The sequence below is a fragment of the Leucopleurus acutus genome (genome assembly GCF_964270905.1).
Source record: "Leucopleurus acutus genome assembly, chromosome: 7".
Classification (NCBI taxonomy): Eukaryota; Metazoa; Chordata; class Mammalia; order Artiodactyla; family Delphinidae; genus Leucopleurus; species Leucopleurus acutus.
The window spans coordinates 101961666-102033754 of record NC_139150.1 but is presented as its reverse complement, the minus strand read 5'-3'; positions in this window follow the sequence as shown (position 1 = coordinate 102033754).

Here is a 72089-nt window from a genome sequence, read left to right as displayed (position 1 = left end):
CCAACGCCAGCCAAACTAATAAAAAGGCAGTATGAGACCAACCAGAAGTCAGATAAGAACAGTGGCTTGATTCTGAGACAATCCAGTTCCAAAATAAAATGGAAAGTACTGGAACTTTGTAATTTTTTTTAAACAGGTAACTTTGAAACTTAAAGAGGAAATTTATACGGTTGGAAGTTCGTTTCCCTAAGGTTTATGTTTTCATGATTCTTGGCTCAGGCTGCTTTCATAAAATGTCTAGATTTTGCTCACTGGCTCTTTAAGAACTGCCTCCAATTGGACTTCAGATGGTTCCATAGAGCTCTGTTGGTCTTGAGAATTGTTGAATCCATGTTTCTCTTTATTAACTCATTATCATTATTACAGGCGATAATCATGTAGTACAATTGCTCAAGTTTCATAAGTGAGCTAATCTCATGATATTTCTAGGAGGACACCCAGGATGAACATTAAGCTAAATACGTAGGGCTTGCCAATGACAAAGAAAAAGATGGGATATAAAAAACACAGAGTGCAGACCTACTAGAGAGTGGCCTTGAGGACATGGGGAGGGGGAGGGGTAAGCTGGGACGAACTGAGAGAGTGGCATGTGCATATATACACTACCAAATGTAAAACCGATAGCTAGTGGGAAGCAGCCACATAGCACAGGGAGACCAGCTCCGTGCTTTGTGACCACCTAGAGGGGTGGGATAGGGAGGGTGGGAGGGAGGGAGACGCAAGAGGGAAGAGATATGGGGATATATGTATACGTATAACTGATTCACTTTGTTATAAAGCAGAAACTAACACACCATTGTAAAGCAATTATACCCCAATAAAGATGTTAAAATAAATAAATAATATAAAAATAAAAAACACAAAGTGTTACTATGGGTAGAAATGTATGCATTTCTTGTGTTAATGTCCTTGTTTCTTACTGAAGATGCCACAGTAATGTCTGGGCCTAGGAAAAAATACATAAATAAGTAAAGATTGCTCTTTGCAACCCTTCTACTCTGTTGTCAGCAATTGTTCCACTAGCCATTCCACATTTGGGGTGGCTTTTTGCATTATACCTCAAGAACTTTGTGAATGCCTTTGTAAAGTTAGTGAATGTTTACTGATTACCTATTTTACAAGAGCAAGTTCTAGGGGCCACAGATAAAACAGAGATGAATGGAATACAATTTCTGCTATCACTTAACATTTCAACCTAAGATATAAAATAAGACAAATTTTAAAATACACTAAAGGCAGAATGCATTTGTTACTGTAAAAGACATTCATGCTACAATATGTATTTGATTTGGCTAGTTCCTGGACAATAGTCGCATGTCCAATTACTATAAATCCATTCCTTTCTTCCAATAAATACAATGCCATCAGATCAGATTATCCTTAGTAACCAACTTCATACTCATAATATTTACATGTTATTCACAAAAATAAATGATAAAGAGGAAAAATGTGTATGTGTATTTAGGAGGTTTCTTTCACTGCATGGGCTAGACTGATTACATGATTTTAAATATGAATCTAATACGTTTAGACATTTAGACTAAATATGATTGAGTTGGTGGTTGAGTGAGATTGAAACACCAATATTATACAGTTGATAATGTCATTAATAGAAATAAGAAAACTGGAGAAAATGTGCTTGAGGGAAATACAACGAATTCAATTTTAAATATGAGTTTGGTGGGGGTAACCATCAAACAATCGGAAATACAAGGATAAAACTCAAAAGACTGGCACTGACCAAATTTGAGAGTTATGTACATGTTAGAATTTGTGAGAATGGTTAATAATCTTAAGGGAGAAATTCTAAAATGAAAAGATGGCTGTGGAATGGATTTCGTGTAAAACTACTTGGAAGACAAGAAAGAAAAGGGACTCAGTGAAAGAGTGTGAGATGTAAGACAAAAATGAGGAGAGCCGTTGTCACTGAGACCAAAGAAGATGCTAGTGCCACAAAGATGGGAAGGACACCTGAAAAGTCACAGGAAATAGGGTGTGAGAAATAACGAGACGTTAAATATTGAAAGGGGGATGAGAAAAGACTACTCACTTAAGAGACTTGGGATCCAGGAAAGAGGGAGATGTCATGGTAATGTAAGGTAGAACCAGGGTGAAGGAGAGTTTATATGGAGGTGGTGAGACCTGAACATGTCTGAAGGCAACAAGTCAATGAGTAGGGAGTGAGGGAAGAGGCTGAGCAGAGAGAAGATAATGACTTAGGCTTCATAGGAGCAGGAGAAGATGGGCTTCAGTCAAGCTAATCTTTAGGACCTAGAGATTTTGGGCAGGAGCAAACAGAGGTAGGAAAGATGACAATCCAGGAAAATACATCCAGATAAAATGCAAAAACATTAAAGGGACCTCCCATTGGATGGACCCAATCATTCCTGATAACAGAGCCAAGGCCATCTACTCACAGGAGCTGAAATGAGGCAGAAGTAGAGATTTGAGGCAAGTGAAAAAAGTATGAAACAACCATTTTAGATAATGCAACAGAGAGGCCACAAAAGTTAAAGAATTATAGGACGGCAGTGAGGTACAGAGTGACATTGAATATGTCAATAGGATCAGCATATTTGCAGTACTTCCCACATTGATCTTTGGCAGTAAAAAACAGAGAAAGCAAGCAACGTGAATTTTCCTAGGTTCAGCTTTGGTTAAGGTTGAGTAGCAAAAGTTTACAGTATACTTTCTCATATGTTAATCTAATTTTTGCTCTAATAAAAATCACAGGACGTCATATCATTTCCATTTTACACACTGAGGTTGACAAATGTCACATAAGTATTATGAGCCAGAATTTTAATGGGATCTCCAATAGGCACACTGCCAATGGCCGAGAGGGATTCAGATAGTACAGAAGGAAAGGATGTAAGCTTAGGTCGCAATAACAGAATCTGGGGAGTAGGGGACTGGGAAGTCCACTCACGTTAATCTTTGAGGAAGAGAAATCTATGTGAAAACACTTGGATATAGGTTTCCAATATATTGGTGGAAAACGTTTCGCCTCAACTCTGATACCTAGTCAATGTTTCATTCTTGTCCAGCACTGACTTCCAACTAATCTCTGAAAGTATGTTAAATTACTAATATAATCTAATAAAAATAAATAATAAATGGTTATTAAAAAAATATTTGCATGTTTCTAGCAGGGAGACCCTACTTCCTTCCTCATCACGCTGAATTCTGCCACTCTATTCCTACCTATCTCTTTGGTCTTCAATTGTGAAGCTTATGGGCATATTCCCAGGGGTCTTTGACTACATTCAGCCCAACTACTTTGAATTATAGCAGTTTCTCAATGTGGAAGAAAATTTTGATGAGGACTGCACCCCCATCCACATCGCTACTTTCACTCTCCACGTGTCATCACTTTCACCTCCAAGAGGGAATGAATAAAAGATCGCTGGACAGCCTCTTCCAAAGAATTTGTCAATTCATGTCTATACTACTAGAGTTGAGAGCTTTATTCAATGTTTGATCTTAGAGGCACAAACTGTGAAATTCTATTTTTATTTAAGACCAGGGATTATTACTGTGACAGGTATTGCCACTTGAAGATTTTGAGCTATAGCATTTAAAGACATGATAAAGTCTGTACCTCTTTGTTGCTCTAAAGATCTGAGCCAATCGGGTGTTCTGTTGTGCCTGTGTGTGTGTAATGTCTAACTACATTTCCTGAAACCTGAAGGAGTTAAAGATGATTAAGCTCCACAGGTAGAGTAGAAAAACTAACGAAACGCACTTCTGATTATATTACCTGTATATTTCATAGGGGCAGTAGAGACAGTTTCTAGACCAGTGGTTCTCAACCCTGGCTGTACATTAGAATCACCTGGAGAGCTATTAAGACGCACCAATGCCCAGACATCACCAAAGCCAATTAAATCAGATACTCCAGGGGTGAGGCCCAGACTTTGGTGTTTGTTAAAAGCTCCCCAGGTGATTGTAACGCTCAGCCAGGCTTAAGAACCATTAATCTCAGCCTTTTGGTTCATAAATCTGCTTGGTTAAAATATCTGGGTAAAGAGGTTGGATGGTTGTCTTAGCTCGTTACTTCCCTTTGTAAAAATTCCCTTCTCTATGAATAAATTGTTCTCGTTTCCCTATTTTATTATTGTGACTCCTTTCCTAAGTATTGCTGAAGAGTTTTATAAAAGGAAGTGACTAAGTTTTGATGTCTCTTGAAATAAAGTAAAAGTTTGTCTAAGAAACACATCCACTGGAAATTGAAAATCAAAATTTTAAAATGTCAGATTTAAAGTAGACAAAGAACAAGCTGTTGAAAACTTGTAAAGACCTGAGACCATAAAACTCCTAGAAGAAAACATAGGCAGTAAGCTCCCTGACATACGTCTTGGCAATGAATTTTTTTAGATTTCACACCAAAACAAAGACAACAAAAAAAGCAAAAATAAACAAGTGAGACCACATCAAACAAAAAAAGCATCAACACAACAAAGGAAACCATTAAAAAAGAAAAAGCAACCTACTGAGTGGAAGAAATCATTTGCAAATCATAAGTTTATAAGGCGTTAATATTCAAAACATGTAAAAATTTATACAACTCAATAGTAAAACAAACAATCTTATTAAAAAATGGGCAGAGGATCTGAATAGGCATCTTCCCAAGGAAGACAGACAGAGGGCCAACCAGTGCATGAAAATGTGCTCAACATCACTAATCACTAGGGAAGTGCAAATCAGAATCACAATGATATATCAGAACCACAGTGATATGTATCATATATCGATGATATGCATTTCACAGCAGTTAGAATGGCCATAGCAAAAAGACAAGAAAAATACAGGTGTTGGTGAGGATGTGGACGAAAGGAAACCTTTGTGCACTGTTGGAAGGAATGTAAATTGGTGCAGCCACTATGGAAAACAGTATGGAGGGGTCCTCAAAAAAAAAAAAAAGATCTACCATATGATCCAGCAATTCCTGGGTATTTATCCAAAGGAAAAGAAAACACTAACTTGAAAAGATATCTGTACCTCCATGTTCATTGCAGCATTATTTACAATAGTCAAGACATGGAAACAGCCTAAGTGTCCATCCAAGGGTGACCAGATAAAGAAAATGTGATACACACACACACACACACACACACACACACACAATGGAATATTATTCAGCCTTAAAAAAAGAAGGAAGCCTTGACATTTGCTACAACTTGTATGGTGGCTCTTGTGGCATTATGCTAAGTGAAATAAGTCAGACAGAGAAAGACAAAAACCATATGATCTCCCTTACATATAAACATGTATCAAGAAAAGCCAAACTCATAGGTAGAGAGAACAGATTGTTGGTTGCCAGAGGCTGGGATCAGGGGTGGGTGAAATGAGTGAAGGGGATCAAAAGGTATAAACTTTCAGTTAAAAAATAAATAATACCCAGGATGGCGACTATAATACTGTATTGTATATCTGAAAATTGCTAAGAGAGTAGATCTTAAAATTTCTCATCACAAGAAAAAAAATTGTAACAGTGTGTGGTGATAGATGGTAACTAAACGTATTGTGATGATCACTTCCCAATATACGCATATAATGAATCATTTTGTTGTGTGTCTGAAACTAATATTATGCTATATGTCAATTATATTACAATAAAAGAAAAAAATAATAAGCTGTCTTACAAGAAAAGTTTACTAGCACATTGGGGAGAAAGATTTAGGAAGATTCGAGTGTTGCTTTCTCTAACACTATCCAATCAACAACATACGTCTACAACATCAAGAGCTAATACCACAGTTTAGTCTACTAGACAACAAGTATTTATTTGGCACCTATGTGTATATTCCAAAGTCGACTTAGTCACTTTGAGAAAAAAATCTCAGGTAATCATAAAAGACATGGCTAAAGCTATTTCAGATTTATTTAGAGCCTTAAAGAGAATGAAGGGAAACAAAACTCTACGTAGAGTCTTAAAAACCATTTCCTCGTGTTCAAACCTAATCTATTTCACCTTGATTTCTGCTTTAAATGGTTTGTTTTCTTTGAAACCACTAAACCCACAAAACAGAGGATTGCCTATAAAAAAGAAGAAGAGTTAGGAAGTACAGGTAGTGACCAAGTGCTATCTCTGCCCCCATCTTTGAACTCTCACTGCAAATATATGGTTAGGTAAAAACCATGGAGCTTGACATGATTTTAATCCACTATGCTCCAGTAAGCTCACAGTATACTTGAAAGAGATTGTTGTATCTCTCAAGATCCTGTACTTACCAAGACACATTCCCTGACCGTACCCAGCCCACACTGATTTCCTGCTCTAATGAACACCTACTGTATAATACTTACGGCCTCTAACACTCATTTGGCTGTTAGTGTAATTCTTTTTTTTTTAACATCAATGATCTTTCCATTGGAAATAGGAAATTAAACCTATTAAACCTATGAATAGGAAATTAAGCCATTTTTCAGGCACTTTGGTGAACATTTTCTAAATTCCAGTTTGTCACATATTGTCAATACTTAATTTAACAAAGTGTCTTCTTTGATTATTCCAATCCTTAAAGTTTAATTTACCATAGGCCTCCCTCATGAGTTGATTAACCTATCCATCACCCCACATATATTATTATTATAATTATTATTTTTGGTGAGAACATTTAAATTCTACTGTTTTAGCAAATTTCAATTATACAATACAATTATACAATCAACTGTAGTCATCAGGTTATACATTAGACCCTCAGACCTTATTCATCTTATAACTGAAAGTTTGTAGCCTTCTACTAACCTCTCCCTATTTCCCCCACCTTCAAGCCCTGACAACCACTTTTCTACTCTCTATTGCAATGAGTTTCACTTTTGGGGGGTTTAGATTCCACATGTAAGGGATGCCGTGTAGTATTTGCCTTTCTCAGTCTGGCTTATTTCACTAAGCATAATGTCCTCCAGCTTCTTTCATGTTGTCACAAATGACAAGATTTCCTTCTTTTTTTTTTTTGCAGTACGCGGGCCTCTCACTGTTGTGGCCTTTCTGTTGCAGAGCACAGGCTCCGGACGCGCAGGCTCAGCGGCCATGGCTCACAGGCCCAGCCACTCCGCGGCATGTGGGATCTTCCCGGACCGGAGCACGAACCCGTGTCCCCTGCATCAGCAGGTGGACTCCCAACCACTGCGCCACCAGGGAAGCCCCCGAGATTTCCTTCTTTTTTAAGGCTGAATAATATTCCATTGGAGGTATATATAATACATATATATATTAAATTATATATATAATTTTCTTTTTCCATTTATCCATTGATAATCACTTAGCCTACATCCACAACTTGGCTATTATGGATAACACAGCAATGAACATGGGAGTACAGCTATCTCTTCAAGATAATTATCTCATTTACTTTGGATATATTCCCAGAAGTGAGACTGCTGGATAATATGGTAGTTTATTTTTAATTTTTTGAAGAACCTCCATACTGTCTTCCATAGTGGCTGCACCAGTTTACATTCCCACCAACACTGCACAAGGTTTCCATTTTTTTCATACCCTTGCTAGTACTTATCTCTTGGCTTTTTGATAATATCCATCTCAACAGGTGTGAAGTGATATCTCACTGTGGTTTTGATTTTCATTTCCTTGATGATTGGTGACATTGAACACTTTTTCATGCACTGGCCATTTATGTCTTCTCTTGAAAAATGTCTATTCAGGTCATCTGCCCATTTTTTTGGTCATTGGTGATTAACCCTCTTTAATCATATGATCGTTTCTCCTGGCAACCAGCACCCCCATCCTGAGAGGCTTTCCAAAAGTCACTTTATTAACATAATAAAGGTTGAAATGGGCCTGTTATGAATAAGAAAAGATGCAAATTTCACATTTATAGCTCCAAAGCCATTTTCAGGAACTAGGGACAAAAAAGGAATGTAACTGAAGATGCTCCTTTTGCTCTTATTATTTAGGAAATTACAAGGGTTTTAGGAGGTCTGGCCAGGAGTCAAGGACCAGGATCAAGATATATATTTCTTATCATTGTAATAGGGAAGAACAAATCTGACTCCATATTGGGTCTGTTACTTTAACTTTTGTATTCTATGCTTTTGTTAACCACAAGTTAATCACTGAAGGAATGTTGCCCATAGCATAAAGTATACATAATAATCCGTCACTGACAATTCTTCCTCCCAAGCCTAAATGTTAAGCTAAAACACCTTTCTTCAAGCCCACAGGAAACATCCTGACCAGGCCCACCTGTGAATGGCTGGAGGAAAGAAGAAATGAACACATTCCCACAAAAGTCTGTCAGGAACCAGGAAATATTTGCTACAACTTATCCTCTTTTTACTTTACCTTCTCATCACCCCCTCTTTGTTCTATAAAAGAAACTAGCACCCAAATCCAGGCAGGATGGTTTTGGGGGACACTCATCCACCATCTTCTCAGTTTACTAAGTCGCTATCTTATTCCTTGCCCCAGCAACTCACAACATTATAACACAGTCCCACTGTAAGATAGAGAGATACTGTTAGTTTTTCTCAACTCAGTTTTAACAGAAGTTGAGAAGAATTTTGTCATCGTTAAGCCATAAACTTATATCAGCCATCTAGCGTCTCGGCCTGACAGGCGTCTCCAGTTGCTGGCATCAAACCTGCCCTCCCACAAAGGTTATAATTTGATGAGTGTTTGTTGTCATTCATTCACTTTTTTTAGGTAGTACCATTCTTGATGATTTCAGTATAAAATGTCTCTTAGTGATCCTCTTTATTAGAGCTTCACTTCACAACCCCCCCATTTCTCTATTTCTCTCTCTCCCCCTTACTCCCTCCTAAGCTTGTGCGAGCGTGCACACACGCGCGTGCACACACGTTCCTGACCCCTTTCCTCCAAAACATAAAACAACTCAGAAATTTGTAGCTAATGAGAAATAGCCATTAACAGAGATTTTTTTACCCTACACCTAAAGTTAGACTGTTAAAAATAGCACTGTCTTGAGATGACAAGATAGACCTGAAACTAGAAAAAATTCTCCTAACGTGATAAAACGGATTTCTTGCTTTCTTTCTGTAAAGTTATGTTAGTAAAAGACTGCACAAAATTTGCTGACATAAATAGTAACATGCACTAACAATTAGTCTTCCTTTTGTTAATGTCAGTGATTTCATCTATAAATAAATTTCGATCCTGTCCATTTCTGAAGGAAACCATTAATATCAGAATACTATTTGACACACAGCCGCCATCGTAGAGAACATACCTTCCAGGTACTCCAGAAATTCTAACATTTAGGGTATACTTCTTAGCATGCTTTTTGTCACCCAGAAGTTGCATTAAAATGTTTTTTCAGACCATGTGTCTTTTTATGGCTTATTACATGGGATCATTGTGTAGGGGAGGATTAGCTGCACATGAAAGGACAGCTATTCAAAGAAAGGAGTTGAGCTGAGACATTAACAAATAGCCCTCAATGAAACACATACATTGTGAAACGGAAGAAATGTTTGTAAATATTTAATCTTTGTTCATCAAGTTATCTGATAAAATATTACATCTTGAAATTAGGCCAGGCCTTTATGAGGGGGGAAAAAGCTCAGATAAGGAAAATTGTAGGACGAAAAATATAATGTCTACTGAAGTGTAGAGGAGGCAGAATATATTAGATTGGATAAGAAAGGGAATTAGAAAACAAGCTTGAGAAATTGTCCTGAATTCAGAAGAAAAGTGCTTGCACAGAAAAAATATAAAGAGGAACAAAGAACTCATCTGATACAATACGAATATAATAGAAAATTGCAATGACTGAAACAAAAAATAGGCACAGATATTTACTGCAGAAGTATTTATAATAGTTACAAATGGAAGCATAAACACTCCTTACTAAAATATTAATTAAAATATAGAATAGGGAGATAATGGAATACTACAAAAATATTTAAATGACATTATAAAAGATAAGTAATGTATAACATGGTATAACATGCACATTGTATTGTTAAATTTAAAAGAAAATTATAAAACAGTATTGTGTAATTCAGATTTTATTAAAAATATGTTATATATTCTAAGAAAAAACAGTAATACTACAAAATACTAATAGTGGGTCATGGATGGAAATATGAGAACATTTTTTCTTTTTTATCTTTGTTTATTGCTTCCAAATTATCTAGTATAAGTCTGTACTCTGTTTTTAATTAAAACCACATGGGTTTTTCTTTTTTTAAAGAGTTGAATTCTGAGAGTGAAACAAATAAATGCCAAATTAGTCTCTGAAGTCTTGAACAGGAAAGTCAAGTCCCCTTACTTCTGTCTGGTCCTCTCAGGATATTTAGGTGAGTTATAATACAAGCAGTTGGAAAATACCACCTCAGTTATTGTCAGGGTATTAAGTTAGCAATGTATGTAATTGTCTTACGGACATGATTAACTCTGAAGGCAGAATGAGTTAGGATGGTTGGCCCTAACACAGTGTGTTACTGAACAATCCTGGAAATGTGTAGCTTTTTATTTTCCAACTGAGTAATGGAATACTACAAAGCAAACATCTGTGTGCTGTGGGAAAGGAGCACACAATCATGGTAAGTGTAAAGAAATATAGACTAAATGACCACAATTACAGGCTCTGCTCATTCCCTCAGTCCCTTGATCCCAATCACATTCATCTAAAACTTTCAAATCCTTGAAAAACTTAGCAACAGATTTATCCTGTGATTATTTAAACCCATCTTCTCACGTTCCATTAACTTGACAAACATATGTTCCTTTGAATTTTTGGCTCCAGGACAAACAAACTTAACTGTGCTATAACTTCTCCACAATTCTGGGAATGTTTATTGTGCTTTTAATAAGAAGCTCTAGGAAAAACATTGATTGTCTTCTTTTCAAATTTTAGTCCCAAATCAGAGCCATTCAATAAGAATTATTTTTAGCCAGAATTACCATTTAACATCTTTAAAAACTGTGCTTGAACATTTAAAATTAGGGACTGTTGAAAACAACTGGAAAAGAAACTCACATGTTATCCAAAGATAATATGAAAATAAAAAAATAAGTGACTGGAACGAATACTAACCTTTTTCATATATTAAAAAATACCTTACTGTTACAAACAGTTAGATATTCAACTGTGTAATACTTACTCTATATCTACTTCTGTTGGGTGTACTAAAAATTAAATACATATTTGAGTGTGGTATGAAAGGCACTATTTTATGCTATGAAAGATTACAAAGACGAAACCTCCAAATTTCTATCCTTAGGGACTTTCAACATAATTGAGATAACAAGATACAAACATAGCTTTAAAGTTCACTGACAGTGCAGACAGCTTATGTTAAGGGCCAGAAGAATGAAATGGGCCTTCAATGATACAGAAATTCTGGGAAAGAACACTTTGGTCTTAGGAGGTCAAGAAAGGCTTTTCGGTTTGGGGCCAATGTAAACTAGGTGTTAGATTATAAGTAGGACTCAGATATATGGAAAAAAGTTTGGTTGCCCTTTCTGAAGAGTGGGAAATCCTGCACAAAGGTATTTTACCTAGAAATGAGGAAACTGTGTAGTCTGGGTGAAACAGAGGGTTCTTAGAGAAAACTAGGTGAAAATGAGGCTTGAAGGATTGATTATAGCCAGATCATGAAAGTTATTGGAAATATAAAACTAGATAATTTTAATTTTGGGCCATGGACGATGAGTACCTAAGGATGGTATTGAAGCAAGGACATGATATCGTAAATTCAATAGGGACCAGGCACTGACCACTCTATTAAGTGTCTTACTCCATTTTGGCTACTATAACAAAATAGCAGATTGAGTTGCTTATAAATAACAGAAAATATTCCTTAAAGTTCTAGAGGCTGGAAGTCTGAGATCAGGGTACCAGCATGGTAGGGTGAGGGCCCTGTTCCAGGTCGTAGACTTCGTGTATCATCACATGGTGGAAGGGGCCTCACAAGCTCTCTGGGGCCTCTTTTATAAAGGCACTAATTCACCAAGGATAAAATACTATTGGAATCCCCTGAGTTTCAATTTAACCTCATGTAGCTTTAGTTTTTTATACCAAACCCCAAAGATATGACCCTGAAATGCTGAGGGTAAGCTAATCTTTTTGCTCATTGACTCATATAATTAGTATAGGGATGTCATCTCAGAATCCATTCAATGATACATGCTCCAAGCCTGCTTTTTACCAGGTTAGCTTTTATTTTTATGCTTTCAAATTATGAGCCTCTGTGTTTTTATATTTAAACATATATATGCATTACACTTAATATACAACAGTATCCCAGATTAAGAATATTAAATATACCAAATCAGAAGGTCCTGTGGGAAGACTGTACTTCTAAATCATACATTACTGTAATCACTGTTTTTTTTTTTAATAATGGGAAGGTGTTCTTAATAACAGGGTAGTTAAGAAAAAAACAAAACAAGAAAGTGTGGTAAACAGAAAAACAAATAAATATGTTCAAATTTTTTTCTTTTTTCTTTTTTGTGGTACGCAGGCCTCTCACTGTTGCGGCCTCTCCCGTTGCAGAGCACAGGCTCCGGACGCGCAGGCTCAGCGGCCATGGCTCACGGGCCCAGCCGCTCCACGGCATGTGGGATCCTCCCGGACCGGGGCACGAACCCGTGTCCCCTGCATCGGCAGGCGGACTCTCAACCACTCGCCACCAGGGAAGCCCATGTTCAAATTTTTAAAAGAAATCATGAGTGCAAGATTAGGAGACATTATATATGGATTGCGAGCAAGGTCTTTTTTAAACAGGAGATTCCATTGTATAGAATTATGCCATTTCCCTGAAAATCATACAATTAATATTTTGTAGCTTAAAAATCTCCAGCAGCAAGCAGTGAGATAAGCCAAACCACTCAGAAGAGACAGCTCAGTAACAAAATCACACACACCAGCTGTAAGAGGCTTCTGAGGCTGGGAAACCACTCCTTCCTTGTGGCACAGATTTTATGGAAAATAATATATATATATATATAAAATAATATATATATACGGGATTCAAAAAATTTTTTTGAATTTTGAATTCAAAAAATTATTCTCATCTCTTTTTGTGCCATGAGTATAAGGCAAGGGAAATAGAGTAAGGCCCAGTACAAATTGATGGGATCTATATATTAGGTCAGTGCTCTACCTAAAGCCAGGAACACAGGCAGTGAGGACCTGGCCCCCCCCAGACTGGAGTACAGGAGGGTATATGATGCAAATTAGGCTGGGCCCAAGCAGGACTCAGGGGCCAGCAATACGTGTTGCATCTCAGAAACTCTGTAAGCCTGTCCCCAGACATGGCAGGATGCATAAGTACAGTCACACCTGCAAGGCAGCTCTTCACCTTAAATCCCCAGAACCCAATTTCTTAAACTTGATCGCTCTTCAGAATCACCTGGGATGCTTTCCAAAAGTACAGATCCTTGGATCCCAGTCTGCATGATTTTCATTGAGCATATCTGTGGTGGGGCATGGCATCTACGTGTTATAAATTTTACAGGTAATGTGATGACCTGCCAGGCGTGAGAGCATACTGCCTTAAGCTTTTCCACCCCAGATTTGTTCTTTGGGCTTCCATATTTTTGGTTTCCTTTCTTTTTTTTTTTTTTTTTTTTTGCGGTACGCGGGCCTCTCACTGTTGTGGCCTCTCCCATTGCGGAGCACAGGCTCCGGACGTGCAGGCTCAGCGGCCATGGCTCATGGGCCCAGCCGCTCTGCGGCATGTGGGATCTTCCCGGACCAGGGCACGAACCCGTGTGCCCTGCATCGGCAGGCGGACTCTCAACCACTGCACCACCAGGGAAGCCCGGTTTCCTTTCTTGTAATGCCTGGAGGACCTCCATTTTCAGCTCCACTTTTCAGACCTTGGACCAATCCAGAAACGTAACTGTTACTTTCTGTCTTATACCAGCCACACAAGGCCAGGGCTCTGCTTTTATATCTTCTTATGTCTCAAGGAGAAACATGAGCAGTAATGTGAGTATGTTGAAACATGAGTAGATGAATAACCGTGAAAGTTATTAAATTTGTTCCATGACCTAAAAGTCATGTCATGGAACAAATTTAATTCCAAGAACTAGATAAAGAGTGGATGAAATGTCTGGTTGACAAGCAAGAACTAAGCAGTCAGATCCGCCTGAGGGGAGAGACGTAGCGTCCAATACTCAGGCAAGATAAAAAGGAGTTTTACAGGAAATGAGGAGTATATAATAAATGCATAAATGAGTGAGTGAGTGAATGAATAAATAAATAAAATGGAGCCAAGCAGTGTGCAGAGAATGAGATTAAGGTACAAAAAAACTTTTGATAACTAAATCAGCTTTTCAAGTCCCCAGTCAAAAAATTTTAATTCAAAAGAACTAAATCCTTCTGATTTGCCCAGGTTGCTTCTCCCCACTGGCCTCTTCTCCCAGATCTGCTTCTGACGACCTCTCTGGTCACTGAACTCTGTACTTGGCTGCTGGTTGCTAATGAGGGTGAGACAGACAGGCCTGTTTCTTTATTTTCCAGACACAACTTTATATCAGATTTTATTGAAGGGTTAGGAAAAACTAAAAAATGAATTACAACATAGGAGAAGGATAAACACTTAAAATTGTACTTTTATGTTAGTCTAATGGCAAAGCGCTCAAGAAATATAATCCTTCCCTGTGTGGGCTCTATGTGTTCACTCTGGGGGCTAAGCTTGCTCCATGATTAGGATGAAAGAGGGCTTTAGTAATAGCTCTCTGGACAATAGGGGTAAATTAGAACTCTGCTGAGAACCTGGGATGTATGCCCCCTCCCATCCATAGTCCCTCTGTTTGTGCTTCTCTGTGAAATTGTCTGTCTCTTCTAAATTCTGCTATGTGACTCTCCACCTTCACTTGGGGCTCACCATTTTACCCACAGTACCTGTCCCTCTCTCAAGAAGTACATTTTTCCTAGTCTCAATTATATTTGGAAATTCTTGAATGGCAAAGCACAGAAAAGTACTGGTTTAGATCTTGAACTTTTTCTATAAGGAAGGCAGTGACATCCAAATTGAGTCCAATCTAGCCCAGCTAGACATACCTCTTTATTCTCCTGGTTATTCAGTAAGTAACTGTTCAGTCAAACACACAAACTACACACACACACACACCTCCTGAAGGACACACATCGAATCTCACAGATTGTAGGATATAATCCACTAAGAAGGGAAAACAATATTTTTTTCTGTCCCATACTCTACAATGATACTTTTGAGCAGAGGTGAATAATTCTTTGTCGTCAGGAGCTGCCCTGTGCATTGTACTGATAGAAAGTTTAGCAGCTTCTCTGGTCTCTAAACACTGGATGCCAATACCACCAACTTTCTCCACTTGGGACCCCCCAAAATATCTTCAAACATTGCCGATTGTTCCCTGAAGGACAAAACTGTCCCCGATGAGAACTACTGCTCTAGGTTTATGACCTTACCTTACTATGAATAGCAATTTTAGTTATTTTTCTTCATACTCTAGTTTTCAAAATTTCCCTCCTCAGGCTTGAAGATAACAAGAGATAAACCTAGTACAGACCAAAAAGTCTCTTAATGGACATTCTCTTAGCACACTGAAACTACTAAAATTATCACTTGTTAGAAGTCAAGTGAACTCTTAACCAGAGACTGTCCTCCTTTCTGGTCTGTCTAGGGGAGAGATGGTTGACAAAATTATTGAGGACACCTGGATGAAGTGGATGGAGGGCTTTCTGGAACATGCATTTTAGTGCCAAGCCCTATTAGAACTCAGGTAGATGAGGGGTCAGTGTCTAGTTGAGCCATTCAAGTCATTCATGAGAAAAAAGGGAACCAATTTTCTGCTAGGTGTTTTAACCTCTGCTATCTCAATCCCTCAAGAATTAAGTATTTTTATTGTTGACTCAGAATTTGTGATGTGTTTACGTTAGATGGTTAGTAAATTTTGTATCCAGCAAACTTTAGCTAACCATCTAAATATGGCCAAATATTTTGGTGTTTAGCCAACAGCAAGATATGACTCCTGATAAAAGGTCTCGATGCTACAGAAAAATCTCAGTTATCATAAATCTCACCCCAAGTATTCCAATTCAAAGAGAGGAAGTAACTGTGAGGAAATATGAGGAAGTAATAATTGATGAAATAATATATTGAAGAAGCCTAAAAACAGGGGCACAGTGAAGGGAGTATAATTTGCTGATTGCTACCCAATATCCATCTCCCTCTGCTTCTGCCCAAAGACTTTGGAGAATCGAGGCTGCCTCCGTTCTCTGGCCCGGGACTTGGGAAGATTAGCTCCTTTCCAGCTATGGGAAGGGACCCTGGTTAGTCGAAGCCAATCAGCGAATCCTATCTCCTGCTCTGTATGGTTTGAGGAATATTCATAATATTCTACTCAAGCCAAAGCGAAAAGATAAATCCCAGGATTTGCTTGGGATCTTCTGGAAGAGGATCTCTCTCCATCTTTAGATGGTAGAGTCTGGGGTCTGGAACCACAGCAGTCATTTTGCTCATGGAGTTGTTTGGGGACAAGGAGATTGGTACGGGAACAAGGACACACAGAGCCTGAGGAGGACGTCGACACTGCAGAAGGCACGATAAAGTGAGAGAGAAAATAGAATCTTAAAAACATGATTGGAGTGTCCAGATTCTCTTCTGAAGTCAGACTCACATTTGTACTTTTAGTCAGAAATCAATATAATCCCTTTGGTGTGTAAAGCAGGGCAGGCTGGATTTTCTGTCACTTGTGATCAAAGGGCTCTGACTGTTACAAAGGGTATGTGAGAACGTCGGATGAAGAGAAATTTTTTATATCTCTAAGCCCTCAAAGGTTATTTATAAGGGATAGTTCTTGCCAGGACAATTTGAGCCATTTTACTGAAAACTACAGAGTAAGAGAGATTGTCTTCAAATGTCTAGCCTGCAGATTAAATGCTGTTCAAAGCCTTAGAGCCTAATTCATTCTTACCTCTTATTAAGATGTATTTGCAGGACAGCATCATGATATTTCTACTGAGGAAAAAGCAGCAAGGTAGAGGAAAAAGAACGGTAAAGTGGCAGTCAAACTCTTCAGTATAAATTCCTACACTGATTTAGTTCCCATGTAGTTAATCTCTCTAATTGTCACTTAAATGATCTGTAAAATCTCTAAGTTGACACAGTAATGCCTGCTTCATCTACCCACAAAGATTGCAGTAAGGAGTAAATACATGAAAATCCTTTGAGAATTGTGAATAAAATGCAAGCAGGCAGGTACGAATAGAGTTTTGAAATGGTATTAAGAAACAACTTGGTTCAAAACCTTGGGCTGGGCTTCCCTGGTGGCGCAGTGGTTAGGAATCCGCCTGCCGGTGCAGGGGATGCGGGTTCGAGCCCTGGTCCGGGAAGATCCCACATGCCGCGGAGCAGCTGGGCCCGTGCGCCACAACTGCTGAGCCTGTGCTCTGGAGCATGTGAGCCGCAACTGCTGAGCCCATGTGCCACAACTACTGAAACCCGCACGCCTAGAGCTTGTGCTCCGCAACAAAGAGTAGCCCCTGCTCTCAGCAACTAGAGAGAGCCCACACACAGCAACGAAGACCCAATGCAGCCAAAAACTAAATTAATTAAAACAAAACAAAACAAACAAACAAAAAAAACCTTGGGCAAACAAAGGTAACTATCAGATGTTGGCTTTCTCTGGACGGTGACTAGATACAGAAAGTTTCATCTGGACGCTGGTATTTGCTTAAAATCATCCAACACAATACATTTTAGAAGATTATTTCTGGAGTAATTATTATTGAATCATTTTCTTTCTCAACTGTGGGGAATGGTACTAGCCATCAAGGTTACAGAGAGAGTTAAAATATCCTCATGGGGAGAATAGCTGGGGATTCTTTGTACTATTTTTATAACTTTCTTATAAACCTGAAATTATTCGAAAATAAAAAAGTATAAAATTTAGAAAAATCACAGCTAGTTCTACAATCTGTGTTCTAATTGGTTAAAACAAATGCCCCTAGAGAATATTATAACTAAATTTGAAGAATGATAATAATATATAAATTTAAATATGCTAAAGGTAAAAAAAATATATATCCTCACCAGGGGCTCGTGACACAGCTACAGAAACAGAGAGAAGACAAGCTGATTTGAGCTGAAGTAGAGATAGTACCAAGTGTAATGGAAGCACTTTTAAAGTATATTGTTCACTTAGTCATTTTTTTCACTTGAAACAAAAAGAAATTCCCAAATATCACTCTGAGAATCCTGTTGGGATGGTCAAGGAGAGAACCTATGGCTTTCCTTTATTAGCATCAGCTATGAAATGGATTCATGGTGACAATTAGGAAGTAACTCAGGCCATTACCAGCAGCCGGGAAGCTGATTATGCTGGTGTCAGTGCTATAAACGCTGGTTATGCTGACACAGACCAGCTAACTTCTACAAGAGAAAGTCAGTGTCTTTCCCTATATGTTGCTGCCACCTCGTGGTTAAATCTTTCTGTGACACACCAAGACAAGACGGATCTAAGCACTCCCAATTTATTTTTCAGTTTTATGTTTCTGTGAGCATAAGTGCTCGATAAGATAACGCGGAATGAATAAATTTATTGGATAACTCTTCCACATTAGTCATATATCTGGGTTCTGTGGAAGATGCATAAATCCTATTTCTTAAAAAGCTTGCATACTATTGATTCACAAAATTGAAAATAGTACAATATAATGAGTGAGACGAGGATTCTTATACTTGCACTCTTACTTCGGTTCTTTTGATAACAGCACAAACAGAAATAACTACCACTTGAAGGATGTCTTCATTGTGGCAGGTTTTGTGCTTTGAATAAACTACATTTATAACCCTCACATCATGAATTTATGAGACATTATTATTATTATATGCTTAACTATGACAAAACTGAGTCTCAGTGAAGTTATAGAACTTGCTCAAGATCACACAATTAGTGACTGATTAAGGCAGGATGCCAACTCAGGTAGCTAATTCCAAATTTGTTATATTTTGAACAAGACCGTACTGATACAATGAGAATATATTTTTTTAAACAATGCAGAGTTTGCAGATGCATTTGAATGTTATTGCTTTCAAAATATTCACCATTGAAAGTTATCTCCTTTACTTATTCTAAAGATATTCTTCCATTGCCTTAGTTAATGTCTTGAATTTTTTGTTTTGAATTGACTTTAGAACCAATTTCAGTACATTTAGTAATCCCTATTTGAGTCTATCCTTTTTTTTTTTTTTTTGCGGTACGCAGGCCTCTCACTGTTGTGGCCTCTCCCATTGCGGAGCACAGTCTCCGGACGCGCAGGCTCAGCGGCCATGGCTCACGGGCCTAGCCACTCCGCGGCATGTGGGATCTTCCCGGACCGAGGCACGAACCCGTGTCTGCTGCATCGGCAGGCGGACTCTCAACCACTGCACCACCAGGGAAGCCCTATCCTTTTTTTTTGATTATTATCTTTCTTATTTCTTATTCTCCCATTTATTTATTTATTTATTTACTCGCACTGGGTCTTAGCTGTGGCAGGTGGGCTCCTTAGTTGCAGCACGTGAGCTCCTTAGTTGTGGCATCTTAGTTACGGCATGCATGTGGGATCTAGTTCCCTGACCAGGGATCAAACCCAGGCCCCCTGCACTGGGAGAGTGGACTCTTATCCACTGTGCCACCAGGGAAGTCCCTGACTCTTAACTTTTTAAAAGTCTAGTTTCACATGCTTTGCTTTTTTTCTGAAAAAGTGTGAATGAGATTGAAGAGGACCCTAAAATAAATTTTACTGGCAATGTCATTGATATTCTCAACAAGTTTCCCCCAAACTGCTCCAGCCTCTTCAAAGGAGTAGATGGCAAAATATCTTCAAAAACATCCTAGCGGGCGGCTTCCCTGGTGGCGCAGTGGTTGAGAGTCCGCCTGCCAATGCAGGGGACATGGGTTCGTGCCCCGGTCCAGGAAGATCCCACATGCTGCGGAGCAGCTGGGCCCGTGAGCCATGGCCACTGAGCCTGCACGTCCGGAGCCTGTGCTCCGCAACTGGAGAGGCCACAACAGTGAGAGGCCTGCGTACCGCAAAAAAACAAAACAAAACAAAACAACAACAACAAAAACATCCTAGGGGGAAAAGGGATTCAAGTAATAGACTGGAAACTACTAAGAAAACCAGAAAATAAAGAGCTCTTATTGCTTGTAGATAAAAATTATTTTACCTTAAATAACTTGTGCGTCATTTACATAATAAAGCAAAAGTTTCACATTTTCCAAAAATAATGATATGATGGTATATAGGAAAGTCTGTAGGCTATGCTTAAAGTATAGCTCAGAAAAAATTATAGCATTATTAAGAAAAACTAAAGAAAATAAATAAATTAAGCATATAAATTCAGAAGTAGAAAAGGAAAAACAATCCATTACAGGGAAACAAAAGGCAAAACTGATAGATAAAAGCAAAAATCAACTAGAAAACAGAGTAAAATTAATAAATACAAAGAAAGATGGTTCTGTAAGAAAATAAATCACCATCTAAATCTAGAAAAAAAAAAAAACACAGAACGAAAAGTTACCTAAAGTAAGAATTAAAAAGATGGAGAATAACCACAAAAAAGAGAAAAATGTGGATACACAGAAGACAACTTTGTTTTCTATGCAAATAAACTAGAAAATATGAATGAAATGGAAAATATTTTAAAAATATGTAATATACTCAAATGACTACAGAAAACGTAGGAACTAAAAACATACTGATTTTCAAAGAAGAAACAGTGGAAGTTATTAAAATCCTCTCCTCCCAACATGACCAGCCCTCAGTGGTCCTTTAAAGTACAAACTTCTATTCTTTGTTTTTTAGGTCAATATTATTGAGTTATAACTTACTTACAATAAAATCCACCTACTTTAATTAAATTGATCAATGAGTTTGGAAAAATGTATACACTGATGTAACTACCATCACAATCAAGACAGAGAATGTTTCCTTACACAGAGAAGTCTCCCTGCCCCTTTGCTGGCGATCCCTCTTCCTCAATCCAGATAATTAGTGACCTGATTTCTGTTAATATCAAGTTTGCTTTATATAGAACATATCAATGGAATCATACAGTATGTATTATTATACATCTACCTTCTTTCACTTTGTGAAATATTTTGAGTCATCCATGTTAATACCTGTATTGGTGGACTGTTTCTTTTTATTGATAAGTAGAATTCCAATGCATGTATGCACCGTAATTTGCTTATTCATTCACCTGTTGATATATATTTGACTTTCCAGTTTGAAGCTATTATTAACAAAATCACTGTGAACATTCCTGTTCAAGACCAAGTATGGACATCTATTTTTATTTATCTGGGATAAATACCTAGTAGTAAAATTGCTGGATTTTATGATTATCCTCAAAATGTTTAATTTTATGAGAAATATCCAAAAAGTATCCCGAGTATTACTACCACTTTATACTTACACCAGCAGTGTTTAAGTGACAGTTTTCCACAAGATCCCCTACACTTGGTATTTTCAGTCTTCTTGATTACAACCATTCTAGAGGCTTATCTAGAGGCTATATAATATCTATTACAGTCTCATCTTGATATTTTCCTGGCGACTAATGATGTTGAGCATCTTTCAACATGTATGTTAGCCATTCAAGACCGTCTTTAGTAAAGTGTCATTTCAAATCTTTTGACCATTTTTATTTGCTTTATCTTGTTATTAATTTATGAGTTTTATCTATTAAGGGTCCTACTTCCTTGTCATATATATACATTGCAAATAAATTAATTCAGAATGAGGTTTGCATTTCATTTTCTAATGGTGTCCAAACAAAGGAATGAAGAGCATCAGAAATATGTGGGAAATGTAACTTACTTGTTCTTAATTATCAAATTCCTTAAAAACTTTTATTCCTTAAAAATTGGCTGTATACAAAAGCAGTGGGGATGAAATGAAAGTATATTTTTACAGAGGTCCCAAATTATATGTGAATTAGAATAACATTATTTGAAAAAAGATTTAATAAATTTGAAAATACATATTGTAAATGCTTAACATTTTAAAGTAGATGAGTTAGCTAACAACACAGTATTGGAGATAAAATGGAACACTAAGAAAACTAGTTAATCAAAAAAGACAATAAAATTGAGGAAAAAAATAAAATAGCAGTTTATATATCAAGATGGTACATTAAATCTAACTCTATCAATAATAACATTAATTTAAATAAACTAAATACTCCAATTAAAAGTCAGGCTTTCAGACTATCAGACTGAATAAAAATGTGAGCCCAACTATATGCCGTCTTTAAGAAATTCACTTTTAATATAATGAAACAAATAAGTTTAAAGTTAAAAGAATAGGAAAAATGAATTATACAAACACAAATAATAAAACAGCTGTAGCTTACATATTTTTCTATTTCTCTTTTCATATCAGGGTTTTTTTTGTTTATTTTAAGCTCTTCTATATGATAATGAGAGCATAGTGTATCAAAATGTGTTAGAAACAGTTAAAGTTAAATTTTACATTAGAAAATAAATAATAATTATAAAATTAATTATCTTAGATCTCCATCTTAATAAGCTAGAAAAATAAATGTTGATTAAACCCAAGTAAGTAGAAACATACAAAGTAATAAATAGATATAAATAAAATTTAAAATGGACAAACAATAAGTAATTCATGAAGCCAAAAGCTGTTTTACTGAAATGGTCAATAAAATTGATAAACTTCTAGCTAAACTGATCAAGAAAAAAGAGAGAAGGTACAAATGACCAATATCAGGAATCAAATAGATTTCAGTACTATAGGGCTCATAGAAATGAAGATGGCAATCAGGGAGTATTATAGAAAAAATTTATGCCAATAAACCTGAAAACTCAAATGAAATGGACAAATTCCATGAAAGATAAACATTACCAAAATTGATACAAGAAGAAAAAGAAAATTTCAGTAGTCCTATAACTACTAAAGAAACTGAATTTATTATCTATACATGTATCTATCCTCAGAATTTTAGGTGACTCACATGATATCACTGATAATTCCATCAAAACGTTCAAAGAAGAAATAAGACCAACCCTACAAAAACTCCTTCAGAAAACAGATGAGACAAGTACTTCTAGATTCACATTATGAGAACACAATACTTTTGATCTAAAGTCAGACAAAGATATCACAGGAAACGAAAGTTCAGTGTGACCTCTCTCAAGAACACAAATACAAAAATAATTTTTTAAACTATTAACAATCTAATCCAGCTACGTATAAAAAGAATAATATGTCATGACTAACCATAGTTTATTCTAAGAAGGCAATGTTGGTTTACCACAAATATCAGTGTAATTTATCATATTAACAGAATGAAGAAGAAAACATATGTGATTTTCTCAATAGATCAAGAAAAAGAATATTTGAAAAAATTCAATATCCATGATTAAGGACAATTATGAAAAACTTCTGGATAACATTATACTTAAAATATGGAATAAGCCAAGAATATCTGCTCACTACATTTATCTAGAAGTTTTAACCAGTGCAATAAGGCAAGAAATAAAAGGCTAACAGTTTGGAAAGGAAGAAGTAAAATTGTCTTTATTTATAGAGGACAAAATAATTTAGGTAGAAAATCTTCAATAATCTACAATAAAAGTATTACAACTAAGGAGGAGTGTAGCAAACAGGTGAATATACAAAAGTTATTGTATATTTACATACTATCAACAAATAATTTAAGTGAAATTTTAAAAATACCATAAACCATGGCAACAAAAATCATGAAATAATTGGGACAAAATTTTTTAAATATGTACAAAGTTGATACATTGAATATTATAAAATATTGCTAAGAGAAATTAAAGGTAGCTAAATGAATTGAGAAATAAACAACGTTTATGTATTGGAAGACTCAAAATTGTTCAGGTATCGATTCTCATGACATACAATAAAACTTAAGTATTAACTATTGTTGTTAATAATAGACTTTTATTAAACACCCAACAGGAAATTGTCACTATTTGACCTGTCTGGCTTCTCCCTGAAAAAAAAATAATAAAGAAAAATACAGTCTCAAAGACATGTGGGGACCAAAAATCATACCAAAGTATGCACAACTGGAGTCCCAGAAGAAAAGGAGAAAGAATTGGGTAGAAGAAAATAGTTGAAGAAATAATGGCCAAAAAATTTCCCAAGCTTAAGGAAAATCATTTATGTAACATCTGAGAAACTCAACAAATATTAACTGGGATAAATTCATAGAGTTTCATACCTAGAAACACCATGGTTAAACTGTCAAAAGTCAAGAAAAAGAGTGGATGTTGACAGCATCAAGGGTCACTTTTGACTCATTATATACTAGGGAATCCTCATAAGATTAACAGAATATTTATCATCAGACACTATTGAGGCCAGAAGACAGTGGAATAATCTATTGAAAGTGCTGAAAGAAATAGACTGTTAACCAAGAATTCTATGTCTAACAAAACTATCCTCCAAAATAAGATGGTGAAATTAAAACATTTGTAGATAACAAAAATTGAGAAAATCTTTTGTAAGACACCTGCACAACAAGGTGCTTAAAAAAGTACTTCAGGCTGAAATTAAAGGATACTAGAAGATTTGATTGACTGCAGAAATAAAAAACAGCAATAAAATGAAATCCATTTACTCTTTTATATGAGTGTATTTTTGCTTGTACCACTTTTCTTCTCCTATCTGATTTAAAACAAATGTACAAAGAAATATATAAGACTATGTTGATCAACTTTCATTCATGATAAAAACTCTCAACAGGGCTTCCCTGGTGGCGCAGTGGTTGGGAGTCCGCCTGCCGATGCAGGGGACGCGGGTTCATGCCCCGGGCCAGGGAGGATCCCACATGCCGCGGAGCGGCTGGGCCCGTGAGCCATGGCCGCTGAGCCTGTGCATCTGGAGCCTGTGCTTCCGCAGTGGGAGAGGCCACAACAGTGAGAGGCCCGCGTAATGCAAAAAAAAAACTCTCAACAAAGTGGGTATGAGAGAATGGACACTAACATAATAAAGGCCATATATGACAAGCCCATAATTAAATTATGCTCTATGGTGAAAAGGTGTACATTTTCCCTCTAAGATCAGAACAAGCTGAGGATACCCACTCTTACCACCTTTACTCAACTTAGTACTGGAAGTCCTAGCCAAGGAAAGGAAAATAAATAAGAGGCATCCTAATCCTAAAAAGGATGAAGTAAAACTGTCATTATTTGCAGATAACATGATATCATATATATAGAAAACCATAAAGGCACCAGAAAACTGTTAGAACTACCACACAAATTCAGTAAACTTGCAGAAAACAAAATCGTACAAAAATCAGTTGTGTTTCTATACAGTAATAATAATGACAAGAAAGAAAAATTGAGGAAAAGAAATACCATTTACAATTGCATCAAAAAGAGTAAAATACCTAGGAAAATATTTAACCAAAAAGGTGAAAGACTAGTACACTGAAAATTATGACATTAGTGAAAGAAATTAGAACACACGAATAAATAGAAAGATATTCCATGCCCATACATTGGAAGAATATTGTTAAAATGTCCACAATACCAAAAGCTATCTACAGATTCAACACAACCCCTATCAAAATTCCAATGGCATTTTTCACAGAAATAGAACAAACAATCCTGGATTTGTGTGGAACCACAAAACACCCCAAATAGCTAAAGCAATTTTCAGAAAGAAGAATAAAGCTGCAAGCATTATACTTCTTGATTTCAAACTATATTACAAAACTACAGTAATCAAGAGTATGGTATTGGCATGAAAACATAGATTAATAGAACAAAATAGAAAGCCTAGAAATAAACCCACGCAGATATGGTCAATTAATTTATGACGAAGAAGGCAAGAATATATACAATGGAGGAAGAACAATCTCATCAATAAATAGTATTGGAAAAACTGGACAGCCACACGCAAAAGAATGAAACTGAACCACTATCCTACACCAGACAGAAAAATTAACTCAAAATGGATTAAGGACTTGCCTATAAGACCTAAAACCATAAAACTTTTAGAAGGAAATATAGGTGGTAAACTACTTGACACAGGTCTTGGTGATGATTTTTTGAATCTGATACCAAAAGCAAAAGCAACCAAAGCAAAAATCAACAAGTGAGACTAACTAAAAGTAAAAAGATTCTGCATAGCAAAGGAAACTATTCAAAAATGAAAAGGCAACCTACAGAACGATTATTCTGCACTTTGAAATAGTGAACATTATAGCATGTGTAGTATCTCTCAGTAAAGCTATTTATTAAAAAAAAAAAAATCTACTAGGACTTCAGCTTCAAGCCAAGATGGAGTAGCATTAACCCTCCCAGCAGACACAAATAAAAAACTGGAAAAAATTCATTAAGCAACAGTTTTCAAGAATTTGGACATTTAGCAATTCAAAGACAGTGATCCCAGAATGATGAGAAACACAGAGGTAAGCCTTACATTTGCTCCAGCCTAGAAAGATTTTCCATGACAAAGCACAAGAAGGCAGACTCAATGTGTAGTTTCCCTGAGTTATGAAGATGGGGATGGGAACCTGAGGTAAGTTTTTAGGGCAGAATATTTATCCTACAGAAATGAAAGCATATGTCCATACAACAACTTACACATAATGTTCGTAAAAGTTTCATCTGTAACAATCAAAAATTAGAAACAATTCAAATGTCCATCAACAGATGAATAAATAAATATATTGGGATATATATATACAATGAAATACTACTCAGCTCTAAGGAAATGAATTATCGATACATAAAAGCAACAAGGATAGAGCTCAAGAAAATTATGCTAAGATTTTTGCCTTTGGTGTTAAGCTTGGTAATTTTTTGTTTCTTGATCTAGTTGCTGGTTATAGGATATATTCAATTTATGAAAATTCATGTGATATGTATACTTTTCTAAATGTATATTTCAATAAAACAATCTTACTAATCAATGACTTCTCTATATTTTGGCAAACGCCAGTTTAAAAACCATATGAAGACCTCATTTGAAACAGAAAAATTACCTTGGAATAAATTTAGTAAATTTATCTTCACGTGAAGGTATTTGCAGACTTTGTTATAAAATATAAATGAATATGTAAATCAATTGAGTCATGCTATATTCCTAGATGGAAATACTGGGTATCACAAAATGTAAATTTTTTTCAAGTTATCTGATTGATTTAAATCTACTCTAATGAAAATTGGAACTCTATTATTTCAAAATGTGTCATGTGACCCTATGATTCCTTTGAAAACGAAAAATAAGATAGAAATGTCGAGAAGAAATGTTTTTCAGAAAGAAAATACATGAGCAAGAACTTCCCCTATTTAGTATTTGTCATTGTTTTTGCATCCCGGAAACAGAACCCCTTCCTATGCTTAGGGACTCCTTTTCCTGAAGAAGCTAAGGCTGCGTCTCTAGAAGACTTGTAAATGTAAAGTATTTGCATTCCCAGCCTCCATAGCTCAAGTTGTGGTGACACAGTTTATGCCATGCCAATCAGACACACCCTTCCTCACACCCTTTCCAATCACACACCCTTCGTGATTGGAAATTCACGTTGTGTTGATAGGTAGTAGCAGAGGCAGCAGCTACTTCTAGTTTCCAAGAGCTGCAGTGACAGCAATTCTAGTGGCATTAGTGTCCAGTTTTAATCATATGTACTACCTACGTCCCAGCAGTAGCAGAAGAGTACTGGGTAGGATTTGAGGCATTCTTTTCTGTGTAACCTCTACACCTATTTGTCTGGCACCTTAAGAGATTCTGTCAGTTAACCACCATCCTTTTAATAATCCTTTCCTACCTATACAAACCATCAACCTTTTGCTTATAGCAAGGTTTTGTTGGACTCTTAACATTATAAGTTAGACTCTCATGTTTACAACTAAACTAATACAATTGACAACCATTCCACCAAGAAAGGTGGTGAAATTTAGGATGTATTACTGGCCTAGTTGGTGCTGAGAGCAGTGAAAAATCTTGGTGCAATTAAGGGCTGGAATTCTGGCAGCTAGAGGCATGCATGGGCTGTCTGGGATCACATGTAATAAACGGCCCATTACAGGCAAAGCTTGGAAGTCTGAGTGGTCTGTGCATGGAAGAATATGTAGGGCATGAGAATTTCAAGGGATTGGAGGTGAACTGGTGGCTCCTAAGAGTGACTGACAACTTAAAGATGGGGAGTAACAACTTAAAAGTCCAGAATTCTCAGCTCAGGGCATAGATTGAAAAGCAGAGAATTTTCCTAATATTAGCATAGTTATAACCTCTTACCTCTTGCACCCCAAGGCTGCCACAGCTGAAGAAATAAACTTTGCAAGTTTCAGTAACACAATAGATTATATCTACATTAAATCATTTTCTATTACTATGTCCTTCAAAATTTTTTCTAAAACATTTCTTGGTATGTTTTATTCATGATGTTTTCATTTTTCTTGATATTGTAAGTGGAATATATCCCATTCACATTATAACTTGTTATTGCTATAAAGAGAACATCTAATAATTTTCATATGTAAATATTATAATCATGCACTTAAAATCTCTTGGTTCTAAATAGTTGTCAGAGTAATTTGTTCATTTTCCTGGTTGGTGCATCATGTACATATAATTATAATTCTTTGTCCTCTTTTCCATTATTTATATATTATTTTCCCTAGAAAACATATTGCCTATTTATTCTAGTATTATACATCTTTTGATTCCAAGTGTCCTAAAATATTTTTCATTGGTGAACAGATGTTGAGTTTCTTTTTTCAAATAGCTTTCCAGCATTGTTTGAGAGTATCATATTTTTCTTCCATTCGGCCTATAAATGTGATAAATATGTCAATTGACTTTCTATCAATGTTCTTTCTTGGTGGGAGTCACAATCTTATTAACAGTAAGTCTCCTTCTCAGGGAATGAACCAGACTGATTTAGGAAGATTTCAGGAACTGACCTGAGTCCACACCTCCAGGTCCTTAACACTTCCTAGTGCTGACTTGGCAGGAAACAGAGTAGGAGAAATGATGTTTTCCTGTTTTTGCTTCAACCTGTTTCAGGGCCAGAAAGCCCATGAGCCAGGGTGCAAAAAGAAAAATAATAGCAATTTAAGAGGAGAAACACCACCAACTTCTATGGAGGGGTAGATTTTTATTGTTCCTTCACCAAATAGGATCTATGATGATTTATAAAATCATCAAATGAAGGGTGAAACGTCATTTTTAAGGAACAAGGCCCAGATAGACATGGTAAGAGGTAACATGGTAGTAGTTGATCCTACCTTATCTATCTGGGGCTTGTTCCTTAAAAATGACATTTCACCCTTCGTTTTAGTCGTATTCCACCTCTCATATGTGAAAAGCTAGATTTCCAACATAATATATCCCACTTCTTGGAACAGCTGATACCCCATGACTGTGCCATCTGTTTTGGGCAGCACTGACCTACCAGGCAGAGTTCCTTACGCATGACTATCTGCCAGTAAGAAATATTTCACAGAACCATACATATTCATGTTTGAAGATATTATACCAATTCTTAACATCACCAATCTACATATGAAAAATGAATTCTCTGCTTAAAGGTCAAAACTTAAACACATTTCAAAGTATAAGTTGTGCACTTATACCATAAATATATTGTACTCTTCCAATATTTTTACACGGTCAAAATAATATATAGGTGGGAGCAGAGTGGATTAATTTTTTCCTCATATCCCCCTCTAAGAGAGAAGAAAAAATGAATGGTTTTAAGTGCCAAATATTGTTTGTGTCTTCACAAACATTCTTTCATTGACTAAGGAGGAAAGTCAGGGTCCAGCAGCAGAGCTGTTGACCCCAGCTCTTGGTCCTCCTGTGTACCACACAGCCTCACGAAGCTGGGTTCCATGCATTCAGTCCTGCCACCAAACTTGTATAAGAACCTCATCAACCTCTGATGCTTCTGTCTGTCCAAAGTCTTGATTTCTTCTAGACTCAGCTCATCTCACTTTGCCCTTTTTCTTTTTTTTTGCGGTACGCAGGCCTCTCACTGTTGTGGCCTCTCCCACTGTGGAGCACAGGCTCCAGACGCGCAGGCTCAGCAGCCACGGCTCGTGGGCCCAGCCGCTCCGTGGCATGTGGGATCTTCCCGGACCGGGGCACGAACCCGTGTCCCCTGCATCGGCAGGCGGACTCTCAACCACTGCGCCACCAGGGAAGCCCTCACTTTGTCCTTTTTCTGACTCCTGCAAAATATACTGGCCTCCCTTTCCTCTGAACAGCAATAAAATTCAGACAACTTTATCACATGAATTTCAACACTCATATGTATTTTAGTGTTATTCAATTAGTTATGATACAGTACTTTATAGTTTTCAAAAGTTTTGTCAATTAGATATCTCAACCAGTTTCTTTATCCTGACAAAATCCAACATCATGTTGAGTTTCTGATACTCAAGTGTGTGTGATTAAATAGAATTGTTTATAGATTCATAAAGTCTCCAAAGCATGAGGATAGATATGAACCTTGAAAATTCATCTTTTCTACTTTACTGCCTTTGTGCACATGTTGATGACTGAAGTGAAAAAGAAGTTTTATTACAGAACAATAGAAAAATTAAAATTGTAGGAACCTGTAAGGCAATTAACTAAATAATATTTTGAAACAATTTTTTAAATTGCAGCTTAAATAAATAATAATGATAATTAGTGCTATGATTTTATAACTGTGTTCTCTGGAGCTCTGGGATTCTCTAAGGTGTATCAAGGCCTTTGGGGGTGGGGTGAGGATAAAAAGAAAAGAAGACTAAACAGGTAAAAGTCAGCCTCTTCAACACAGCCTAAGCCAGAATAGTCCCACTCCCATTTATTTGACATTTTGAAGTTGTATGGAATATGTCTTTTATAAAAAGAGGATCAGAGGATCAAACCAATAGATAACTTTAAAAACCACTCATTTGGTTAAGTGCTTATCTTTTAAGAATAAAGAAATTATAGGTCAACTAGGACAAGTAACTATCTGACCTCAACCAGCTTGATAGTGGCTGACTTGAAACAAGAGAAAGATTCAGGAAACATTTATGAAGAACCAATTGTCTGCTCAGTACCTCCATAAGCCCTCATGTATCCACAATGCAGCTTTCAGTGTAGGGACAGAGAGATTTGTCCCAACAACCTGTTGAGTGATTAGATTATTAAGAAAAAAATTTATTGTGGCTATACTTTGCCACTCAGAAGATATTAGTATTATTTTTAAATATAGTGAAGACTGAGGAGAGACCTTCAAGATGGCGAAAGAGTAAGACATGGAGATCACCTTCCTCCCCACAAATACATCGGAAATACATCTACATGTGGAACAGCTCCTACAGAACACCTACTGAACGCTGGCAGAAGACCTCAGACTCCCCAAAAGGCAAGAAACCCCCCACGTACCTGGGTAGGGAAAAAGAAAAAGGAAAAAACAGAGACAAAAGAATAGGGATGGGACCTGCACCAATGGGAGGGAGCTGTGAAGGAGGAAACAGTTCCACACACTGGGAAGGCCCTTCATGGGCGGAGGCTGTGGGTGGTGGAAGGGGAAAGCTTCGGAGCCTCGGAGGAGAGCACAGCAACAGGGGTGCGGAGGGCAAAGCGGGGAGATTCCCGCACAGAGGATGGGGCCGACCAGCACTCACCAGCCCGAGAGGCTTGTCTGCTCACCCGCCGGGGTGGGCAGGGCTGCGAGCTGAGGCTCGGGCTTCGGAGGTCGGATCGCAGGGAGAGGACTGGGGTTGGCTGCGTGAACACGGCCTGCAGGGGGCTAGTGCGCCACGGCTGGCCGGGAGAAAGTCCGGGAAAAAGTCTGGAGCTGCTGAAGAGGCAAGAGACCATTGTTTCAGGGTGCGTGAGGAGAAGGGATTCAGAGCACCGCCTAAACGAGCTCCAGAGACGGGCGCGAGCCGCGGCTATCAGCGCGGACCCCAGAGACGGGCGTGAGACGCTCAGGCTGCTGCTGCCGCCACCAAGAAGCCTGTGTGCGAGCACAGGTCACTATCCACACCCCCCTTCCGGGGAGCCTGTGCAGCCCGTCACTGCCAGGGTCCCGTGATCCAGGGACAACTCCCCCGGGAGAACGCATGGCGAGCCTCAGGCTCGTGCAATGTCACGACGCCTCTGCTGCTGCAGGCTCGCCCCGCATCCGTACCCCTCCCACCCCCCCGGCCAGAGTGAGCCAGAGCCCCTGAGTCAGCGGCTCCTTTAACCCCGTCCTGTCTGAGCGAAAAACAGAAGCCCTCCGGCGACCTACACGCAGAGGCGGGGCCAAATCCAAAGCTGAACCCCAGGAGCTGTGCGAACAAAGAAGAGAAAGGGAAATCTCTCCCAGCAGCCTCAGGAGCGGTGCATTAAAGCTCCACAATCAACTTGATGTACCCTGCGTATGTGGAATACATGAATAGACAACGGATCATCCCAAATTAAGGAGGTGGATGTTGGGAGCAACAATATATATATATTTTTCCCTTTTTCTCTTTTTGTGAATGTGTATGTGTATGCTTCTTTGTGTGATTTTGTCTGTATAGCTTTGCTTTTTACCATTTGTCCTAGGGTTGTGTCTGTCCTTTTTTTTTTTTTTAGTTTAGTTTTTAGCACTTGTTATCATTGGTGGATTTGTTTTTTGGTTTGGTTGCTCTCTTCTTTCTTTCTTTTTTTTCTTTTTCTATTACTTCTAAATTTTTTATTCTTAATAATAATTTTTTTATTTTAATAACTTTATTTTATTATTTTTCTTTCTTTTTTTTCTCCCTTTTCTTCTGAGCCGTGTGGCTGACAGGGTCTTGCTGATCTGGCTGGGTGTCAGGCCTGTGACTCTGAGGTGGGACAGCCAAGTTCAGAATATTGGTCCACCAGAGACCTCCCGGCTCCACGTAATATCAAATGGCAAAAGCTCTTCCAGAGATCTCCAGCTCAACGATAAGACCCAGTTCCACTCAACGACCAACCAGCTCCAGCACTGGACACCCCATGCCAAATAACTAGCAAGACAGGAACATAACCCCACCCATTAGTAGAAAGGCTGCCTAAAATCATAATAAGGTCAAAGACACCCCAAAACACACCAACGGATGTGGTCCTGCCCACCAGAAAGACAAGATCCAGCCTCATCCACCAGAACACAGGCACTAGTCCCCTCCACCAGGAAGCTGACACAACCCACTGAACCAAACCCACTGAACCACTGGGGGCAGACACCAAAAACAATGGGAAACATGAACCTGCAGGCTGCAAGAAGGAAACCCCAAACACAGTAAGTTAAGAAAAATGAGAAGACAGAGAAACACACAGCAGATGAAGGAGCAAGGTAAAAACCCACCAGACCAAACTAATGAAGAGCAAATAGGCAGTCTACCTGAAAAAGAATTCAGAATAATGATAGTAAAGATGACCCAAAATATTGGAAATAGAATGGAGAAAACACAAGAAACGTTTAACAAGGACCTAGAAGAACTAAAGAGCAAACAAATAATGATGAACAACTCAATAAATGATATTAAAACTTCTCTAGAAGGAATTAATAGCAGAATAACTGAGGCAGAAGAACGGATAAGTGACCAGGAAGATAAAATAGTGGAAATAACTACTGCAGAGAAGAATTAAAAAAAAAGAATGAAAAGAATTGAGGACAGTCTCAGAGACCTCTGGGACAACATTAAACATACCAACATTCGAATTATAGGGGTCCCAGAAGAAGAAGAGAAAAGAAAGGAACTGAGAAAATATTTGAAGAGATTATAGTTGAAAACTTCCCTAATATGGGAAAGGAAATGGTTAATCAAGCCCAGGAAGCACAGAGAGTCCCATACAGGGTAAATGCAAGGAGAAACATGCCAAGACACATATTAATCAAACTGTCAAAAATTAAACACAAGAAAAAAATATTAAAAGCAGCAAGGGAAAAACAACAAGTAACATACAAGGGAATCCCCATAAGGTTGACAGTGGATATTTCAGCAGAAACTCTGCAAGCCAGAAGGGAGTGGCAGGACATATTTATAATGATGAAAGGGAAAAACCTACAACCAAGATTACTCTACCCAGCAAGGATCTCATTCAGACTCGATGGAGAAATTAAAACCTTTACAGACAAGCAAAAGCTAAGAGAATTCAGTACCACCAAACCAGCTTTACAGCAAATGCTAAAGGAAGTTCTCTAGGCAGGAAACACAGGAGAAGGGAAAGACCTACATAACAAACCCAAAACAGTTAAGAAAATGGTAATAGGAACATACATGTGGATAATTACCTTAAACGTGATTGGATTAAATGCTCCAACCAAAAGACGCAGCCTTGCTGAATGGATACAAAAGCAAGACCCATACATACGCTGTCTACAAGAGACCCACTTCAGACATAGGGACACATACAGACTGAAAGTGAGGGGACAGAAAAAGATATTCCGTGCAAATGTAAATCAAAAGAAAGCTGGAGTAACAATTCTCATATCAGACAAAGTAGACTTTAAAATAAAGACTAAAATAAAGACTATTACAAGAGACAAAGAAGGACACTACATAATGATCAAGGGATCGATCCAAGAAGAAGATATAACAATTGTAAATATTTATGCACCCAACATAGGAGCACCTCAATACATAAGGCAAATGCTAACAGCCATAAAAGGGGAAATCGACAGTAACACAATCATACTAGGGGACTTTAACACCCCACTTTCTCCAAAATGAAAATAAATAAGGAAACACAAGCTTTAAATGATACATTAAGCAAGATGGACTTAATTGATATTTATAGGACATTCCATCCAAAAACAACAGAATACACTTTCTTCTCAAGTGCTCATGTAACATTCTCCAGGATAGAACATATCTTGGGTCACAAATTGAGCCTTGGTAAATTTAAGAAAATTGAAATCTTATCAAGTATCTTTTCTGACCACAATGCTATGAGACTAGATATCAATTAAAGGAAAAAAACTCTAAAAATTATAAAAACATGGAGGCTAAACAATACACTAATAGTAACTAAGAGATCACTGAAGAAATCAAAGATGAAATGAAAAAATACCTAGAGACAAATGACAATGAAAACACGACGGCCCAAAACCTATGGGATGCAGCAAAAGCATCTCTAAGAGGGAAGTTTATAGTAATACAATCCTACCTCAAGGAACATTTCAAATAAACAACCTAAGCTTACACCTAAAGCAATTAGAGAAAGAAGAAGAACAACAACAAAAACCCCAAAGTTAGCTGAAGGAAAGAAATCATAAAGATCAGATCAGAAATAAATGAAAAAGAAATGAAGGAAACAATAGCAAAGATCAATGAAACTAAAAGCTGGTTCTTTGAGAAGATAAACAAAATTAATAAACCATTAGCCAGATTCATCAAGAAAAAAAGGGAGAAGACTCAAATCAATAGAATTCGAAATGAAAAAGGAGAAGTTAACAACTGACACTGCAGAAATACAAAGGATCAAGAGAGATTACTACAAGCAACTATATGCCAATAAAATGGACAACCTGGAAGAAATGGACAAATTCTTAGAAAAGCACAATGTTCTGAGGCTGAACCAGGAAGAAATAGAAAATATAAACAGACCAATCACAGCACTGAAGTTGAGACTGTGATTAAAAATCTTCCAACAAACAAAAGCCCAGGACCAGATGGCTTCACAGGCGAATTCTATCAGATATTTAGAGAAGAGCTAACACCTATTTTTCTCAAGCTCTTCCAAAATATAGCAGAGGAAGGAACACTCCCAAACTCATTCTACATGACCACCATCACCCCGATACCAAAACCAGACAAAGATGTCACAAAGAAAGAAAACTACAGACCAATATTACTGATGAACATAGATGCAAAATTCCTCAACAAAATAATAGCAAACAGAATCTAACAGCAAATTAAAAGGATCATACACCATGATCAAGTGGGGTTTAACCCAAGAATGCAAGAATTCTTCAATATATGCAAATCAATCAATGTGATAAAGCATAGTAACAAATTGAAGGATAAAAACCATATGATCATCTCAACGGTTGATGGAAAAGCTTTCAACAAAATCCAACACCCATTTATGATAAAAACCCTCCAGAAGGTAAACATAGAAGGAACGTCCCTCAACATAATAAAGGCCATATATGAAAAACCCACAGCCAACATCGTTCTCAATGGTGAAAACTGAAACCATTTCCACTAAGATCAGGAACAAGACAAGGTTGCCCACTCTCACCACTGCTATTCAATAAAATTTTGGAAGCCTTAGCCACAGCAATCAGAGAAGAAAAAGAAATAAAAGGAATCCAAATCGTAAAAGAAGAAGTAAAGCTGTCACTGTTTGCAGATGAAATGATACTATACATAGAGAATCCTAAAGACTCTACCAGAAAAATACCAGAGGTAATCAATGAATTTTGTAAAGTAGCAGGATACAAAATTAATGCACAGAAATCTCTTGCATTCCTATACAGTAATGATGAAAAATCTGAAAGAGAAATTAAGGAAACACTCTCATTTACCATTGCAACAAAAAGAATAAAATACCTAGGAATAAACCTACCTAAGGAGACAAAAGACCTGTATGCAGAAAAGTATAAGACACTGATGAAAGAAATTAAAGATGATACCAACAGATGGAGAGATGTACCATGTTCTTGGATTGGAAAAATCAATATTGTGAAAATGACTATACTACCCAAAGCAATCTACAGATTCAATGCAATCCCTATCAAACTACCAATGGCATTTTCCACAGAAGTAGAACAAACAATTTCACAATTTGTATGGAAATACAGAAGTCCCTGAGTAGCCAAAGTAATCTTGAGAAAGAAAAATGGAACTGGAGGAATCAGGCTCCCTGACTTTAGACTATACTACAAAACAACAGTAATCAAGGTAATATGGCACTGGCACAAAAACAGAAATATAGATCAATGGAACAGGATAGAAAGCCCAGAGATAAACCCATGCACATATGGTCACCTTATTTTTGATAAAGGAGGCAAGAATATAAAATGGAGAAAAGACATCCTCTTCAATAAGTGGTGCTGGGAAAACTGGACAGCTACATGTAAAAGAATGAAATTAGAACACTCCCTAACACCATACACAAAAATAAACTCAAAATGGATTAAAGACCTAAATGTTAGGCCAGACACTATCAAACTCTTAGAGGAAAACATAGGCAGAACATTCTATGACATCAATCACAGCAAGATCCTTTTTGACCCACTTCCTAAAGAAATGGAAATAAAAACAAAAATGAACAAATGGGACCTAATGAAACTTAAAGGCTTTTGCACAGCAAAGGAAGCCAAACAAGATGAAAAGACAACCTTCAGAATGGGAGAAAATGTTTGCAAATGAAGCAACTGACAAAGGAATAATCTCCAAAATTTACAAGCAGGTCATGCAGCTCAATATCACAAAAACAAACAATCCAATCCAAAAATGGGCAGAAAACCTAGACATTTCTCCAAAGAAGATATACAGATTGTCAACAAACACGTGAAAGGATGCTCAACATCACTAATCATTAGAGAAATGCAAGTCAAAACTACAATGAGGTATCACCTCACACCAGTCAGAATGGCCATCATCAAAAAATCTACAAACAATAAGTTCTGGAGAGGGTGTGGAGAAAAGGGAAACCTCTTGCAGTGTTGTTGCGAATCTAAATTGATACAGCCACTATGGAGAACAGTATGGAGGTTCCTTAAAAAACTAAAAATAGAACTACCATGTGACACCGCAATTCCACTACTGGGCATATACCCTGAGAAAATCATAATTCAAAAAGAGTCATGTACCACAATGTTCATTGCAGCTCTATTTACAATAGCCAGGACATGGAAGCAACCTAAGTGTCCACTGACAGATGAATGGATAAAGAAGATGTGGCACATATATACAATGGGTATTACTCAGCCATAAAAAGAAACATAATTGTTATTTGTAGTGAGGTGGATGGACCTAGAGTCTGTCATACACAGTGAAGTAAGTCAAAGAGAAAAAGAAATACCATATGCTAACACATATATTTTGAATCTAAAACAAAAAGGTTCTGAAGAACCTAGGGGCAGCACAGGAATAAAGACACAGACGTAGAAAGTGTACTTGAGGACACAGGGCTGTGGGAAGGGTAAGCTGAGATGAAGTGAGAGAGCGGCATGGACTTATATACACTACCAATTGTAAAATAGATAGCTGGTGGGAAGGAGCTGCATAGCACAGGGAGATCAGCTCCGTGCTTTGTGAGCACCTAGAGGGGTGGGATAGGGTGGGAGGGAGGGAGACACAAGAGGTAGGAATTATGGGGATATATGTATAGCTGATTCACTTTGTTATAAAGCAGAAACTAACACACCATTGTAAAGCAATTATCCTCCAATAAAGATGTTAAAAAAATATAAATTAATAAAGAAATATAGTGAAGACTGCCTGGCATTTTAATACGTGTAAATAATTTTGTTTGAAAAATATTAACCTAAGAAGCCTTATATGCTTTTGTCATATATATTTCCCCCTCTAAACTGGCGAGTTCTAGGGCATCGTTTCTATGCCATGAACTTCAGCTCCACAGCTGATGTCTTCTAGAGGCAACCACTTGAGGGCACCAAAGGCATTGCTCTCAAACTCTGCATCTAGTTGGAGGAAGCAATGCCTTCCACCTCATTGTACGTTTAGAGGAAGTGGGTGGGGAAGCCCAAGGTCTGGGAAAATGACCATAATAATAGTACCTCGTGTTTACATAGCACCTTTCTTCAATTAGCTCAGCATGTTTGGATGTGATTATTCAGCTGGGAGCTTCCAGTTGTGGGAAATGAGGCACAAGGCAAACACGTGGCCTAGGTGGGGCAGAGGGTGAGAACTAATTCTTATTCATTTCAAATGCCCATTCATTATTTTTACTCTAAAAAACTGATGTGTGACCTTTCCGAGCCATTTCCTTAGAAACAATAAGCTGAGAAGTCAGAGTCCCAAACTCAAATATATCTAATGGAAAGACTCATGAGCTCTGCTAGGAAAGAAATCATGCTCTCCACAGCCAAAGAGGGAACCAAAACAGAATTATTTTCAACTATGTAAGTGTAGTTAAAGGTGACAAGTTGAATGTACTGACCTAAAGCACATCATGAAAACAATATAGCATAAATAATCCATTATACTTTTATTCCTCAAGTGAATGTACTCAGATTTGTATTGGAAATCATGCATCTTTTATCCATTTTCTGCCAAAAAAATGAAAAAAGGGGTAAAGAAAAAAATTCAACTTGTATTAAAAAAAGCTAACCTCTTGTCCCACATAAGAAAATATTATTACAGGGCTTCCCAGGTGGCACAGAGGTTAAGAATCTGCCTGCCAATGCACAGGACGTGGGTTCGAGCCCTGGTCTGGGAAGATCCCATTTGCCATGGAGCAACTAAGCCCACGCGCTACAACTACTAAGCCTGCTCTCTAGAGCCCGCGAGCCACAACTACTGAGCCCGCGCACCACAACTACTGAAGCCCGCATGCCTAGAGCCCGTGCTCCACAACAAGAGAAGCCACTGCAATGAAAAGCCTGCATACCGCAACGAAGAGTAGCCCCTGCTCGCCGCAACTAGAGAAAGCCTGCGAGCAGAAACAAAGACCCAACACAGCCCAAAATAAATTAAATAAATAAATAAATTTATGGAAAAAAGAGAAAATATTGCACACTTTAATGTGTTAATTAAATGCTCCAACATGGTTTAGTAAAGAAACATCATGACAGAGCATTTAATTAACAGAGACAGTTAGGTCTGGCTTAGTCATCTACTGAGAAGATTGCTATAGTGAAAGTTTCCACTGAGAGCATCTGCAATGGCTGATGTGTAATTCACAATTAGGATGCCTTCTTCCTGCAGAGTCATTTAGGGTCTCACCTGCTAATGAAAAGTCTCACATTTTCTCCAAATACTAAATATGTGCCTTTAACTTCTGAGTTACGATGTGGACGTTCACTCACCCTCATGTTTGAGGCTGACTGTCCCTTTACAGGTTTAAACCCAACAGACTCACCCTTCAGGGTCATCTTTTTTCACCAAATCCCTACTGTTTTCTTTAAATTTTAAATGATGCTTGAGTATGGCTTCCTTAATAGTTCAAATGATCTTAACACACATCTGTTATATAAAGGGTTTCTCCAAGGTATCAGGGAACTAATATGATTGCAAGTAACTGATTTTCATTTTATAAAAATATACAATTCAGAGACTCTGCAGGCCCTGAAATGGAAAGTAATTAAATGGTACTTCTTTCTCTCTTACTTACCTCTTTCTCAGGTCCCCATTATACTAAATTTGAGAAATGCCAGTGATTTATTGGGTTCTATGGGAAAATATTTGTTTTTACCTTATTAATTTGGACACTTACCTCAGATGTCTACTTTTCTAAGATGGGTGCAGACTGACTTCTTTAAGCTACCTATAAAAATTGTACATCATGTCGACTCTCAAAATAATATATAATACAGATTTTGGCATTGGAGGTTAGGGTTTTGAGGGTGTTAGATTCTTTGAACAGCTCAAATACACATAAATTCAAAGGTAAAAAAGGGAAAGTGATACTACCTTAGACTTGTTCTTATCACCATCCCATTCCAATTCAAAATCATTGATTCCTCAAGCTTTAAGGCTAGAAAACCAAACCACAGTAAGGTAAGGTAACTTGCTCATGCACAGACAGTGGTAGATTCAAGTCTCCAATCTCATTCTTCTCTAATAGCCCTTAGTTTATTGTTTTATTAATCTTTATATTCCATTTGGATTCTTTTAACTTCCAGGTAATAAGGAGGGTGAAAAAACCAAATTTTCCTAAGATAGAGAATAAATCAATTTCATTTCATCTCATAAATATTTTTCAGGCACTACTTTGTGTAGTGTTTTGCTTGACGCAGAGATCAAGAGGTAGAGTTTGACTTTCAAGTAGTCAAAACCATTTCTTACACTTTCTAATCATTTTAGAGAAAACGAAAAAAAAAAAAACCTTGGCATTTGTCATTTCAAATTTCCAGATTAGTAGTGTTTTCACAACCAGGAATAATCCACAGGAAGTATTAACTTTAAAATGGCATGACTTTTAAACTTCCTTTTCATGATAGTTTTCCTCCAGAGTTCTTTCATGTAAATATTCAAACAACAAATTTTACCTGAAAATGATTAAGTAAAAGATGTCATTAAGAATTTCAGAGATTTAGCTGTTATTATTCATATTTTAAGGGTAATTTTATAAGAATAACTTTGAATGTTGTCAGATTTCAAATTACTTAGTTATCTTACTCATTAGAATCATAAGTTCTACTATCACATATACCACAAATCTACTAAAACATGCAGCACATTTTTTACCAAAAACTGTTTGAGTTTTGCCATTCCAACTAATCTGTGACTTCCCTGAAGATAGGGCTTTTATCTTGATTATGTCCCATAGCACATACAAGACTGGCAATAAATGCCTGGTAAATGAATGATGAAAGACTGGGTTGATAATATGTATCTAATGTTACTATAGGGTCACTCAAGGACAGACAAAAGAGATAAAATGGAAAATGAACAAGGACAGAAATTTAAGGATCAACTACACTTAGGTCATTGCAAAAAGAGAAGAAGTTGGAGGAAAATATGATAAACAATCAGAGAGCTAGGGATTTCGTGTCATGGAAAACAAAGAGGAAATTTTAGAAGTTTGGGTTGGCAATAGTATTAGAAGTTAAAAATGATAGGAAATGTGGTAGTTATTAAAACTGTCCATAAATATTCTAGCTCTCTCTTCTTCGTGGTACATTAAAGGTTGTGTTTCCCTGACTTGTTTTGCTAATGAAATGTGACTGAAAGTGATACATATTATTTTCCATTGAAAGCTCTGAGTGTCAATGAGAACTTCCCGATGCTTCCTTTTGTTTCCTTTGCCCTGACGGAAGGTTCAGATAATGGATGCTTCATTAGCTTGGGACAAAGAATTAGGACATAGTGTATGCGCATCAGAGCCCCCTGCCAACCCACAAAGGGCATGCAGTATGGGCAAGAAATACATCTCATTTGTTTAAAGACATAGGTGGTGGGATTGTTTGTTACTGTAGCATACAGATAGCTTATCCTGACTGATACAGGGAGTAAGAAAAAATAAGAACTTATTAATTAAGACTAATTAATATAACCAGAACTTTTAGTTGTCTATTTCTAGGCAGTAAGTGGATTTAAGGACTTAATAATGAGTTACTGATTTTAAAAAATTATGAGAAAAGAGTACCAACTATCCATTTAAAATATTTAATAGAAACTGAAGAGAATCATCCTTCATCATCCCTATCAAAGTTTTTTTTAAATAATCATAAGAAATAAAAATAGTGGGAGAAAAAGTGTATTGACACTAAAAACAAAAGAATAGTTCCAGCAATACACCAACACTTTGAATAATATTGAAGAAAAATATCTGACATATACTTGCTTGTGAGACAGAATTGAGGGAATTACTGAGTGGCCTACTGTTTACCACATAATAGAATAAGTCTGTTTTAGGAACACAGAACTCACTACCCAGCAGAACTATAATAACATCTTCTGGTGTAGAAAACAAGACACTGAAAGGGAAGAAGTCTCTGGGGGAACTGGCAAAAGCCTACTTTCTATCCTACTGACATTTTTGGGGAGGTAAAGACTCCCTTTTTAAAGTCACACCTTTGAGTTGCTGAGTAAAGAACAAGCTAAATGAAATGTGGGTAATATTCTACTGGCCAGTGTTGGGATTAGCAAAAGAGGGGGGTCATGGGCTAAGACATAATTAGGCTGCCACAACAGCCTTGTAAAGGGCAACTATTTAACACATAAGCAAACCTGCCTGCATGAGATACAGCCCTCTATTTTCAGCAATGGTCTTGGATATATGACCTGGCAAGGTTAAACTCTAATAAATATAAATTTTTCCACCTCCTATAGGTTATCAGTGACTTAAACAGGGGCCTAAACATTATCCAAGAGCATCCACTTCAACTCTCTAAAATAGAAAAATATGGTCTCTTTCTATTAGATTAATAAACAGAAGCATCACTATAGAGGAGAAATCAGTAAGTGAATATATCTTATGGAACACAGCTACTGAAAGAAGCAGAAAGAAAACTTGAGAATATCTTTAATTAAACTTTCAAAGAAACCTGAGCAGATATTTCATCTGTGAAATTGGAAAAAGAAAGAAACTCATGACAGAATAGAAATTAAACAAAACTTGATTGTTAAACAAAAGAAAGTACAAGGGAGGCAGTGTGCTTAAAATGAAACTTAAAAATTAGAGGACATTTTAATGTTACTTAGAAAAATCAGAGTAAGACTATTAAGACATAAAAGTGAAGAGAGAAATGGTCAGAAATGTAGATAACAGAATAGGGAGGTCAAATGTAGTCATAATAGGAATTTTTTAAAAAATGAATTGAGGAGAAGACAGTAAAGAAAAGGGAGGAAAATTGCCCTAAGATAAGAAAACTTTGATATTTAGATGCAGAGGGCGCCTAAATAAAAACTAGATAATTTTAATGAAAAAGTACCCACTCCAACAATATATTTGTCACTAGACACAGGAAATTTTAAAAATTATCTCTAGAATAAAAATATCCTATAAATATTCAGTCAGAAAATGATATACATAGGAAAATGAGAAATAATATTAATCCCTGGTTTATGAAAGAAGAAATATAAATATCCAATAAACATATGGAGAGACAAAGATTTAAACAAGAGTGACAGCTTTCTTACTTATCACACTGAAGTAAATTAAAATAGTATAAAGCTTGGTGTTATCAAAAGTATTAGATGTGCACTCTAGTACATTTTTGAGGGTATAAATTAAGATGAACTTTTTATATGACAATTAACATGTAGCTAATGCTTACATTCTACTTCCTAGCATTAATTCAAAGGAAAAAAAATCACTTATATGTCCAAATATCTAGCCATAAGAATAGTCATCAAAAATATAACAAGGACATACCATCAGAAACAAATAAGTATCTAAAATTTGGTCTTGGAGTAAAGACAATACAATCATGAGTAATACACTGTAGATGTACACGCTTAAATGAAAAGTATTCACAAAATTAAAAGAAAACAAGTCTTAAAAATGTATCAATAGTATGTTTATGTTTAGGTGTTAAGTTTATTGTTATGTGAACAATATGTTCACATTTGTGTTTTTGATAAGCTCCCTTAGCCAAACAACCCTCCTTATCATGGGGACCAGGCACAGACCTCCTTATCCCTAAGTAGCAGGCTTCAGTTCCCTGCCAGCCCACAGAACTATTCAAACAAACAAGTCACGTCTTCTTATGAGTACCAGGATTCCCCTCATGCCCTTGTTACGCAGCCTCTGGTTCACTATTTTCGGAATGCAAACCCCACGTCACCATGCGTCACAAGTGGTATCCTCCTCTGGTCTGTGAGTACATGTGACTAATAAACTGGTGTCAAATGAACCTGTACAGCGTCAGGTTTCATGTGTTTGGCCATCCCCATAACCCTACAGTGGGGATCCCTCTGTCACCAATATGGTGAGGAGGAGGCAAGAAAAACAAACAAACAAAAAAGAAATGAAGGCTCAAGTGAAACAGAGGCTTGATGGAGCAATGTCCTAGAGCAGGGATAAGCTGAGGGACTCCAACGGGTAGATAAATGAGTTAATTTTGCCAAGAAAGAGAGCTTCATCCTATTAAATAGAAGAAAGGGAGAATAGAACGGGTGGTGATCTAGCTGTGCCCTTGCAGGATAGTTAGTAAAGTAGGAAGCAGTGACATCTGCTGATATCAAGAGGCAGTAATAAGGTTTGGGGCTTAAGAAGTTGATCCCTTAGGATATTTGGGCTCACAAGTAGCATAATTGCCAACTAAGAGTAATTTACAGGCAACTGACTATCTCATATATTAGAAACAGGCAATTCCAGGATGACTTGAGGAGCTCAATAAATGTTAGGATACAGGTATGTCATTTTCAAAATCTTCTCCATCTTCTTCTGAAAGTGGTAAGATGGCTATTGCATCAAGATTTCACATGACCTCTCCAAAGAAGGGAGAAAAAAGATAGAAAAGAAACACATTTTCTCCTGAATATAGACAGATATTACATATGGCTATTTTACATATAAATATACACACCATATATAAATATACACACACACACATATATCTAATGTTTTACAGAAGCCACTAGCAAATATCCCCTAATCTCACTGACCAATACTGGTCAATAAATGACCATAAATGGGCAAAGAAAATGAGATTAGCATGACTGGCTTAGAATAATCACAATTTTTATTCTGGGGCTGAGCATTTTTGCTTCCTGAATAAAAGGGGGTTTCTGTTAGCAAATAACAAAGGGGGAAATATTTCAGGTCAAGCAATTTACAGAGATTGTTCAAAGGAGTATGGAAAAGTTTTGGAATAGCAGCTGTGGATAATACCATAAGAAATCCATAAAATGTGAATGAAAGGATTACTGAGCAGCTGTCAATACAAAAATGAAGGTGGAAAATCATGAATTTATAGGGAATATGATATCCTAGATTTGAGACTTTCTTTGGCAACACATAACAAACTAAGAATCAGAAGTAAACATGTGGAGTATGAAAGAAACAAGAATGCTAGGCTATTCATGAAAAAGATTTTGAATGTCTGACCATGAGATCCAGAACTTTAGAAGGTAATGGACCTAGCTATGAGTTACAAGAATTAAGAGAAAAAACATATAGCTTTGGGTATTTGGAGATCAGGATGAAAAAATTGGAATGAGCAGGTGGCATGAAGGAAATAAGGAGAGTTTAGTAAGAGAAACAGAATCCAAATTCACTGGCATTTGGAATCATTTTGCCTCAAAGTGCAGACATGGCAGAGAGAGTTTGAGAAAATGTGGATATAAATGCAGTGGTTGTAAAGAGGTTAAGAATATCAGAAGGGTATTTTGGGGGGCAGTGGAGAGAGTGGCAGGAATAATTTTTATATTGCCTATGTTGTTGTTCTGCATTCCCAGTTAGATGGCATTTTTCTTTCAGGTCACGGAGTACATTTTACATTTTTTTCTTATCCTACTCTATGAAGAGGAGAGAGAAGTGGTGGCTGTTGTGCTACTGGAGATAGTCCCCTTGGATTCCAAAATTTCACACAGACTTCAAATTTCAGTTATCGTGTTAGGTTTGCACAATTATCTTTTAAATATTTTTGTAAAATTGGGGAATAATTTCATATTACTAATTGAGTTGGAGGTATTCTATCTGGATACAATTCTTTCTGTTAGAGCTTCAAATTACACACTCATCTTATCTACCAGTGATGCATTTCCTCCAAATACAATCAATGGCTATCCCCAGAAAATGCAGGTGCTAGTAGATCCAAGCCACGCCACCGAATGCCAGTTACATACCCGGTATCAGAGTCTTATTTATTGTACTTAGTTTAAAAACAGGAGGCTAGAAAAAAAATGTCAAACAATAGTCAAGAGGTTGAATAAATTGTGATATTTCTACAAAGGGATATTCTATAAGGCATAGCCATAAGACAATATTATTTTTTTAAATATGTATTAACATAAAAATAAAGCACAATATAATTCTAAGAATCAACACTTTTACTCATGTGAAATGTCCAAAAGTTATGTTTATAAGAATGCAGGTGATTTTCAAAATGATTTTTGATTTTATCATTTTTCCAAAGTAAATACTGTGTTATTTAAGTAATAATTCTTATGTAGCAAGTATCAAATAACAACACACCCAAGGCAAACTTTGTCCTTTAAAAAATATAGAAGAGGATGGACCTGGAGGGAAAGAATCAGAATTGTTGAGAGTACCAGAAGGCTTTTCTTGTGCGATGGGAAAGATTTCCATCCCCATTCCAGATTCCCCTTTCCCTTCCCTTCTCCCTCTTCCTGCCAGGTAAGTAGTGAGATTAGCCTCTGAGTCACAATTCTTATTGCTTTATTTCCTGTTTGGGACTCAGACCAGGAGACTTGAGCACAGTCTGATTCACTCACTGTTTTAAATAAATATTACCCAAGGCTTTTCCAAGTCCCTCAGGCAATTTCCCTTCACCCTTTCAGAATGTCTGTGCTTGATCGTCCTATTGATGCCTCCTAGACTGCCTAATTAAAAACACTCCACACTTGGTCAAGAAGACTTTGAGCTCTCTCAAGACTCTCCATATTCAAACATGGCTCAGTACATCACAGTTGTGAGGGTCCTTTGGCTTTAGTTGGGGTTCTATGGAAAGCAGGGGAGGAAGCTGAAGGGTGCTTCTGGGATAGATGACTGGACTTCCCCAGGAGAGGCATCTGTACCACGCTGACAAGTATTTTCCACTGGTACCCACAACTGGCTCTTCTAAAACAGCAGTATGAGTATGTGAATAGTTATAAAGCAAATAAGCAAAAGCCAATAATGATTACATCCCAGGATATTGCCATGGTCTGCTCCTCTTCTTATTTTTCTTGATGCTTTCTTTGCTTTTTCAAGCTTCTTCACAGGCCTTTCTTCCTTTGAAATGTTATTCTCAAGGATCATTTCTATCATATTCTCAAAGATCATTTCTATCTTTTAAACCATCTGCTTTCATATCCCATCCACTTCTTGTTCTAACTTCTACAAACAGGTGGATGAATTCTAAACTTAGGTCTCTTTCTGGATGCTTCAGTGTTCTGGCTAGATCCTTCTCGTATCCCGTTTTCTTGTTCCATGTGCCCACCCTCAGGTTCTGCATGTTTTGTTTCTGAAGGCTTGCCTCTGCATCTGCATCCCTCTTCTGAAGGCAATTCTTGGGCTACTGGAGCCACTTTGCCTGAACATGTGAAGAACTTAAGTACCTGGGATTTTGTCCTGTGGGGCAGACCATAGTTAATGATGGATGCAACAGTATAAAAGCCCAGCTCCCTTGTATTGAGCAAGTCAAGTATGAGGTGTGGTTTATTCTCCAGAGTTCCTTTTGAGATCAGAGGAGGCTGGGACTTCACCTGAGACTGCACCCTTGATTGACTTCTCTTCCTCATTCAGCCTCCACTACTGCTAGAAGCACTTTAATATATCACTTGCCCATGAATTTTTCTCCCAGAATCTCCTGGGGAAACTGACCTAAGATGCTGCTGGACTTGTAATTTATTTATAAAACTGTCTATTAAACATGGTCACCTGGATTATACCCATGCACCTTAAACTCAATTTGTTGATAACTGATTTTATCCTTTTCCTCCTAATCCTGCCCCCCCCTTCCATATTCCCTAATGTATAAATGCACCAGTTATCTGAGACAGAAGCACTGGAGTTATTCTAGGTATTTCTCTCACCATCAACCCCCACTTTCACTTAATCACAATTTCTACCTATTTTAATTCATTAGCATTTCTTGAATATGTCCTCTTGTTTCCATTGCCACTGCCTTTATATGTTTCTAGCCTCCATTTAAAAAAAAAATTCTCAACCCTCACTTACCACTTAATCTTACCAAGGCAGGGCCCCCAAGACAATCAATTACCCTTTTACCAGAACCCTCAATTCCTTTTTATTCCTTTCCTTCTGCCACACCCACAAACTTACTACTTTAAATCAGTTCCAGAATGTTTTATCTCCTCTTTTGTAGAGATGAAAACTGCTAGAAAATTATCAGTCAACAGTCTTTAGTGTTCTTATACTTAAAAATAGAACATCACAACATTTTAAAATTATTTTCTTGTATAATTAAATTTACTAATTCATCATTCGTCTTATGTAGCTCTATTAAATTTATTTCTATATAGTATTTTAAGGGTCTTTTAAAATTGCAATTGGGAAATAAACATTTCTTTCATTATATTTTTAGATTTTACCTTTGCCTTCTGGGCTACAATAAGCAGTTAAATTTTATGTTTCTCTAGTATCCAGTTACCTTAATAAACTTTTATTAGTTGTGATAACTTTTAGTTATCAAGAGTGTTTGAAAAGAATGTGTAATGGATTTAGTTTTCTATATTCTCTATTGAACCATATGAAACTAATTGCCAGTATTAAGTCAAGAATGTTTGAATAGGGCTTCCCTGGTCGCTCAGTGGTTAAGAATCTGCCTGCCAATGCAGGGGACACAGGTTTAAGCCCTGGTCCGGGAAGATCCCACATGCCGTGGAGCAACTAAGCCCATGTGATACAACTACTGAGCGTGCACTTTAGAGCCCGTGAGCTGCAACTACCGAAGCCCGCACTACTAGAGCCTGTGCTCTGCAACAAGAGAAGCTACCACAATGAGAAGCCTGCTCACCGCAACGAAGTGTAGCCCCTGCTCACTGCAACTACAGAAAGCCCACGGGCAGCAACCAACACCCAACGCAGCCAAAAATAAATTAATTAATTAAAAAAAAAAAGAATCTTTGAATAGAGGTAATTTCATAAGTTATGTATATATCTATATGTATCTACATATATCCATATCTATGTATCATGGTTTATCTATCTATCTATCATGTTTTCATTGTCTGGTTTAACTTTTATATATGGTTAACCAAGATATTTTCTTCTTAATCAATTAATCACCTAGTGACATACTCTAAATTCTGTCACTACAATGATGTGTTTATATTTTTCTTCTTGTAATTCTATCAAGTTTTGCCTTATACGGTGTGAAGCTTTATACAGATTGAAGCATACACATTTGTATCCTCTTCATAAGTTTTCTTTCTGTGGTTATGCAGCAACCATTTTATCTCTATGTTTCTGCCTTAAAATATTTTTTCTGATAGTACTGTAACTTCACTAGCTTTTATTTGGTGATCTGTCTATTGTAACTTTTATCTTTCTACTTTCAACCTCTCAGTGCACTTTCGTTTTAGGTATGTTTTTATGTAACTGAAATTCTTTATTTTTTTCCTTTTTAAATTTTTAAAAAATTTATTTATTTTATTATTTTTCGCTGCTTTGGGTCTTGGTTGCTGCCTGAGGGGCTTTCTGTAGTTGCGGTGAGCAAGGGCTACACTTCGTTGCGGTGCATGGGCTTCTCACTGCGATGGCTTCTCTTGTTGCAGAGCACAGGTTCTATTCGTGTGGGCTTCAGTAGTTGTGGCTCATGGGCTCAGTAGTTGTGGCTCGTGGGCTCTAGAGCGCAGGCTCAATAGTTGTGGCACATGGACTTAGTTGCTCTGTGGCATGTGGGATTTTCCTGGACCAGGGCTCGAACCCGTGTCCCCTGCATTGGCAGGCGGATTCTTAACCACTGAACCACCAGGGTAGTCCCCTTTTTTCCTTTTTATTAAATTGCATACGTTTTTAGCTGATAAGCTTTGTCTTATTGCTGATACATTTAAAGTTATGTTTACTATCTTTTTCTGTGTTTCTGTTTACCATGTTGCTGCTACAGATTTGTTTTATTTTTTCTTTTATTCACTAAGTTTGACATTTATACATTATATTTCTGTTGTTGGTTGATTACCTCCAATTTGTAGCACATGTATTTCCTCAACAATGTATAAAGTAAATCATAATTTTCACTCTTCTCCCAAAATATTCAAGAGCCTTAGAACGCTTAAATTTCAATTATCCTCCTTTCAACTTACATCATATCATTGGCCAATATGTTAGTTGCACCTGTATATGCCCTCCATTAAATTAGTCTTCATTATTATTATTTTATACCATTAATGTTGGTTCATACTTTCCCTCATGTGTACCAATTTATTTATTTACCATTCTGTCTTGCATATCCTATCTTCCTTAGGTTTTTATTGTTTTTCTTCAGGAAGTACATTCTTTGAGACTCCTTCAGTATGAGTATGTTAATGGTAAACATGTTCTTTGTAGAAAAGAACTTTTTCTTTTCATCTACTTTTCATCTCCAGTTATTTACAGAATCTCTTTTTCCTTTGGTGTCTTGAGGTTCCCTGTGATGTGTTTAGCTCAATCTAATCTATTTATACTTCACTAGATTCCTTAGGCTTCCTGAATCTGAGCTTCTAAGCCATTATGTCTTCTTTTATTTCTGAGAAAATTCCACCCATTCCTTCTTTAATACTGCATTCTCTTTATTCTGTCCTTCCAGTACTCCAGTTGGCAGCACTACTTGAACACTTGGGAAAGGGAGGTTCTTGGATTCCGTATTTTAAAATGTCCTGCATATGACAACACACACAGAATATTTTAAAACTATTGTCACTTGGAAGTCAGCACTGTGTTAGTACACTGCAACCTAAAACTAAATATCTGGTCTTACAAGTAACATCATTCAGATGCCTAGAAACGTTCTCTTGAATTCTTGGGAAAAAAACAATTACTGTGAAATGCCATGAATATTTGAGGGTTGTGTGACAGCCATGGTCAAGGATGACAATGCTTCATAGTGAAGAGGATCTGAGCAATAGAAGAGTTAGTAAGAGAAAAGACTACATAACTTGCCAAATCCTTCTTTTTCTGAGAATGAGTGTAAAACATTCTTCCATAACATAATGCATTTCCATGTGGTGCCTTGAATCCATTCTCTTGCTTCTCTTTTAATTTTTAAAATTTTACTCCAATTTATGGAATTCTTAGTTCTGCCAGTTTTATTGTGGAGTCCTTAGGCTTGTATACAACCTGTTATATACGTTACCTGCAAACAGGATAATTTTACTTTTTCTTTTCTGATTTAAATGCCTTTTATTTATTTATCTTGCCTAGTTGCTCTTAGGACTTCTAATACTATATTATTAGAAGTGATGAGAGTGGGCATCCTTGTGTTGTTCCTATCTTAAATGAAAAGCTTTCAGCTTTTAACTGTTGTGTATAATGTACTTTGTTGAGAATTTCTGCATCTACTTTCATTAGGGATATTGATCTATAGGTTTTCTTCTTATGCAGTGTCTTTGTCTGGCTTTGGTATCAAGATAATGCTTGGCCTCATAAAATGAGGTTGGAAGTGTCCCCTACTTTTCAATTCTTTGGAAGAGTTTGAGAAGGATTGGTGGTAATTCTTTTTTAAATGATTGGTAAAATTTACCAGTGAAGCCATCTGATCCTGGGCCTTTCTTTGTTGGGAGGATGTTGATTACTGACTCAATCTCCTTATTCACTTTTGTCTGTTTAGATCTTTCATTTCTTCATGACAGTCTTGATAGGTTGTATGTTTCTAGGAATTTATCCATTTCTTCTAGCTTATTAAATTTGTTGATGTATAATTTTTCATATGTTGCATTTTAGCCTCTTATTTTGTACTTTATTTCTATGACATTCCTTATAATGTCTCTTATTTCATTTATAATTTTATTTACTTGAGTGTTCTCTTTTTCTTCATCTAGCTAAATGTCAATTTTTTTTTTAAAGGTCTTAGTTGTGTTGATTTTTTCCTATTTTTTCTGATCTCTATTTTGTTGTTATCTGCTCTACTGTATTACTTCCTTCCTTCTGCTAACTTTGGGCTTAGTTTGTTTTTCTTATTTGAGGTGTAAAATTGGGTTGTTTATTTGAGATCTCTCTTTTTCTTAATGTAGCATTTATCACTAGAAACTTCCCTCTTAGAACTGCTTTTGCTGCATCTCATAAGTTTTGGTATGTTGTGCTTTCATTTTCATTTGTCTTAAGATATTTTTAAAATTTCTCCTTTAATTACTTCTCTGACCTATTGATTGCTTAGGAGTGTGTTGTTTAATTTCCACATACTTGTGAATTTCCCAATTTTCCTTCTGTTTTTGATTTCTAACTTCATACCAATATGGTTGGGAAAGATAGTTGGTATGATTTCAGTTTTCCTTAATTTTTTAAGACTTGTTTTATGGCCTAATATATGATTTCTCCTGGAGGACATTCTTTGTGCACTTGAGATGTCTGTGTATTCTACTGCTGTAGGATGAAATGATCTGTACATGTCTGTTAGGTCCATTTGGTCTATAGTATTGGTCAAATTCCCTTTTCTTATTGATTTACTGTTGGCATGTTCTATTCATTGTTAAAATGAGGTTTTGAATTTTCCTATTATTATTTTGTGGTTGTCTATTTTTCCCCCAGTACTATCAATATTCATTTTATATATTTAGGAGCTCTCATATTGAGTGCATATGTATTTATATGTAATTGTTATATCTTCCTGATGAATTGATCCTTTATCATTATATGATGCCTTTCTATGTCTCTTGTGACCGTTTTAGGCTTAAAGTCTATTCTGTCTAAATATAACTACCCTTGCCCTCTTTTGGGTATCTTTTTCTGTGGTTTCACTTTCAGCCCATGTGTATCCTTAAGTCTAAGCGAGTCTCTGGTAGACAGCATATACTTGAATCTTGAGTTTTAGTCAATTCAGCCACTCTATGCCTTTTCATTGGGGAATTTAATTTACATTTAAAGTAACTATTGATAGGGAAAGGCTTACTACTGTCATTTTGATCATTGTTTTCTGTCCATCTTCTTGTTCTTTTGTTTCTGCTTTCCTTTCTTGCTATCTGTGTGTTTTGTTGACTTTTTAAGAGTAATATTCTTTGAATATCTTTTTCTTTTGTTTTGTGTATCTTCTACAGGTATTTTGCTTGTGGTTAACATGATGCTTACATAAAACAGCTTATAGTTACAGTCTTTTTAAAGCTGATAACAAAGTGACTTCAATCACATACAAAAAGTCTACACTTTTACTTCTCTCACATCCATCTTATGGATGTCACAATTTATGTGTTTTATACTGGATATTCATTAACAAACTTTTGTAATAGTAGTTATACTTAATACTTTTGTCTTTTAACTTTTTTCTGTTCTTTTTCAAATTCTTTTAACTTTTATACTAAAATTAAATTGTTTTATACAACAACATTACAATACCATAGTATTCTGTATTTGTCTGTATAGTTAACAGTGAGTTTTATTCTTTCATATGCTTTTGTGTTGCTGCTTAATGTCCTTTTGTTTCAACTTGAAGAACTCCCTTTAGCATGTCTCCCTTTGCCATTTCTTATATGGCAGGTCTAGTGAAGATTTAACTCCCTTATCTTTTGTCTTGAAAAGTATTTCTCCTTCATTTTTTGATGGACAGTTTTGCAGAATACAGTATTCTTGGCTGGCAATTTTTTTTCTCTCTCCACTTTGAATATAGCATCTCACTCTCTCCTGCAGGGTTTCTGCTGAGCAATCGGCTGATAGTCATGGGGGCTCCCATATATGTGATGAGTTGCTTTTCCCTTGCTGCTTTCAGAATTTTCTCTTTGTCTATGACTTTTAACAATCTGATTATAATGTGTCTTGGTGTAGATTTCTTTAGATTCATCCTCTTTGGAAGGTTTAGGCTTCATGAATGTGAATGTCTACTTCTCTCCTGAGATTTGGGACGTTTTCAGCTGAAATGCATATTGGCTCACTTAATGGTATTCCATAAGTTCTTTAGGCTCTCTACACTTTTTTTTTTTTAATTCTTGTTTTCTGTTCTCCTCCTCTGACTGTATAATTTGCAATTACCTGTCTTGAGTTTATCGATCCTTTCTCCTACTTGATCAAGTCTTCTATTTAAATTCTCTATTATATTTTTAAGCTCAGTTTTTGTATTCTTCAGCTCCAAAGTTTCTGTTTGGTTCTTTTTTGGTTTCTCTTTATTTATATTCTCATTTTGTCCATGTATTGTTTTCTTGATTTAATGTAGTTTTTTTATGTTTTGTAGCTTACTGAGCTTCTTTAAAATGACTATTTTGAAATTCTTTTTCAGGCAATTCATAGATCTCTGTTACTTTAGTGTTGGTTACTGGAGGCTTATTTTATTATTTTGCTTGTGGAAACTTCCCTGATTTTTCATACTTCTTGTAGCTTTGCATTCATGTTGGCACATTTGAAGAAGGAGTCATCCTTTCAGTCTTTGTGGACTGACTTTGACAGGGAGAGATCTTCACTAATCAGCCTGGCTTGAAATTCTGGGACCCTCGAAAACCTTCTCTATGAATATGCATAGTTCATTCCTCATCCTTCTTCCTGGAAGAGATGCTTCAGGGGTATGCACATTCTCCTCATCTTGAAGAGCCATGCAGGTCACCATAAATTACCCACTCCTTTTCATTAGGTTGATGCAGTGAATGGCCTGGATGTTGGGTGCAAGTTCCACTTCTCTCCTTCCTTCCTAAAGGGAAAGCTTCATGGCCTATACACCTTTTCCCAACCTTGTAGATCATGCTGGCTGCTGAGAGCCAACTGCCCATTTTTGTTCTTATCTACCCCTAGACTTTCACACTTTACTTATTCCCTCAACACTTCACTCTGGGTTAAGTGGGACCGAAGTAGATCTCCTGGGCAATGCCTCAAAAGACTAGAGACACTGAATGCATGTTTTACTCTCTCCTTCTCCCAAGGAAGACATCTCAGTCCAAGGTGATGTCTCTCAGTGCTGACCTGAGACAGCTTGGGGGAGGGTCTAACATGGAAGAAGTGAAACTGCTCTTCTTACCCATTTCAATGAGTTTACTCTTGGATTTGTGCTCATCTGGGACGTTGCAGCCTCTTAACTGGATCCTGGAAATTGCATAAAGTTATTTTGATCCATACATTGATGTTAAATCAGTGTTTCTGTGACAGAACAAGGGCTGGGACTTCCTAAGATCTTGCTAATAACCCCGAGTCACTTTTATATCTAGAAGTTCTATTTGATTTCATTTAACTCTGTTATTGAGTATTTTTATATCATTTTTTTTGTTTGTTTTGGATCCTTTTTATGTGTATAATAGGTTTTTTTTAATTTTTTTTTTTGCGGTACGTGGGCCTCTCACTGTTGTGGCCTCTCCTGTTGTGGAGCACAGGCTCCGGACGCTCCGCGGCATGTGGGATCTTCCTGGACCAGGGCACGAACCCATGTCCCCTGCATCAGCAGGCAGACTCTCAACCACTGCGCCACCAGGGAAGCCCTGTGTATAATAGTTTTAAACAGTTTTACTTAGTAGCTCAATGATGTACTCTTCTTTCTAATCACCCCCTGCCTTTCACCAAAGACACTGTTGTACAGGTGTATTTGGTTTGAGTGTGGCTATGCCAAGAAGCAGTGGACACGATGGCTCTGAAATGGGGAATGTACCTACATTAGTGTGTGTGTGTGTGTGTGTGTGTGTGTGTGTGTGTGTGTGTGTATTTTTAGGTGGTCATTGAGATGGTAGAGCACATACATAAGATTAAACATCTGTAATTTAAAAGTGCATAAGAATTAATTGTTCTAGGGTGTGGCAAAGTATTATCAGAGTCTCAGAGGATTCGCACCTCTAAAAATGAAGAATATTCTCATCTGAAATGAACTACTCTAATAAATGTTGATTATAATCACAATCATCACAATAATGTAACTGCTATTTTGAGCAGTACTTTTTTTAAAGTTTTTTTCCATTGTTGAGATGATTCAGCTGTTTTGGAAAACAAAACAAAGTACAAATGAGTGGGTGAGTATGCCATGAAAGCCATTCTTAAATGATTAAAGCCCTGGCTATCTCAGTTATTGTCAGCATTGTACCTGCCTCCTTCATAAATACTGTTTTTAACGGTCAGCCTACACAACATTAAAGGTCTCCCTGGCCTCTTTACTTGGTCTGAGGGTCCCAGAAAACTGCAGTAATTCTCAAATCAATATGTTCCCTTTTCACTATACTGTTATCACTTGTGATTACAGCTAGGGAAGGAGCTATTTAATTTAAAATCCTGGGCCTGAATTTTCTCCCTTTAGGTTATCTGCTCTCACTGAACGCTTGTTGAAAGCAGATCAGAGGAAAAAGGAAGAAGAGGGTCCCTACACTCATCGGAATGGCTAGTTTCCTACATTACAGACAGAATACATTTCTAAATCCTAGCCTCAGAAATCAACCATTTTAGGTAGGACACCTGATTATAAGAGACAGAAACACAATTTTAAAAAACCTAAGAAAAAAAAATGTGGATGAGAGAGGTTTTGTTTGCTTTGCTTGAAGAGTACTGGGGGCTTATACTCAAACAAAGAGTTGAACAACCAACCTCAGAAAACAGAAACTAAGGCAGTTCTGGTCCTCAAGTAATGAAAACCAGGATCCAATGTTGTCAGGTTTCTCTCCCTCCTCCACTTCCTTTTTCATCTCTGGCCTTGCCTGTTAGTTTTCCTCTTTCTTATTATAAGCCAGTGTCTTCACACAGTGGGAGACTTTGACTCTAGAAGCAGTGGGTTCACAGCCTCACAGCTTCAGAACAGAGATAATAGAGTTCTTTCTTTACAGCTCCAGTGAGAACTATTCCTGGAAAGGAATCCAATTAGCCAGGCTCAGCTGGAGCCACATGCCCACCACTTAGATAAGTCATTATGACTACGGGCTAGGGAGGATTACTAGGATTGTCCCCAAGTTAAATTGTGTCCTCTTCTTTGACTATCACTGAACTTTGATGAAAGTTGCTGTCAAGGGGTATGGAGGTGTTCTCTGAGGGCCATGGGGTAAGAGGTAGAGAAGGGGGTACTATCTACAGCAGAAAAGGGAGGGATTTATCCAGAAAAAAACAAAACAAAACACATCAACCTCAGTAACCACCAGCATAACACTGATTTTATGGGATGTTATGTTCTCAGTTCCAACAGTTCTCCTGACAAATGAACTTTGTGAACTTACAAGATGGGGACCGCCTATATCTGAAAAATTACTCAAGGGCAAAAAAGAAAATAGTTATGGGAGAAAGTACATCATGTCATTTATCATCTGTTTTCCCCTTGAAGAACAGGTGTGGCTTTCCTTTGGGTTTTTGGTCTTTCCAATGAGGTCGCTTCCTTAGTTATTAGTCCAGAGCCCTTGAGCTTTAGGTCAAAGTCCAAAGTCAATCTGATTGCCAGCTTTAATAAGGGCATATGTAGCACAATCTCTCCTATCTTCTGAAGACTGAATGAGGAAATTCTTCACTTTTAATAGAGTATAAAACATATAGGTTATCTTGTTCAGGTCAGTGCTTATTACATATAATATCAAAGTTTAAATTAACACCATAAGATAGTATGTATGTATACTCTCTATATTTTACTCTATTCTAAAATACTGCTCTAAAGTTCACATTAGAATACTCCCTATGATGAGATTTTTGTAGTAATTATCCTTATACTACACAGACATATTTTCTTTAAACGATTACTACATAGAAACTGTATGGTGTGCAGTGTATTCATTCTATATGAATGACAAAATAATATGAATGAATACATCTCAAAAGCCATTCTAGTCTTATTTGGCCATATAGCCCTGCCCTAGGGCATATGAGTAGCTCATCAGTTCTGAAGAAAGAACTGTAGTAACACAGTGTAGGAAAAGTTACTCAAAGATCTTTGGCAGAGAACTCTGGAAAGATTTTTAAAAAGTCATTTCATGGAATTACTTTACAAATGTTAAAAAAAAAAAGAAAGAAAGAAAGAAACAGAACATGGAAAGTTTCCAAAATTGGAAAATACAAAATCCAACAATCAAAACTGAAATATAGTTCATAACACTACCAGATTCCCAACAAGTTCCTAAGGAAAAACTCACAGAAAAAGTTAACTTCTTGTTGTTTGTAAAATAAAAAGGCCCTCTTCTTCTATGCTTTTTTTTTTTCTCTTTCCCTTCACTGTGGAAGAATGTAAGATTTCATAACAACAGATATGCAGTTTGCTTTTGATTGAGTCACTTTATGCAAATGTTTCACTATGCCAAAAAAGAGAATTGGGCAAGAAAATACTCTTCCTATCGCCGGCTGGCATTCCTCATTTACTCACTGGAGCATTTGAGGTGACAGCATGGTCCTCAGAAGTTGTCACGTTCTGTGATTTAGTCATAACCACTTACGTTCAGAGCCATTGAACTAAAGAGCTTTGCTTTGGGAACACTTTATGTACCCTGTGTGCAACAGGCCAGACTTCTTCAAGTAATCTTCAACTTTTACTGCAACTGATCTCAGATTTGTAGCATACAGGAAACAAGTAACAAACCTTGCCCTGTTTTCAATCTTTTTTAAAATGCTTCTGTGGGATATGAATATTTTATTATTTTCTCAGCTGATGGTGAGAAACCCACTAAGATTTGCATCTGCTCTGTTGCAAAGCATTTTGATTGTTTACTTTGTCCCTAAATTATTTCTTTTACTCAGATCCATTTAACTGTCCAACTCATCCCATTGGCATAGATGGAGTATTAAATGGAGTTAAAGATTAACAAGCTCATGTGACTATTGTTTCAATTCAAAGGGAAATTTGATCCCTGGGACAGAAAATGGACTTATTTCATAAACAGAGTTAGTGATAACTCTCGTGATTTAATTTTGAATAATTGTCTAATATCCATATACATCTCCCCAACTTTTAGCTAGACTTCTTGAAATTCACAATTTTAGAAATTATGTTAGGAGAAGCAATGGCAAGTACCCAAAGAATGAGTGTCCTGAAATACAGTAGTTGTGTTTTTTAAGTGCAGAGAGGAAGTAATTGAGTGGAATTATTATACATTAAACAGCTCAATGTTAATTTTTCATGTTTTGATATTTTTTCCTTTTTTTATAACTAGCTGAGACTGGACAGTGAAAGGAATAAAGAGAAAATGAAATCAAATTAGAGATCAGAAAGTTTTAGTTCCAGCCCTGGCACAAAACCATATGTCATTTAGAACAAACTACTTCAACTCTCTGAGATTCAGTTCTCTACCTGGGTATTATTTAATGATAACTGCTGTAACAAACACCTGTAAAAAACTCATTTATTGTGTATTAATAAATCAGTAATTATTAATAAATAATAAATTATATTCTCTGATCTCAAAGTTGGATGAAGATTTTCTTTATCAGGTGACTCTTAAATGGCCCTTGGGGTAGCACTCTGACAAGATGTAATTTAGGGACCAGTCCCCTTCCATATTGTGCCTTTGTTATTTTGGAGTCCTTCATTTTTGGCTCCACAGGGAGAAAGCAAGAAAGACCTTGTAGGATCATCTGAGAGCCAGACCTGAAGATAGCTTCTATCATTCTGACTACATTCCATAGACAAAAACTCCATGACATCCACAGAGTGGATAACCTACATCAATTCTGAAAATTAATGAATAAAGTGAATTCCTTAGATATAAGGTAAGCTGAAACGTTGGACACACAGCATGATAGCATTATCTTTGCCACAAAATGTTAAATGAATGGGGTTAAATGAGTTTTATATTTCCCTCCAAGGGTATGTAATTTAGTGGAAAAATTAAAGAGAAAATACAGAGTAAGATTCAAGGAAAGCAGAACTAAGTCGAAGTTTCAAAGAGCAGCATAAAAGACTAGACCGTGAAACCTTGGAGAGCAAGAACCCCATGTGATGTTTCTCATAATTTATAACACATTTGCATGCAACTTACAGACACCTGTTAATGTTTGCTATTGATGATACTGGAAGCTTACAGGCTTGAAGGTAAGATGAAACTGGTGAACAGAGCAAAATAGACTGGGTATTCTTGAGGACAAACTTTTTTACCTCAATATGTCATTATTAGCCAGTCTTGGCACGGATAAAAAAATCACTGTGGAACCAAACAGTCAGCTCAGAAGAGAACATCCTCCTACATGGTCGTCCCCCTTTCCATGAACATCTCTATTTCGGCTGAAGGACCTGGGTCACATTCCCAGTCATGGCAATGCAGTTGTGTATATCATAACAGTGAGGGACGCTTTCTAGGGAGAAGGACAGGCCTTCAAAGCTCCTCAAAATTTTTTATTTTAAAATTTTCTATTGGGTTTATTTGTTGGTGGTGGTTTTATTTTGTTTTTGTTTTTTTGTGTTTTTTTTGAGATAAAAAACAAACACTCGTGGATCAAAGAGTCTTGTTTTTGTAGGGAGTTTTCCAGAATCCATAAACTATCCGTGAAGATAATTCTTCGAAAACACAATGATTTCAACAAAATAAAACAAAGCTCTTGGACTTTTGCCCTTCGTTGTCAGAATCAAAGGCGTGTCTCAATTAGAAAACCCTTTGCTATAGCCTACGCTCATGGCTTGACGTTGCTTGCTGATTTCTATCAGTTCTGATGCCAATCTGAGCCTGTTCTCTAAACTCTACAGGAACAGTGAAAACGCTGTCTTAAAAACACACCCGCACTCTCACACCAATAGAGGAACAAATAAACTTCGGAGAAAGTTATTAATAGTCAATATTTATTAAGTCCTTAATTTGTGCTGGACACTGTTCTACGATGTTTTGTATGTATTAACACAATTAATCCTCTCTTTGAGAGAAAGTTACTATTATGAACCTCATTTTACAGATGAAAAAACTAAGGAACAACAGTGTGAAATATTTTTCTCAAAGTAACGTACTTGGAAAAGAAGTAGAGCCAGAAATCAAACTCTCATCTTTCGACTTCAGAGTCAAGTTCTTAAGTGCATTGCCTATTGCCTTCAGTGACATGAAATACCACAACCAGTCATTTCCAACCAAAAAAAAAAAAAAAAAAATCTGAACTGAGAGGGATTTTTTTTTTAAGAGGATGATGCATCCACTCTGAAAATCAGAGAATAAAGAGTTAACATTCTAATAGCTCACATATGTCTTCTAGCATCTCTGACATGTAAAGAGCTTGAAGTCATCACTTTCATCTTTATAACCAGAATAAAACTAAGCCAAGTAAAATGAACTAAAAATCAACAACTCCTCTTGGACCTACCAGAGAACTGAGGTTGTTGGGAAAACTGCCACCCCAAAATCTAGACAGGTGACTCCAAAGAGTCACAGCTGAGATCTGTTTACCCGAAGAGCAGAAATCCCTGGAACCATAAACTGGTAGGAACATTTAAACGGTAATTTTGATAAACTGCTGGAGACTGAATTGGACCAACCTATGGGAGAGAAACTCCTGCTGGTCAGAGTCTTATGGGGCCTCGCACTTTCCTGGGCTTTACCTCCAGGAAACCCACTAGGTCCTCATGGTGAAATTCTGAGAAAGAGCCCCTCCTGGCTCTGGCAGGAAAAGAGGAAGAGTAACAATTGTGAAATATGCCTAAAGTCTTCTCCACAACAAAGGGCTATTCTCCAGGGAAAAATCAAACTTCATCAGAGTCTGTCATACCTGCAATAAGGGCACTTCTCTCACTTGCGTCACCCTCTAGATTTCATGATTCACCAAAGGAGATGAGGAGATCTAAGACATACACGTGAAAGCGCACACTTCTGAGCCCAGCGGGTGCCAGGTAGACAGTCATCATGAAGTTCAATCTCTTTGTGACCTAGGACTGCAGCAAACACCACTTCAGTGCCCCCTGGCCCATGTCTGCCTGGCTGTCAGGGGAGATGCAGCAGAAGTACAATGTCTGGTCTATCCGCCTTTGCAAGGACGACGAGCTCCAGGTGGCCCAGGAACACTACACAGGTCAGCAAATTGGCAACGGAGTGCAGGTGCACAGAAAGAAATATATCATCTACATCAAGTGGGTGCGAGAAGGCTAAGAGTACAATTGTCCACGTGGACGTTCATCTGAGCAAGGTGGTTATCACTAGGCTAAAACTGGAAAAAAAAAAAAAATTCTCAAGTGTAAAGCCAAATCGTGACAAGTTGGAAAAGAGAAAGCCTATGATATAAAGAAGAACTTATTGATTAAATACAGGATTGACTATAGCCAGTTGTGCAGCCACAATTTAACTGTAGATTTTTAGCTACTGTGTATTCCTTTGGAATTTTTCAAGATATCTCTTGTAAGTTTCATTTCCCTCCTGTTTTATTATTGATCTGTGGCTCTGTAAATAAGCTTCTGCAATTTTGATTAATAATCCTGAGAATAAAAATTGAAAATGTTTCCTAAAAAAACTGTGAAGGTCAGAGCACAGGGACACAGACCTACGAAAAGAAGGCAATTTAATCATATGATTACAAAATGGTTCTTCTCCCCCACCCCACATTACCACCACACCAACAGCCCTCCAGCAGAATAACAGTGGATTGCAGCTGCTAGTTTTCCAACACACAGACTCCCTCTGGGGAGTAATATTTAGGAAAGTACAAAGTCAACAGGGGAAACAAAAACAAGGACACTAAATTCACTGGGAGACTCTGGCACCTACAGCTACAGTAAACATTAAGCACAACCTACTCTTACCCAGATTAACACAAACTTCACACTAAAGGCCTATTTAGCTCACTTCCTATTCTCCAACACATAATGTCAGGCTTTCAACAAAAATAACAAGGCAGGCTACAAGGCAAGAAAAGACAGAAGGATCAAAGCAAGTATCAGAACTAAACTCAGATGTGGCAGAGATGTTGGAATTATACTGGAAATTTAAAGTAACTATGATTAATACGCAAAGGGCACTAATGGAAAAAGTGGACAGGATGTGAAAACAAATGAGTAATATAAGCAGAGAGATGGAGGCTCTAAGAAAGAATCAAGAGGAAATGCTAGAAATCAAAAACACTGTAACAAAAACGCAGAATGCCTTTGATGGGCTCATCCGTAGACTGAACACGGCTAAGGAAAAACATCAGTGAACTTAAAGATAGATCAATATAAACTTCCCAAACCATCAAGAAGGTGAAAAGACAATGTAGGTAATAGGAGAAAAGTTTCCCCAAACATATTGTAATTAGTATACTTGTACTGGTATCTAGTACCAGAACCTGTATCTAATAAGAAGTTTAACTGTTGATTAAAAATCTATGTGTGATTTTTCATATTTGAGCAGAGGCAATTACAATGGCTTTACCAGGCAGGCCTCATATGGGAAAACTTTCCCTCCTCACATCGAATTTGGTGCATAGCTATGCGTTGCAGTTTCTGAAGAGAGTTGTAGTCAAGGACTCAAGCCTCTCTGTCTGGTCAAGGTCATGCTCTTTTTTTCCGCATTCCTAACTCCATTCCTAGCCTTGGGCAGATCTTCCCAAACACCTCTGCTAAGACCTCCTTATGTAGGGGAGGAGGAGAACACCTTGAAGACACTTTAAACTACTCCAACTCGGTACCCAGCACTTTCACAAGCTTTACCCGTTTCTCCTCCCAAATCCATGGTCCACAAAACTGCTAGAGGCTTTTGTTGGGGGCTTCCTTGACCACGAGACAAGCCCCGCACCAGCCTGATCCACGTGACTCTCAAACGGTACATTATTCCATGGGGAAAAATGGAACAGGGGAGTCTGTACTTTCTCTGATTTTAACCTCTTGTTTATACCACCTTGGTTAGTGATTAAAGGCTTAACTCCTTCATTTTCGCCTTGTTGCTTTACATGGCTACTCTGACACCTGGCAGCTGTGCTCTGTCTCCCAGCTCAACTGCACTCATGAAATCTAAAATACATTTTAAAAATTGTACAGCTCAATGATAAAATAACCCAATTAAAAGATAGTCAAAGGATCTGAGCTGTTATTTTTCCAAAGAAGATAAACAAATGGACAAAAACCACATGAAAATATTCTCACCATCACTAACCATCAGGGCAGTGCACAGCAAATGAGATAACACTTCATGCCCACATAAAATAACAATGTAACACAATAATGGGTTGTCAAGGATGTGAAGAAATTGGAACCCTCATACATTGCCGGTGTGAATGTAATATGGAGCAACTGCACCATATTGCAGAAATATGAATGTTAAAAGTGCTTCTGGGGGTATGTCAGATAGAAATGAAGAGTATGTTATGGGTAACTGGAGGAAAGGTCATCCTTATCATAAAGAGGAAGAGAGCTTATCTGAATTGTGTTCTGTTGGGCTGCAATAAGAAATTGTAAGTGGGGAAAGTAATAAACCAAAGAAGGAATTTTTAACCAGAATGCGAAGATGTGGAAATTGTCAGCCAATCCACGTTGCACAAAATGAGTAAGCATGTTCTGGAGGGAACACCAGGGGTGTAGCTGGACAACCGTTTGCTAAGGAGACTAGGCATGTGATTTGGGAGTCCACTCCACCATTTCAGCAGAAACACTTGCAGCTTGGACTGACGGAGACAGAGATGAGATGAAATAAAGGAAGGCTGTCAGACTTCTGGGATTCTACAGGCAGGAAACAGGCAAATAGAATTATCTGGCTGTGAATATCAGTTATTCTTTGAGAAAAGGGAAGAATGACCTCAAGGGAAGTTCAGAGGCCAGTGGATCTGTCATTGACATTAGGACTTGGAGGCTAAAGGCCAAGGGAGGCTTCTCAGTTCCAAAATGTAGGGCCACATCATGAGTTCCAAGGGGCGGGGTTGCTTCCCAGGAGCAGAGGAAGCAGATCATCACCCAGGGCTGCCACCGAGGGCCCCAGAAGACAAAGCATTCAACCAAAGAGGGTTAGTCTCAAGCCTTAAAATCTAATGGAATTTTCTCTGCTAGTTTTCAGACTTGTTGAGGACCCATGACCCCCTGCTTCCTTACCATTTCTCAGTTTTGGAAAGGGAATGTCTGTTCTATGTCTGCCCCATCATTGTAATTTGAAAGCCCCCTGAGATCATAAAACATTTCTTCTTTTAATTTGCTATTGATTTTCACCCACATCCGCCTTCCATCCTCTCAGTACAACCATAAGGTTCAGAAGAGGACTGACCCATACAGGCGGCAAGAGGGAGTCTTGTCAATGTCTTCCCCTTTGTCCATTTCAGTCAAATGGAGTAGGGTTGGATAAATACAAGCTTATGACTATCTCATTCACTGGGTAGGAAAGCAGACAGAGATCCAGCTTAGGCAGGTGGGGAGAAACAACAACCCATCATTCCCTTAGGAAACTGTACAGTGATATTTAGGGCTACCATCATGGTGTCATGTTAAGCAATTGATTCTTTACCTGAAACTCTTACATGAAACCCAAGTCCTGACACTACAGTATCAGGTAAGGATAAAGAAAAAAATTTACAAGTAGAGAAAAAGTTTATGTAAGTTCCTATGCCCCACCCCCTCCTCTCCATCTTCTCCACAGTTTCTCAACAATGTATCTAATGACAACCCCCCCTTACTTCTATGCATATTAAATTTGAACACACATTTATCCAATCTTGGAAGCCATCCCTTCAGTCTATGATCATTCTCAATTTAGTAAGCAAGTGTTTCATCTGCTTATTCCAATTTGTAGTCAACCCATGACTTTGTAGGGGTAAACTTCCTTGTATATGATGCTTTTCAGTTCACATTGCAGTGTACCTGTGATAAAATTGGTTCTTTGATTAGGTGATAAATAAGCAAGAAGTCCAAATTGAAACTGTATTTTCTGTTCTAGCTTCTACTGTGTTAGGGGAATTTGCTTCAGCTACCAGATATGCAAATCCAAACCCAGAATGAATGTCTATCCCAGTGAAGACCCATTGGAATCCACCACAGAATCATAAATTTACCTGCCAGCTATGGGTGGACCCAGATCACCCTGGTATGAAGCCCATGGCTAGCTTTAGTCTCTCATGTTCTTGTCAACAAAAATAACAATTTTTAATCACCTTTCAAGTTTCTGAGTGAGATAGTTGAATACATCTTTTTCCTGCCCATTGTTGCGTTGCTTGAATGTCTCTCCAGCCACTGATCTCCTGTATCCAAAAGTCTACCCTCAAAGTGCAAGTGGGGCATTTACTTTTTGGCTCGTCACCTGAGAAATGGGAAGGGGGCTTTTTGATGTGCAAACATATGTCCCACTTTAATTTCCTTCTTCAGGTCCGTAAGGTTTTCCATAACAGAGGACCCCAGTTCAATGTTCCTTTAATTTTCTAGTCATCTAAGCCCCCCTTTTCCAAATTACTTTACCAGTCCATTAGTCCTCATCCAATAATCCTGGCTGTTGCCGCTGGATGGCAGTAACAGACTTTTGCCAGAAGCGCCAGTCAGCAGAACTGCAGGTAGTAGAAACTTCCACCATCATCACCGATTTCCTTATTCAGTTCTCTTACTATGTACAGTTAACCTCCAAACTCTCAGCTTTTCTTGGAGAATTTACTGAACTATGAAACAAGGGATTTGTGGTCACTGATATCACTGCATATCACAGATCCATACTTAAAGCCAAAATTGCTCTCCAGGGCATCCTATATTGTTTTAAATTAACCACTTGAGTGGACTCAGGCAATTCTAAAGTTTTCCTATCTAGCATGTCTAATTGAAGTGGGGGAAGGAGCAGACTTGCACAACATCCCTTTCTCAACGATTCGGATAAGGGAAGGGTCCCCATTCAGACATCATATCCATTGCAATGATACATTCTTTGTAAGAGCGACGCAATAACTATGCACAATTTGTATTCATAAATCCCCACTTTGAACCATACTTTCGCTTGCAAGCCTTCTACACTTACATCACCATATTCTCCAAATGTAATTATATTGCCCTTAAACCCTTCATGAGCAGGTTTAGGTACCAATGTCCAGCAATCCCAATAGTTTTTTCACCACCCATAGGCTGCTGGTACCAGACCAGTGTAAATGGCCTTGGGTCCCTGGCTGGAGTTTTTCTGGGACTTGGGTTCTCCCATCAAAGTCATAAGCCTCTCTTTGCTCTGCACTTTTTCCATTGGCCTAGGCTCTGAAGAGATTTTAGACTTTGCTTATGTGTAATACTCAGATTTTTAATCCATCAAAGCTAGGATAAATTGAGTGACTGTCATTTTATAATCTGAGGAGTTGATGTTGGAGCTTTTGTAATCTTTTATAGTGATTCATTAACAGTTACTGACTACTTCATTGATCTCTTCCTTTTTCATTCCATTTTGAATCAACTATAAGACATTTCTGCCTGGCTCAGTTGTCCAAGGTTTCTTTTCCCCCCCGTCTCTCACATTCTTATCATTCCATTTCTTCTGAGTCTTCCTAATTTTTTTTTCCTATCATTAAATCTCATTCAGGGGAGCTGAGCAAGGAGATCTGGGGCAGCTTCCCTCACATGCTCTTATCCCCCCAACGATGTAGGTACTGAGGATTCCACGAAGTTGTAGCTCCCTTTTATCTCAGCATCAGTCATCACCTGAGTCAGAGTCTTAGTGTTGGGTTATGCATCGTCATGCAACCAATCTAAAGCTACTAGCATTTCCAGCATTTCAGCAGCCTCAGGGGATTCCATTTAATATCTAAGAGAGGAGGTAGGCAATATCCCTTTTCAGGGCACACACCACATACTCTTGTCTTTATGCAATTAACAAAGTGAGAGTTTGTCCCTCTACACCCATTTCTAGGAAGGCTGCAGACCAGTGTAGGATCCTGAGTAAGACTGCACAGGCTGTCACCTCTAACCTTCCAAATCCAATTTCCATTTCAAAAGCAACTCCAAAAAGAGCTGCAAAATGTATGGAAAAGGTAACTTAACTCTTTACCAAATTCCAGTCAAAGCAAATTCCTCCTGGACACTCCATTCCTCCCCCTTACAGACAGACAGTCACAGGCCCTAACACAGTGACTCTGGTAGCTTCACTCTGCTTTCAGTCACTTTAGTTAGAACAGACAGGAGCAAAAAGCCACCTCTTACTTTTTTACAAAAAAAAATTATTTTTATACAATTTTCAAAGGTTACCTTCCATTTACAGTTATTATAAGATATTGGCTATATTCCCTGTGTTGTACAATAGATCCTTGAGCCTATCTTATACCCAGTAGTTTGTACCTCCCACCCTCCCTCCCCTATATTGCCCCTCCCCCGCACTGGTAATCACTAGCTTGTTCTCTGTATCTGTGAGTCTGTTTCTTTGTTTTTAAATTAATTTTTGTTGGAGTATAGTTGATTTACAATGTTGTGTTAGTTTCTGCTGTACAGCAAAGTGAATCAGTTATACATATACATATGTCCACCATATAGGTCATTACAGAGTACTGAGTAGAATTCCCTGTGCTATACAGTAGGTTCTTATTAGTTATCTATTTTATATATAGTAGTGTGTATATGTCAATCCCAATCTTTTTTGTTATAGTCACTAGGAAGACACACCTTCTTGACTGACTTCCCCCCCTCTGTTTGAATCCCTTGTGTTATCCATTTAGCTACCTCCCTAGGCCCTGGGTCTACAAATGCTTTTCTGCTCATGAGTAGAAGGAATATTTTTGGGACCTCAGCCTAGGTGTGGACAGGGAGAAACCACGTGGAAACGATGTTTTCATTCCTAACCACTTACCTCATTTTTCCTTTTCCTAGACAACGCCTTAGCCTTTCTTATCTAAATTACAGCATTGGGGAGTGTCATTTCAGTCGTCCCATCTGGGTGGCTGTCTGGTGTTCAACTAAGTTTAAGGTGTTCTCCAGTTTGGGTATGCCACCACTGGACTCTACAGAGTGTACTCACGTGAGGCTTTTATTTCAAGGTAAAGGGTACAGGACAGCAGGAAAAAGAGAATGCAGGGGAGCATCAGAGGTCCAAGAGATGTCACTTGGCCCAAATTCCCCAGGACCCTTTCTCTAAGCACCAGGCAATGGACTGAGCCTCTTGCTTGAACCAGAAAATCTGTGCCAAGAATCTTAGGAAGAAATCCTCCCAAAAGCTCTCAGTGGCCCTTTAAATAATCAAGTCAGGTTATCAAACCGGTTAGGCCAGTTGCAGACCTTCAGTAAAGAAACTGACCTAGAGGTCACTAGGGGAGTTTCAGCGCATCATAAATACCATTGCAATTATCTTGGCTAAAAGTAAAACCAGACAACCAGGGGTCCCCAGAGATAAAGATCCAGCATTTCCAGTCCAGCTGTAAATCAGCTCTCTATACATATCATCTCACGAGAAATCTTAAAGCATTTATTGCCTACATCATTTTTTAATTACTACATCATTGTTAAATATTCAGTAAAAATTTTTAAGTTTTATGTGTGTGTGTTTTAGCTCTCCAGCTATATCATAAGCTTTTTGGTGAGTCCATTTATGAATTGCTAAGTCACATTTCTTAAACAAAAACATGAAAAAATTATATAATTAATAAATAAAAAGTACCAATATGACAGGAAATTAGAAAAAAGGTCATTAATTAACCAAGATACTAAAAGGGATTCTATAGTCACCATGAGAGAGATGCCACTTGCCAGTTCCTGTTTGGGAAAATCTAGTATCTCAAAATTTCTATTTGGGTTTTATGTCATTTAAATACGATCCCGCATAAGAAATAGTAATTATAATACTCTAGATTCTATGCAGCTCAACAAAACAAGAAAGATAAGGTAATTAGAAATGAAGAAATAAAATTTTTGTTATAAAAAGACAATTTTATTTTCTACATAGGAAACCCAGGAGAATCACATAAGAAGCACTTCTGGGATTTTGTCAGTATTCTTTTTTTTTTTTTTAACTTGTACAATAGTTGTATAGATATTTATTTTACTATTCATTGTACTAGACATTTATTCTTTATTTTCTTTTTGAATGTGTGTTGCATTCACAAATTTGAAAACAAAATTTAAAAATCTATGTGAATTGATGACCTATTGGAAATAAGATATTGCAAAAAAGTCAATAAACTAAAATTAATAATGAACCTAAATAGCAGCAATGGTGAATCAAGATAGGTAATTAAAAGAAATTAAGTGACTCTTATTAATTTATAAGAAAGTATTCCAGGGATTGGGAAGAGTGTGCTAGAGAAATCTAGAATGAATAACTCCTTATGTGTGCAGACAGTAAATCAAGACCTGTATAGCATCTGGGTTTAGTAGAGACAAAGTAGATATTGATCTAATAGTTGGAAATCCTATTTACCCATGTTTTAACTATGAATACGAGGAATTATCTGAGCAATTTTTTCCACCAAAATTTATTTCCCATGACCAAGTTTAGACTTCCTCTCCAAAATATTCCTGACCATGCAAAGAAAATTTCCTTTCCTTTCATTACCGAGTGTCATTGTCTAAATAAATCATATTTCATCAAAAACGACATTCTTCTCTAAACAAATAAGATCAAGAAATAGATTTGTTTAAATATATCATCTCCTCTCAGCGTTCTCAACAGCCTCACTAACAAATACATGCAATGGAGCCATCTTTTCTTTATTTCTCTATTTTTATTATTTTTGATCAAGATAACAAGCCTTGGCCTAATTGCCTAACTTGGAGTTCACTTGGATCATGCTAGTTCAATTTCAGTAAACTTGGTGGTAAAAAGTATAAGGTCATACAAAAATGCCCTGAATGAGAAGGAAATTATCTGATTATCTAAGCTGGGGTTTCCTCCAGATGCTGACACTCATCTTCTATTGTGAATTATATTTAATTTGTACATGTGACATGATCTATTCTCCCTATTAGGTCTCTTTCTCTTTAAAGACAGAGATTCTATCAATTTCATTTTTGGTACGCTTATCACACCTGGCCAAGTATCCTGACCATTCTAAGCAATGAATAAATGTGTGCTAACTTTATTTTTTAGAGCTAGCATTTAATTATTCATTTATTCAAAATAAACACCTACCATGCAAAAAAAAAGTATAATGGAGAAAGTTAGGAGTTCTGTTTTGTTTCCTCCCACATTTCCAAATGGTTAAATAATGAATAAACACAATGTGTTGCATTATTCTCATTTGAGGAGTAAGAGCAAACCTTGATTCCCTTTGGACTTCATGCTTCCCAAGTTATCTTCCTAAAGTGGAAATTAAATAGTACTACTATTTGGCTAAGCAGAGGCAAGAGAACAATTCAGACTGGCATTTAATAAGAATATATCTAATAATGATGACACTATCACACATTTCTATAGCACTCTGAAGTTACCAACATTCTTTGACCTTTAACCTTCATGACAACCCTTTAAAGTCAAGTTCTCCTATGAGGTACTACCCTCATTTCATGGATAAGGAAGCAATTTTTAGTAATGCTATGTTAATTGTTCCCTGTCAGAAGCGGGGAAGTCAAGCTTGAATCCAGGACTTTGGAGTTGTCTGGGTGTACTTTCCACTGTACGACACTGACATACACAGACTTAGGACAGCATAAAAAAGAATTAATTGACGGATAAGTATTTTGTTTCAAAATGTAAAGCCACTGATTTAAAATAATGAACTATAAATCAAATATCAAATTGTAGCAAATTATAGCTTAAGGAAAAATAAAATGGAAGTATAAGCAATATACTTTTTTGTCAATAAAATTGATATTTTTATTTTTTTCCTTCTCATACATGGCTTATTCACAGCTGAGTTAATCAAAGAAGATTTTTAGAGTTTTTATTTTAGTATCCTGTCAATCCAAAATGTAATAAGACTAAAGATCTATAGTTACATTTTTTTTAAAGCTACTATTTGTTGAGTGTCAGGCACTATGCTAAGCGTTCTATAATTTTCTTTAATCCTCATGATGGTCTTATGATAGGGATAAACAATACCGCTCTATTACAGGCAAGAAATCTGATACTCAGG